Source organism: Heteronotia binoei, chromosome 7 (genome assembly GCF_032191835.1).
Source record: "Heteronotia binoei isolate CCM8104 ecotype False Entrance Well chromosome 7, APGP_CSIRO_Hbin_v1, whole genome shotgun sequence".
NCBI lineage: Eukaryota > Metazoa > Chordata > Lepidosauria > Squamata > Gekkonidae > Heteronotia > Heteronotia binoei.
Window position 1 is genome coordinate 74,135,598 of NC_083229.1, and position 72,089 is coordinate 74,207,686.

General features: G+C 44.0%; 1 protein-coding gene across 1 annotated transcript; it reads right to left on the bottom strand.

Moving 5' to 3' along the window:
* Positions 1-24,882: 24,882 nt before the first annotated feature.
* On the bottom strand, positions 24,883-59,267 carry DSG2 (desmoglein 2). The gene is made up of 14 exons (XM_060243858.1): positions 59,237-59,267; positions 58,465-58,593; positions 56,649-56,810; positions 56,327-56,471; positions 51,022-51,188; positions 49,917-50,051; positions 49,612-49,797; positions 47,687-47,949; positions 45,509-45,651; positions 43,693-43,920; positions 41,753-41,983; positions 34,283-34,410; positions 31,674-32,039; positions 24,883-27,666 (listed from the first exon to the last, which is right to left on the bottom strand). The coding sequence occupies exons 1-14, from the start codon at positions 59,264-59,266 to the stop codon at positions 26,731-26,733; spliced, it is 3,249 nt and encodes a 1,082-aa protein (XP_060099841.1). The 5' UTR covers position 59,267; the 3' UTR covers positions 24,883-26,730.
* Between the last annotated feature and the right edge of the window lie 12,822 nt (positions 59,268-72,089).

Here is a 72,089-nt window from a genome sequence, read left to right on the forward strand (position 1 = left end):
GAAATAGTTTAACTTGCAAAGTCACTAGGGGCAACAAAGTGAGACCTAACATTGCTGTTTCCTCTGCTGCCTATCTGGTCCCAATAACTCTATCCAATCATATGTTTTATCATTTCCCTGTAATAAATATTCAGGCCATTTTCTGAGTCTGTCTAGACAATGACCTAGACAAGTAAATCAGTTTGCTGTATCAGCAGAATGATCTCAACTCTCGTTGTAATATGTTGGTGTTTCTGTTAACTGCAGCTTACTGTTAAAATCCCACTGGCTTGATGTGTTTAGAAACGATAACAAGGATTACATTCTGTATAGTTTTATTGAAGAAGTGGGTGGTAGAGATGGCAGTAGGGTTGCCAAGTCCAATCCCAGAAATATCTGGGGACTTTGGGGGTGGAGCCAGGAGACTTTGGGGGTGGAGCTAGGGGGGAGGGGGGGAAACGGCACCGGGGAGCGTGGCGAGCTGCCCCGTCTCGGAGTGGGCGACGCTGCTGCGCAGCTGCCGCCTCTTCTCCACTCGCCGTGGCTGCTCCTCCGAGATGGGCTCAGGCTGAGCCCATCTCGGAGAAGCAGCTGCGGTGGGGCGGGGGGGGGCGGCCGCGGAGCGGCGGCCTCGCCTGCTCCGCCTCTGGGGTGGAATCAGAGGGGGGTGGAGGCGGGCCGGGGGCATGGCGATCCGCGAGTCCGGGTCCTAGAAGGGCCCAGATTTGCGGCTTGCCATGCTCCTGGCCTGCCTCCGCCCTTCCCTTCTCTGGTTTTGCCTGCGCTGCTGCCGCCTCTTGGCTGCTCCTCCGAGATGGGCTCAGCCTGGGCCCATCTCGGAGGAGCAGATGCGGTGGGCAGGGAGGGGGCGGTAGCGGCACGGCGGCCTCGCCCGCTCCAGGATGGGGCGGCTCGCCATGCTCCCCGGTGTTTCCCCCTCCCCCGCTTCCATTTTTTTGGGGAGTGGGGGAAGAGGGTGGAAATCCTGGGGTCCCCCGCCAGGGCGGGAGGGTTGGGAAGCCTAGATGGCAGGCTCCATGTAGGATCTGCCCAGAATTACAGTTCACATTCAGACTATAGAGACCAGTTCCACTTGAGAAAATGGATGATTTGAAGGGTGGACTCTATGGCATTGTACCCCACTGAGGTCCCTTTCCTCCCCAGTTCCCATCCTTAAATCTTCATGAGTTTCCAAACTGGATCTGGCAACCCTACCCCCTACCCCCTGTCAGTGGCCAGGGGAGACCTGGCAACCCTAGTGGGTGGATTTCTGTAAAATCCTACAACTTTGTTGCTGAGATATCCTTATCAGGACAAACAAAATCTTCTATATTTTACTGAGTGTTCCATCAATTTGAAAGAGACTATACGGAATGTAGCTTGGCGTGGGAAGTTGCTGCAGGGCAGTCTGCATGAGTCATGCATTTTGAGATTTTTAGCCCATTAAAAACAGTGTGATTTTGTGCTTATTTACTCAGGAATTAATCTCACTGAATTCAGAGGAACTTGCTTCCATCACTAAAGTGGGTGTAGGATCTCGGCCTTGCAGATTATCTAGTTATTCCATGGATTGGCTTCCTTAGCTGTTGTTACTTAATACAGTTGTGCTGTGTTGGACTGCTGTCATCTTCATGCTCTGCCTGATGAATTACTGGTGGTAATTTGGGACTGGGTGTTGTGGGCTTGCACTTTGCTTGTTTGCTTTGCTTACTAAGACTGTAAACTGCTTAGTCAATGCATCTGTTGTGGGCGCTTCATTCTGGTGCTTAATACAACTACAAATAGCCACGTGGAAATGGCTGATTTGTTTGTTTGTGCTAGAGTCTAGTTTTGTAGCTTATCTGGATGTTTCATCAGACCTTGTAAAAATAGAATGATCAGGTTGACGTGCTGAATTATATCAAAACTCAAGGGTACTACTTACAGAAGGAGGAGATTGGATTTATACCCCACCCGTCACTCATAGTCTGAGAGCAGCGTGCAATCTCCTTTCCCTTCCTCCCCTCACAACAGACACCCTGTAAGGTAGGTGAGGCTGAGAGAGCTCTTTCCAGAACTGCTCTTGAGAAAGCAGCCCTTTCAAGAACTGTAATTGATCCAAGATCACTCAGCAGGTGCATGTGGAGGAGTGGGGAATCAAACCCAGTTCTCCTAGATTAGAGTCCATGCTCTTAATCACTGGATCTGATCAAGAGAAGTTCTTGGTGAAGACATCCCATGACTGTATGACTGACCCTTTAAAACACCCATAGGTAGTGTGGCACAAGGGTGTGCTAGGAGGTGCCCAGAATCACAAGTGCACAGGGGGAAGTGTAGCAGATGCTGGCAGACCTATAGTGTGGGTCTGACTGGAAGGTCACCACCTCGTTCAAGGCTGGTTATTGGAAGCTGGAGCAACCTTGTCAGGGGAAGATGTTTCTCCTGGGATGGAAGAGACGTCAAGGACAGAGTAGGCCAGGTGGTAAGCAATCATTAGGTGTGGATTCAAGGACCTCTGCAGTGAAGAACTGGGAGGGGGACCCTAAACACTAAGGAGGGAAAGAAATAGGGCACACAGAGAAGTAAGGGAACCAAGCAGCCAGATTTCAAAGAGTAAAGGAACTACCCTGCTCAGGACTAACCTTGTGAGTAGGGCTGTGATTAAACATTCTTGCAACATCACCTGCCTTGCTGATTACTGTGTTAGTACTGAAGGTTGAGCCCTCCAAGCTTGCTTATACCCTCAGCCTCAGTGAGTGCCATGCCATGGATAGTGCCCAAGTGAGACCCAGCAGCTACTGATAGTTGCATCTTAGTCTCAGTATAATTTCCTAGTAAATATACATGGGGCTCATGCACCAAGAGCAGAAGATTGGATTGACAATTTTGTGGTATCAGGAAATAGCTTTTTGGTGCAACGTTATTAAATTACTTTGCATATTTTTCATTATGCATGTGCACTCTCACACTGTTGCTTGGGAATTCTAGTGTGAATGTGAGGGAAGGCTGCATTGTGCCTAGGCAACTTTGCAGTATTTTTTTCCTACCATGTTTGTTATATATCACTGTGACTGCTTAGCATACACTTGCTGCTTGTACATATTCAACATTTACCAGCATCAGGGATTTTTTTTGTAGTGGAAACTCCTTTGCATATTAGGCCACACACCCCTGATGTAGCCAATCCTCCAAGAGCTTATAGTAGGCCCTGTAATAAGTTGGAGGATTAGCTACATAAGAGGGGTGTGGCCTAATATGCAAAGGAGCTCCTGCTACAAAAAAGCCCCGACCAGCATGAATCTCTCCATCCCCCAGGGGAGCATGTGCTGGCTGCAGTAACATTTTGAAATACATTTCCAAAGAGTTCAAATCAATTCCAAAAGTCAGAGCAACTTCATCAATCTTACTTTGTTATGTTTGACCATGTTAGCTCAACCACAGATGCTGCCCATAAGAAAACTGATCATATCACAGCAAGATCTCACCCCAGGGTATCCCGATGTTTACATGTGAAGGAGCTCTTGTCTGGAGATTCTTTGCAGGGGAGATCAGCTATCGTATACCCTTGACCAAAGAATGGTACATTCTTATCTGGGATGGTCATCCTCTTCCACCAGAAGTGCAGCTTTGGGAGGGACACACATGGAGTGGTGAGGGAGGTGGGGGACACCTGCCTAGGCAGCCAGATCAGCCAAATCAACCCCGGTGATCAATGGGGTGACAGATGTCACAGGCTCTTCTAAACAGTATATCAGTTACCAAAGATACCCTAAAGCAGGGTTTCCCAAACAATGCTCCCCGCCCCCTGTGGCCTGTTTTTTTTCCCGTTGTCCGGGCGGAGGATGCTCAGGTAGAGATACAGAGACTGCGCACTGGCCAAGATCTTTTCCTGTCCTTTTCTGATGCTTCTGAACATCAGAGAGGGATGGGGGACATACATCCCTTCCTCTGTCCTCACAGTGAGTTTTCTTTGGTTTTCCTATAGTTATACCTTTTTTCAGTGGTGGCCTCACTAAACTGAGGGAGGGAGACATTTTATAGGTTTGAACTGGAAACTGTTCCCCATTTTATAGGTTTGAATAGGAAACTTTGCTGAAAGATGGGAAAGCACCTTGTGGTGTCAGGAGCTTTTAGAATGTGCTTGCTCTGCACATGTGGAGTTCCCATGTGTATTTGCACAGAAGAACACTCAATGGACATCAGTTACCGATAAGTGCAACCATGTTTTGCCCTCTCTAAATATCTGTAAAGTTTCCAATATTGTATTATCTTCACTACATTCCACTAATAATGAGCAGTCTGATCCTAGCATAAAATAGCAGCATATATAGTGAAATTTGAGCAGGACCCAGGAAAGAGGGCTGCTGGGAAAAGTGTCACATGCTGAATTTATGTTGGAAAACTAAAGGAGAGAATCAGTTAACCAACCTGAAGGTTCAAATTAATCCACTGACTTAGTTACAGCACAGCAATGGGTCTATAAGAGAGGTTGTTTTGGCAGAGCTCACCCAACTAGGGGTTGTTTTGTAGATAAATAGGTGGTGGAGCTCATCCAGGATTGTTATACAGCTGCACCTACTATTCAATGGACAAGGAGGGAAGGAGGAGGTGGAACTCTCAAAAAGGTTCAGGAGCTGTGCTCCTATGAGCTCCCACTGAATTCAAGGCCTGCACCCAGTCAATAGTTTACTTTTATTGGCATTACAGATAAAAATCATTAAAATAAAGAATTCAGCATAGAATGAGTAATAGATTAAAGCAATCCGTATTAAAATATTGCAAATTTACAGTATATTACTACATATAAGAACAGCAGCATATAAGAACTTTGCCGCAAGACCAGTTATATCAGTTTGCCGCAAGACCAGTCCATGTTGTTAAGCAAAAAACCCAACTTGTCCGTATCAGGAAAATCCATAATACTGGATAAAATTGGGAATAAAATATTTTGTTGAATTTTAATAAGGACATTCTAACAACACATGTAGCGCTGTTTCAATATTTCTATCTGAACAAGAGCAAAATCTATTGGCAAAGGGTATACCCTGGAATCTTTCGGTAAAGATTGCTGAAAGTAAAATATTAAGTCTAGCCAGAGAAAAAACTGCAAAATTTTGGGGTTTGTAATTGATAGAAATATCTGGGAAGGATCCCACAATGGGAAATATCCCATGACTAATAGGAGAGCAAGTCTTATTGACTGTGTTGTATAAATTAGATAGCTCTACCTCCAATAGTCTGTTTTTTATTATTTAGAATGCCTCTATTTCTGAAAGTTAAAAAAGAGGGAGATATTCAAGGTTCTCAGTTTACTCTCTATGGTGGTTAATCAGGGTGAGTACCCAGATTCCATTAAAAGCTGATAATTATAACTGGTGCCCAATCAATATCTGTACCAGTCTATTGGGGTGGATCCTACCACTTCACTGAGCAAAGTTTGCTTATTTACTTAATTATTAATATATTTGTACTCCATCTTTCATCTTGGTTCAGATCTAAAGCCTTTCTCCATCCTAAGTGTTCTTTCATTGGAGGATGATTCTTAGACGATGGTTGGATCTACCCCATTGTCTTCAGGATGCTCCCCATTTAGTTTCTGGACTTGGATCTTTCTTCCAAATGGCAAAACAGTGCTTTGTTCAACCAGTAGGTTTTCAGACCTTGCTTGCATTTTATTATACTGATGGTTCCTTTTTCCTGACTTGATTGAAAGTAATTTCTTCCTGGTTTTTCTGTGCCAGGTTCTACAAGTACTTATTGCTTTCCCTCAAATCTTTTATTTGGCTTGAGAACATTAAACCCCTGAGAACAAGCTCTGTTGCAGAAGGCAACACAGCTTGTGAATATTAAAAAAGGATTACAGGATGTGAGAGAGGGCTTTTTTGATAAATGAACCAAGAAGGACAAAGTGGTGGAAGACTTAAGGCACAAATAGGAAAGGAAAGGGTGATATAGAAAAATTAAAACAATTTACAACTAGCAGTTCTTTCACCTGCTATTATTGTGTTACTCTGTTAGTATTCATGTACCCCCAAGTTATTTCTTTTAACCAAGTCTACAATGAGTGACGTAGGAGTATCAGAGCACTCATATTAGAATCCACAACTAATGAGAACACCACCTAGGCTCTTGTTAATTAGCTGGCCATAAAAAAAAATCTTTAAAGTTCTTTGAGTAGGCAGGAAGGTTGTCAGCTGCCCTGGAGGAAATGTCCTATTCCTGTAACAGTGGTTTAATGTGTGGAAATATCCTGGCTTGGATAGCCCAGTTTAGCCCAATCTCATTAGATCTTGGAAGCTAAGCAGTGTCCCTGGCCACTGTTTCAGTGGCAGCCCTCCATGGAATACCAGGGTCATGACGCTGAGCCAGGCAATGGCAAACCACCTCTGAATGTCTCTTGCCTTGAAAGCCCTACAGGGTCACCATAAATCAGCTGTGACTTGATGGCACTTTCTACTACCAATGTGGAAATGGGCAGCTGAAGTTTTTTTTTTCATGGAGTGATGTTAAATAACATCACCTGATAAATGACATCCCACAAACCTCTATCAACAGGATAGGACACATTTATCCAGTCAGCAGACCACCCTCCTGGCCAGTTGTAATGGACGTGGGTTCATGTCAATGACCTGTGTATATGGATTCACTTAATAGTATTGAACTGGCAGTCAGCTGTGCTTGGGGGTTTGTGGGCTGCTTTGATCCTATGTTTGGACTAACATTTCATCATCTGGCTTCTAGTCCTTTGCATAAACTGATCTGATGGATAAACAGCTAGGTATCTTGCAACTTCCAATGAACATGGTTAGGGCCTTCGCAACTTTGTGTTAAATACTTATGAGTTATCAAACCTGATCATATTAATAATGAATATCTGATTGTGTGGCCCACCACACATGTCTTTTTAATACTTTCAAGTTACTTCTTAGCTATGAACACATTAGATATCCGTATCTTTTAGGACCTGTTCCCATGTTCTTCCCAATATTTAGAATCTTCTTCTTGTGGAAGTGCATGGAAGCATATCTCAGGTTTGCAAGCCTCCCTATGTGTAAAATATCATACGTGATTAGGTTATCTATGCATACACTATATAACCCCCCCTTTTATCTGCAGCAGATGAATCAAATCCCTAAGCATTACTGTAAAGTGTTCTGCATTTTTGATATGTGTTCAAGTAAGTAAATGCAACCTTTATTCCCATCCCCAACAAACCTTTATGTAAGACCTAGGAAAAATGTGTGAACCAGTCCTCAGAGTCGTGCAGTGGTGCCTCCTTCACATGAACTGGACAAGGTATAGATCTAAATAAATAAATAAAGCTGTCTTCAATTAATTCTGTTGCTAAGTGTTAACAAAAGGAGCTTAACAGATCATAAATTGAATTAGACTGGCAGGCAGTACCCCTCTGTTATTATGAATTTCATTTGCTATGTGCATCTCTCTCTCTCTCTCTTTAATATAAATCTCATACTTCCCCACTGGGACAGATCATGCTTTCTGGCAGTCAGCCTGATCCCACCCTGCCCCTCCCCCCATTAATTGCTGTAAGACTATTATATAAAATGATGTTTATTTTTGAACAAGAAGGCCAAACAGTCTATAGTGCACCAAGCTTGTTGCTGTACTTCTGTCTGTCTGTCTAGGGCTTGGTGGGATAGGATGGGTGGACTGTGAACAGGCTTGTTAACAACACTGTTTATGTGTTTACAAACCATGTAACTTGCAGTGCAATCTTATGCAGAGTTCCTCCAGGCTAAGCCCATTGATTTCAACAGTCAGAGTAACTCTGCATAGGTATGACTGTGCTATTGGTATTCTGGCAGCAGACCGATGCATGGTTTTAGCATTCCTGGCTCCATTTTCCTGGACACTTGGTCTTTTTTCTGAAGGAGCTACTCCTAACCAATTATGTTTTAGCTTTTGCAGAACATTTCTGCAAGTCCTCTTCAGCTACAATAATGTGATATTTTTGCTCTTAACAGATGCGGAGGACAGTACCTTGTTCCTGTTTTATGGTAGAAAGTGTCATCCAGTCACAGCAGACTTATGGTGACCCCATAGAGTTTTTAAGGCAAGAGACGTTCAGAGGTAGATTGCCATTGCCTGCTTCTGCATGGCAACCCTAGACTTCCTTAGTGATCTCCCATTCAAATAGCAACCAGGACTGATTAGCTTCTGAGATCTGATGAGATCAGGCTAGCCTGGCCCGCCCAGGTCAAGGTGGGTTCCTGCTTGCCCCTTTAAATATTTCTGCTAGACTCAAAACTCCTGAATGAGAACACACAACTGGCAGACCAGGGGGGTTCCTCAAGGATTCTCTGTGTTTTTTCATCATTCAGCAGTACATACTCAAGATGTTTGATTGCAAGTAGATTGCTGCCTTCTCTGTGCAGTCTCACATTGGGACTGTGCAGGGACTGGCTAGCCATGGACAGGAAAGTTCAAGAGTGTTCTAGCCTCTTGATGGAATGAAGAGCACTCTTGTACTAGCATTTCCTTTCCAAACCAACACATGACCTGGACAGAGGAAGTGCTCTTTCCCTCCGTTCTTCATTTTCAACTGTGGAGTGACGTTTGTCTTTATTGCTACTTGTTCATTTCAAAAACTGTATGTGTTGAGATTCTTTCAAAAAGGGAAGAAGTGAAAAAAAATGTTGACTGTTAATGGCTCAGATAAATTATCATACTTGTGTGTCTTATGTCTGGGTAAGAGAAACCATGTGGCTTCTTGTCTAACTGGTCAGCAGTTTGTGTCAGAACTATAGCTTTGCACCGGATAGATGCCTTATAGGAGAAATCTTTCTCAGTCTCTAAAGTACCCTCATTTTAAGCACCATCAGATTAGGAGAAAGCACTCTGGACTCTTTCAGTAGGCTCAGAACCATGAGTTCCTATGTTGGAAATGACAGGCTGGTTGTCTCCAGGGGAGGCACCTTCAGTTCCCAGGAGCCTCTCAAAACTACCACCCAAAAGTCAAGGTCTAAATTTAAAATCAAGTCTAAGGAGACTGGCTCACCAGTTCAGATGACAATAACTTCAGTCCCACTCTTCAGCAAGGAACATTTGGCACAGAGCTTTAGAGGGGCTGTACCTCCACCCTCGTACACCCTCCCCTTGTCCCATCCTTTCAGAGAGTAAGATCAAGATACAGCTACTGGCTGGAAATGTTTCAAAATGCCCCATGGTCCAGCACTCTACATGCAGAGGGATGTACATATGTTCCTATTACTGGGTCTCTTTTCTTCATGTTCAATTATACATGTCTGTTCTATACACTGCCCCAGCTATTTCCAGTGAAGTGGGTCTAACAAATTGGTTCCATGTTTTCCTGCTCCTTTGTGATTTGTGAAGCTGAATCCATACTTCCTTGGCACAGACCTCTCAGAGGCATCATGCCCATCAAAAATCTCCATCCTCCATCACTCCAGACCCTTGCAGATTTGGATTCTGAAGAAGGCTTTCATTCCCAGTCAGAATCAGGATCTAACTTACCTTCTTCTGCATCCTGTTCCCCAACTCTTTAGCTGGGGAAGTGATGTAGTTAGGGAATGGGTTGGTTCCCTCTGCTGCTCTTCTAATCAGGAGGAATGCAACCTAGATGAGCTGGGTACCTTGACTCTAGTGTTGCAAGTAACCATCTATCAAGCAATAACAGAACACTAGGATCGGCCCCTTCCCAGCCAAGCTGGCATCGCCAGCGTTCAGGCTGGGGGCCGTGATTGCCACCTGGAAGGAGGAGGTGGCTGACGGACAGCCCGGGCATCCGGGTCTTTCTTCTGGGCGCGGCGTCGGGGCTATATAAGCCCCGTTCCCGTCCAGAAGCACGCAGTTCGCTTTAGGCTCTCTGCCCACCCACCCGCCCTTGCAGCAGTACAGGTTTTCACTCGTCACCTTATTAGGGGCCAGGTAGGAATTTTTTCAACTTCACAGAATTTGCCCATGTGGAGTTGTTTTTTGTCTACCTTGTACTGCCTTGTAGCGTTAGGGAGTTTTTAGCATGAGTTTTGTTTTCGTTCGCAGGCTGGAGGATGTATTGGCCACAGTGTTTTCAGGGGAGCACCTATGGCTCAGCACCAGGTGTGTGGGTGGTCTATATGAACTGCAGATGTGCTGTATGGCTCAGTGCAGGGAATGCAGATCACGAAAAAGCCTCACCTGGGCGGATCTTTTCCATGGGCGATTGATGCTAGCCCAGGTGGAGGATGGCTTTGGGCCTGGCCGCTCAGCACCAGCCAGAATACGTGGGCTTGTGCTGGGGGCAGGGTGGCTCGCCCTCCCAGGACAAGGCGGGATCAGGGGGTTGACCCCAGGGCTTGTCCTGCTAGGCCATACCCCTGCCAGTTATAAGTTTGCTCAAGTTTGTTTCAATAAAGCGGCCCGGTTTTTTATACCCAACACACTGTGTCAGCCTCTTCATTCCAACTAGGGGGACAATCAAATGTTTCCATTGGAAAGACTGTCGTGTTTTCTGGACTCCCTTCCAGATGACAAGAAAAGGCTAGCTAAGGTGATTCAGGCAGATGCCATAACTTTATTTACTTCAATTATACTCCACCTTTCTCACCTATAGGGACTTAAAGCAGCTTACATCGTTTTCTCCTTTTTATTATCTCAACAACCCTATTAGGCTGTGGGTACGTGACTTGCCCCAAATTACTGTGGCTCCACTTGAGGGGTGATACCTGAGGCCCACACTCCCTGGGGACCCCATTTTTGGCATGGCTTATTCCCGCTTATCTGTATACATGTACACCTCAGCGTGGGCCTGGGATTGATAGAAGGCACATGAATCAAACTAATATAAAAGGGTAGTGAATCGTACCAAAGGAGGAAAGGAATGCAGGGCAGCTCCTCTGTCAGTCATGCAAAAACCAGCTCAAAGAAGGATTCAGTCAAGGGCCATTTTCTCCAAGGACCTTAGAACCTCCTCCCAGGTAATTTGATCTCTCAACAAAAGATCCAGATTTCCAAAACAATAAGCAACTGGCTGAATCCACCAATTTTCACTCATGTCTTAATGGAAGACTCCTGCCTTTCCCCAATCATGACAAGTACCTGACCATATTTACCTTCAAAATCTACCTAAGGGAATATTTTCTTTCTCCATGCAAAAGGGGAAAACCATATAGACAAAGGATTTCTTTTCAGGCTTGCACCTCCTGGGAATATTGCATTTTTATAGCCCTCACTTCCAAAGCCAACACCCCTTCCCCTCCTCATCCAAGCCAAAAGGGTATTAAAAGCTCTCCCTTCAGACCCAGCTTTTGATCCCCAAGGATGGACTAAAGAGTCAGACACAGGTATAAAATTGGGCCACTTTAATCAATATTCTAATAAACAGCAAGGGTACCCCACCAATGGCCTGGCCAGGGCTAGGAGTCACCGCGACCGCTCTCCTGCCATTAATGGGTGAGAGACCCAGCCCCCCAGCCAGAGCTGAGTGTTACTCAGCTCCCTCCAGGCAGGCCCAGCAGGGAGGCACGCACCAGAGTGCCCAAACCCAGACACACGTCTCGCCAGAAAGGCACCCTCTAGCCGAGCCTCCCGGACAGTCTGCATTCTCCAAACCCGGGTCTTCAAACCTGAAGGCTAATCATGCCAGACCCAAATTCCCCCAAAGGGGGGATGCTTCACAGTCCCCTAGCCGCATAGTGCCCTAAACCCCAAAAACCTGCCACTAAAGTGACCGCCTATTTACAGCGCCTCCCGATAGCCAAATCCTCAATCCACTGCATTGCTATGTAGGGTAGGCAAAAAACGCACCGCAGCCACTGCCAATCAGCCAAGGTGTAAAAAATTCCTACCCGGCTCCTCCAAGGAGGCAACCAGAAATTGCCCACATAACATGCAGGGCGGGCGGGAGGTCGGATCGTCTGCCAAGACGAGGGAGCTGATGAGGAGCACAGATCTGACAGTTAGACTGTCAAATCCTGCCTTTTTCTCTGCACGCTGAAACGGGCGCCCCCGACTCTTCCCATCCAGGGAAGAAAACTGCACATGCAGCCTAGCAGCTACACTGCAGGCTGCAAGCATAAGATTGCTTCCCAAGGATGGAATAAAGAGTCAGACACAGAGTATTGGTATAAAATTGGGCCACTTTATTCAATAATCTAATAAAAAGCTAGGGTACCCCACCAGCAGCCTGACAAGGGCTAGGGGTCACCGCAACCGCTCCCCTGCCATTAACGGGCGAGAGACTCAGCCCCCCAGCAGGAGCTGAGTGTTACTCAGTGTTACTCAGCTCCCTCCAGGCAGGCCCAGCAGGGAGGCACGCATTAGAGGGCCCAAACCCAGATGCACGTCTCGCCAGAAAGGCACCCTCTAGCCGAGCCTCCCGGACAGTCTGCATTCTCCAAACCCGGGTCTTCAAACCCCAAGGCTGTTCATGCCAGACCCCAAATTCCCCAAAAGGGGGATGCTTCACAGTCCTCCCCTGGCCGCATAGTGCTCTAAACCCCCAAAACCTGCCACTACTAAGGCCAAGTCTCTACTTAGGGCTTAGCGCCCACCGGGAGGCCCAAAGCCACCCGCAACCCTTGCTGCAAATCTCTCAGGAAAAGCATATTACCCTTTTCCGAGAGATGAACCCCATCCCCTCTGTAGAGGTTAGGAAATTTCAACAAAATGTCCGGATGGGGCAAATAGTGGCTCAACCCCTTTTCCAGCACCTTCCTGATCTCCTTATTAGCCTAATACCGGGCCCTTTCTATAGGTGCAGGGTCCCAAGCACAACGCCACACCAGGTAGGGCAGCATGGCTGACCAAATTATGGTGGTCCCAGGCCATCGCTCCTGAATGTGCTGGAAATCATCCTGGGCCTGCCAAACTAAGGCCTTGCCCTTTAAGAGTCCCAGATCGTTACCTCCCAGGTGAACAATTAAAACCTGAGGAGGAGGACCCACATTATCTTTAAACAACAAAGGCAGCAGGCCCGGCCACTGAAGGCCCCGGCGCATCCGCCATTCGATACACACATGCTGGCTGAGTCCCAGCTGAGAGCCAACCGCAGCTCTCCGAGCCCGATGAGCGGCCCAAAACACGTGACTATGGCTGCATATGAGAACTCGGCTCCTCTGGCCAGGAACAACAGCATTTAAAGAGAAAAAACAGTTAAACAAGAACAGAGCCAACAATAAACAGACACCAAGTCACTCATGGCCTAATAAAAGGTCGCACGTAAGCCTTATAGTCCAAGGAATGCCACCTGCCCAATCTCTGAATGGAAGTGGAAGAATACCCCATGACAGCTGCTGTTGAGGCGACCCCAATTCTAAAGGAATGGGTCCCAAACTGCACCCCAGACAACCCCAAATCACCCAAAGCCCGTGACGTTACTGCCCAAAACTGATGCTTCGTCAACAGGCTACCATTTGAATGTATAAACAAAAACCCCTCCATGGGCCCCCTAACTGCCAAATAAGCAGCCAACGCAGTAACTGGACACAGCTCAAGCTCTGAACAACTACCCAACTCGAGCACCGTACCCTTCTGCAACTGATCCGTCTTAGAGCGATGGACAGTGATGACTGCCTTACCTGCAAATAGCTGCAGATCCCTTAACAACAGAGCCTTACCAGAAACATCGTTTCTAGACTGTGCCACCAGCTCACTTACTCTAAGAGCCCCCCCAAAAGCTAACAAAGATGCAGCGTGAAACAAACATGCTTCAAATGACGAAGCACACATCACATCCCAAACCCTCTTCAAAACCTGCAGAATCAAAGGAGACCCAGGATTCCACGTATCAACCGGGACCGGCCTCTCTGGCCCACCCCTCCAGCATCTTTCGAATACGAAAGTCAGCTGTTTCTTCCCTATAATCCAGCGCCTTACTGACAAAAGCCTATGCAGACAGGCGCCCCCTAATGGATCGCACGGCCAATCCCTTACCTCGCAGCGAAACACAGTAATGGAACAAATGCTCCACCGGGAGGGGCCAAACCCTGCAATACCCTACCTCAGCCCTAAAGTCTTCAAACTGCCGCACAGCCCGTTTGTAAGACTTCCTGGTGCTTGGCGCAATGGCTAGACCTATCGCTCTGCAGGCCTCGGCTCTCCAATCAGCCATAGCTCCTGGGGCATTGGCACCGGCTCTCTGTCGGCACCTGGGGCCAGCTGATGAAACCTCTCCATCTGTTTACAAGATAGAGTGTCAGCCACCCCATTACTCACCCCAGGAACATGTTTGGCTAAAAACAAAATGTTAAGCCGCAAACAGCACAGAGTGAAGGCCCTCACCAATCTTATAACCCGGCCAGATTTGGATGAAAGAGAATTAATGACGTGGACCACCGCCATATTATCACACCAAAAATGGATAGTGTGATTGGCCATAACCTTCCCCCACAGCGAAACCGCGACTAAAATGGAAAAGAACTCGAGAAACATATGATCTCGGTTCACTCCTACCTGTGCCCAGGAGTCAGGCCAACTATCCGCGCACCAATGTCCCCGGAAATAGACTCCAAACCCCAATGATCCAGCAGCATCAGACATGACCTGGAGCTCAGCTTCGAGCCTCATGTCGTCCCTCCAAAAAGAGACTCCATTAAAGGACTCCAAAAATTCCTGCCAAACCCTCAAATCATCCCTCATGCTGCAGGTGACCCTAGTTCTATGCTGAGGTAAGCGTAACTTTGCCATAGCATCGCACAGACTTTTAAGAAAAGCCCTCCCAGGAGCAACCACTTTGCAAGCAAAGTTGAGGTGCCCAACTAGCTGCTGCAACTCCAACAAAGTAACCTTTTTTTTAAGAAGAAAGGTAGAAATCCTAGCCCTCAGCTCCACTATTTTCTGAAGAGGCACCCTAGACAACTGTGAAATAGGGTCAATCTCAATCCCCAAAAAGGTCAACCTCTGGGTCAGACCTTCAGTTTTCTCAGGCGCTAAAGGAACCCCAAGCTCCGCCGCCAGCTCAACAAAGCCAGACAGCAACTGCCCACAACGCCAAGTCCCCTCGGGACCCACAAAAAGGTAGTCATCAAAATAATGAACGACATTCTGCAAACCCACTTTCTCCCGCACAGCCCATTCCAAAAATGTGCTGAAACGCTTGAAAGCAGAACATGACACAGAGCAGCCCATTGGCAATGCTCTATCCATGTAAAATTGACCCTCAAAAGAAAACCCTAAAAGTTCAAAATCATAGGAATGGACAGGTAAAAGGCAAAACACAGACTTAATGTCACATTTTGCCAATTCTGCCCCCACCCCGCCAGCCTCACCACCGCAATAGCCTGGTCAAAGCTGGTGTACCTAACAGAGTATAAGTGCACCGGGATCCCATCATTCACGGACTTCCCCTTAGGAAAAGACAAATGGTGAATCAAACGAAATTCACCAGGTGCCTTTTTAGGCACCACACCCAAAGGTAAGACTCTAAGGGCGTTTTCGCACTGACCTTAATCAGAAGTGACGCCCCTCTTCACCACGCAGGATCGACGCGGATTTTGCACTAATTGCCGTGGAGCACCCGGAAGAGCCGGAAAGTCCCGCGGCTTTTGCGGCGCAAATGGAAACTGGTTTTGGCGTGGTGAAGAGGGGCGTCGCTTCTGATTAAGGTCAGTGCGAAAACGCCCTAAGAGTACTCACTGGAGGATGTGAAAAAGGACCCAGTATCCTTCCCTCAGCCAGCTCTTTTGCAATCTTGTCCCTAACAACCTGCTCCAAGCCCTGAACTGACTTAAGGTTTCCTGACATAAATGGAACTTGAGGACCCTGAAAAGGGATCCTAAACGCAACTTTAAAACCTTCTAACAAATACAAACTATCAACCCTTTGAAGGTACCTCGACAGCCACTGCTCAAGATGTCCCACCCTTATCAGGCTGGGCCCATTTCTTAGCTGGAAAGGCTCCTCCGCTCCTGCCAGGCTTCTTCGTATTTTTACACCCACTGACTCTAGGGCAGTTGTCAAATGAGTGGGAACCACCACACATGGGGCACTCGTGCTTGAACTGGCACGCCTTCCTATTACATACCCCAAGGGATCCAAATTCCCAGCAGAGCATGCGAGGTTGAACCGCCTGCACTGCGGGGAGAGCCTGATGAACCAGCAGTGGATGTGGATGACCTATTCACCAAGTGACCACTATCAGAGCGATCACCCAGATTAGGCCTAGCCGGGGACATAACCTGCAGCCAAAGCTGCTGATGGAACCGATCCCACTGAAGGGACGGATACAAGGCAGCCCTCATCCTAAATTCCTGGTCATATTGTAACCAGGTTGGTCCACTAAAGGCCGTATAGCCTTTATAAATTATGTCCAAATACTGGAACAGGGATGTCGCCCGCCACGGCTGCGCCCTCGCAATCACCCCGGCATACAGAACCCAGGAAGCCAATTAGCCCAGGTCCTGTCCACCTTTTTCTCATCCAATTCTTCCTTGTCTTTTTCCTCAACCTCCCAAAAGAGAAGAGAAAAAATATCCACGTATTCCCCTTTTAATATTTTTTCCCTAGTAGCGGGAAGCAAGTGGTCCCCCAGCGGCAAGGCAACCTTCCCAAATGGCAAAGCAGCAAAAGGCACCATCCCATATGTTGAGGGTGCCCCCATAAAGGAACCAGCCATGCCAGGATGCCCTGCGCCCAGGTAAACACTAGGAACGCCTTGCTCACATGGCCAAGCCCAATTCTGAAACGCGCCCAACGCAGAGGAGGCAGGTGCCCCCGCGCTTGACATGGAAGCGCCCTGCCGCCGAAGCAGGCCCCCATGCTCCCCATGGCCAAACCTGCCCAGGCCCCGCCTGTAAATTATCACCCGACCTACCTCCGAATCCAGCAGGAACCAATGGCAAACCGACCCCCGATGCTCCAGACGCCGCCATCAAACCCACATCCAGACTGCAAAGGCCAGTCTCCCTGCCAGGCACAACTCCACCAGACCTGCCCTCAAGAATAGACAGCCTGGTGAGAATACTCGCCTGCTTACCCTTCTTAGATTGCCTCACACCATCCTCCCCACCTGGAGAAAGGATGCCCACTGCCTGTTCCAATGCTCTCAATCTACAAGCAATATTGGAATCAACCACCATATCACCCTCCTCATCAGAAGAGGATAACGGCGGTGGTGGCCTTTTTGCAGGAGCCTTGGGTGCCTTAGGCGCTGGCTTTTTTCCTTTGGGCTTGCCCGACCCTTTTCCACCAGCCATCTAAATAGCAAGCACAAGACCACAAAATGGCCTCCTGCAGCTCCACTCTAAAATGGCTTCCCCCTGGAAGAAGAAAGGGAACTCAAAATGGCCACAAAAGCCTCTGCTGCACACCAATATCTCCAGTAGGAGAAAAATGGGGGGGGGGAGGGGGAGGCTCTCCAAAATGGTCACCTGCCAACCTCAAGGGCAATAATAAAAAACCCAGGTTGCCCCACAGGCCCACACCCTCAAAACTTAAAAAGGGAAAGACCAACCCCTGGGCTCCACAACCCCTGCCCCAGCAGACGCCAAACCCTAGGCAGACTCAGCCAACAAGAAGGACAACGCCACGTCCTCCACTGCCTCTGATGCCGCCGCCAGCCTGCAGCACTGCAGCTGACGCTCCAGCCGACACCGATGCTCCAGCCAACGCTTCACCCGCCACTGCCCAGTCGACTGCCACAACAAACCCCGACGTCCAACAAAAGACAAAATAAAAGCCTCAGCCTCAGCCTGATCGTCTGCCAAGATGAAGGAGCTGATGAGGAGCGCAGCCCTCATCCCGCCTTTTTCTCTGCGTGCCAAAACGGGCGCCCCCTCACTCTTACCATTCAGGGAAGCAAACTCTGCACATGCAGCCTAGCAGCTACACTGCAGGCTGCAAGTATAAGATTGCAACCATTTTTTTATTTTCTGTAAGTTTCTATATTGTGCAGATTATTTTTTTTCTGTTTATAAGATAACCCTATTTATTTAAGTGTCTTTTCCCCTCATTTTTTTCGAGTGCCGATCTGAATCTGTACCTTAGAATACACAAGCTAAAGATTCCAGGTATGTTAAAGTATCTCAGATTTGTTAGAGGCAGTTTATGTCAGTGTTTGATGATCCTACTACAAACATTATTCAACAGGTGTCAGCCAGCCATTTTTTGACTACCCCACCACTTAGGGTGGCCCATCAACCAGATTACGGGCCTTTTCTATTGTTTACTCTGGTTTGTGGAATGAGCTCCCTGAAGAGATGGGGGTGGGGGAGCTCCTAGGAGATATTCAGGAGGTGTGCAAAGGTCTGCCTGTTTGTCAGGGCTTTTGAGGGGGTTTGAATGGCAGAAATCTTTTTTTTTTGGGGGGGGGTTGATTTGAAGTTTGCTATTATATTTTGGTTTTAGCTGGGGATATTTTTAGCTATTATGGTAAGTGGCCACCTTGAAGCATGAGGAAAGGTGGGATATAAATGTTTAAATAAATAAATATAAAGGCTTTGCTTGCTTCAGAGACATTATTCAGTTTGGGGGATAGCTCCTTTCCAACCTGGCATAGACCTACCAATTTTGTCAGTTTAAAATAAATGTTCATCCCCCCGCCCCTCTCCTCTCAGGAAAAAAAACAACCACCCTTGTTATGTATTGCAAAGACACTTAAACACAGGCCTGTGTCTGAGGACACTTTCAATCATTACTTTGGCAAATATAATTATGCCATCTAGTGGCACAGAGCAGAAATTTGTTTCTGCGATTAGAGATCTGAAATGAGACTGAAGTTTACAGAAATTTGCTGTCTTTCTAGTCAGTATAAATCCTGAGAGCTGGAAGCTGCTGCTCTTTCATTCATGAAGCATCTGGAACCAAGCTATCCTGGTTGATAAGAGGCTCAAGAACTTGTTAGATACTTGTATTTTATACAAAGCACAGACCAGCACAAAGTAGTATGGAATAGGACAGCAAATATGCCACATAGCCAAGCTAAAACCACCACAGAAGGCTCTTTTTAAAAGCTAGTAAATATATGAGAATAAAGTTTTTACTAGGTGCCAAGAAGTCAACAACTTTGGTGCTAAGTAGATGGTTAGGGGGATGGCATGCTAGGGGGTTGATTCTGTGTTACTTTTGGCTCCTCCTAGGCCAAGTGGGTATCTTCAGCCTGAAGGATCTTGTGAATGTTAATGGTACTGAGTCAGAATGCATAAATTGCATGCAGTGTTAGTATGAAAGTTCCTGTTTTCCTTTTCAGTGTTCAAATATACAATTCTACTTCTTTCTTTAGAAATGTTTGTACCAGCCATAATTCAACACACAGTGAATCATACTTCAGTGCCAGTGGAAATGAATGGGACTGAGCATGCCTAAATTCATGCTGAACCATGGTTGATATATCATATAAGAATACTGTGAATGAATGCATCAAGCACCCTTCTACCTATTGGAATGGTATCCACACAAAGCTTCAATTATGGCCCAGTTCTCACTGAGAGTTCTCCCAGCTTCAAACTGCAGGTGGAAGCTAACATGATTGTTTGACCCCCAAGGTCGGAATAAAGAGTCAGACACAAAGCATTGGAATAAAATTGGGCCACTTTATTAACTAACAGCAAGGGCACCCCCTGGCCAGGGCTAGGGGTCACCGTGACCGCTTCCCTGCAATTAACGGGCGAGAGACCAAGCCCCCCAGCCGGAGCTGAGCGACTCAGCTCCCTCCAGGCAGGCCCAGCAGGGAGGCCCGCACCAGAGGGCCCAAACCCAGATGCACGACTCGACAGAAAGGCACCCTCTAGCCGAGCCTCCTGGACAGTCTGCAATCTCCGAACCCGGGTCTCCAAACCCAAGGTTGATCATGCCAGACCCCAAATTCCCCAAAAGGGTGATGCTTTGCAGTCCTCCCCTAGCCGCATAGTGTCCTAAACCCCAAAAACCTGCCAACTAAAGTGACCACCTATTTAAAGGCACCTACCCTAAGCTAATTCCACAATCCACTGCGCTACTATGCAGGGTAGGCGAAAAACACACCCCAGAAACAGCCAATCAGCCGGGGTGTAAAAAATTCCTACCCGGCTCCTCAAATGAGGCAACCAGCCAAGCCTACATAACAGACAGGGTGGGCGGGAGGGCTGATCAATGAAGGAATGACAGGGGGAAAGGTAGAGCTAGCCGCTAAAGCAGCTAGACCCCACCCCCCACATTGCGCACCCAAACGGGCGAACTCTGACTCTTTCCTCCCAGGGAGGCAAACAGAGCAGAAGCAGCCTAGCAGCTACACTACAGGCTGCAAGCTCCCAATTGCCCCCCAAGGTCAGAATAAAGAGTCAGACACAAAGCATTGGAATAAAATTGGGCCACTTTATTAGCTAACAGCATAAACAGCAAGGGCACCCCACCAGCGGCCTGGCCAGGGCTAGGGGTCACCCTGACCGCTCCCCTGCCATTAATAGGTGAAAGACCCAGCCCCCCAGCCGGAGCTGAGCAACTCAGCTCCCTCCAGGCAGGACCAGCAGGGAGGCCCGCACCAGAGGGCCCAAACCCAGATGCATGTCTCGACAGAAAGGCACCCTCTAGTCGAGCCTCCTGGACAGTCTGCATCTCTGAACCCAGGACTCCAAACCCAAGGTTGATCACGCCAGACCCCAAATTCCCCAAAAGGGGGATGCTTCACAGTCCTCCGCTAGCCGCATAGTGCCCTAAACCCCAAAAACCTGCCACTACTAAGGCCAAGTCTCTACTTAGGGCTTAGCGCCCACCTGTTCCAAACCCTGAACTGACTTAAGGTTTCCTGACATAAACTGAACATGAGACCCCTGAAAAGGGATCCTAAAACCAAACTTAAAACCTTCTAACAAATACAAACTATCAACCCTTCTAGGATATCTTGCCAGCCACTGCTCAAGAGTCCCACCCTTATCGGGCTGGGTCCCTTTCTTAGTCGGAAAGGCTCCTCCGCCCCCCCCCCCCGGGCTTCTTTACATTCTTACGCCCCCGGGCTTTAGGGCAGCTGTCAAATGAGTGGGATCCCCTACACATGGGGCACTCGTGCTTAAACTGGCACGCTTTCCTATTGCAGACCCCAAGGGATCCGAACTCCCAGCAGAGCAAGCGGAGTTGAACCGCCTGCCCTGCTGCACTGCGGGGAGAGCCTGATGAAGCGGAAGCCAATGTGGACAACCTACTTGCCAAGTGACCGCTATCAGAGCGATCACCCAGATTAGGCCTAGCCGGGGACATCACTTGCAGCCAAAGCTGCTGATGGATCCGATCCCACTGCAGAGACGGATACAGGGTAGCCCTCATTCTAAATTCCTGGTCATATTGTAACCCGGCTGGACCACTAAAGGCTGTATAGCCTTTATAAATTATGTCCAGATACTGGAACAAGGATGCTGCCCGCCACGGCTGTGCCCTGGCAATCACCCCAGCATAAATACAGAACCCAGGAAGCCAATTAGCCCAGGTCCTGTCAACCTTTTGCTTTTTTAACTTCTCTTTCTCCTTTTCGTCTAAATCTTCCTTGTCCTTTTTCTCTAACTTATGATAGAGAAGAGAAAAAATCTCCACATATTCTCCATTTAAAATTTTCTCCCTAGTGGCCGGTAGCAAATGATCCCCAAGTGGCAAAGCAACCTCCCCAAAGGGCAAGGCTGCAAAAGGCACCATCCCATATGGAGGTGCCCCCATAACTGGGCCTGCCAAGTTCATCTGCCCTGCAGCTGGACACACCCAAGTTATGCCCTGCCCACCTGGCCAAACCCAATTTTGCAATAATCCCGCCCCAGAAGAAGCAGGCACCCCTGAGTTCACCTGAAGTACCCTTCCTGGCTGCAGAAGCAGGCCCCCATGTCCCCCATGGCCAAACCTGCCCGGACTCAACTTGCAAGGTATCCCCAAACCTACGTCCAAATCCAGCAGGCACCAATGGCAAACCGCCGCCGGACATCCCAGCTGCCACCACCGAACCCGCGTTAGGACCACAGGGACCGCCATCCCTGCCAGGCATGACTCCACCAAACCTGCCCTCAAGAATAGACAGTCTGGTGAGATTAGCCTGCCTCGCCTTTTTGGATTGCTTTATTCCCCCCCCCCCCCACTTAGAGAAGGGACACCGGACGCCTGCTCCAGCACCCTCAACCTGCTTAAAATATTAGACTCCACCGCTGCTTCACCTTCCTCATCTGAAGAAGATGATGGGGGTGGTGGCCTCCTAGCAGGTACTTTAGATGGCCTGGGTGCAGGCTTCTTACATTTAGGCCTACCTGAGCGGCCTGGGTGCAGGCTTCTTACCTTTAGGCTTACCTAAGCCTTTACCCCCAGCCATCTTCTACGGGATTAGCTGCACCAACTAATGCCTCAGAACACTTCTAAAATGGCTGCCACCCTCCTCCACTAGGAAGAAACTTAAAATGGCCACCCAACTGCCTTTCACCCCTTTCCTTCCCCTTCCAAGGACCTAAAATGGCCGCCACTCAAGCAGAAGCTCTAACCTCAAACTGTAAGAAAAATAAGACCCCACTGCTGCCTCCCAAAGTGGCCGCCACCCTTTCAACAAGAAATAGCCTCAAAATGGCCACCCTCCAATGCCTATTCTACCTCAAAGCAGGGGCTTAAAATGGCCACCACCTGCTTTCTCCCCAGTGACAAAATTAAAAGGAAACAACAATGGCCCCCTTTTAACCCACCAATACTGGCAGAAGCTCTCCAGAGTCTCAGGCTGATATTTTTTACACTATCTGCCTGAACCCTTTTCTAGTTGGAGATGCCGGGGATTGAACCTGGGACGTTCTGCCTACCAAGCAGATGCTCTACCACTGAGCACCTGTCCCTCTCAGGCAGTCTTCTTCCTGAAAAAAAGGGGGGGGAGGGCAGACCAGCCCACACTCCCAAGTAAAGCCCCCTTGGCCAGAGCCAAACTCCGCTCAAAAGAAGGCCAGCACAGACAAGCCAGGCCAGAGCTTCAATAAAAGGGAAACACAATGGCCCTTCCCCTAAACAACCAACCACCCCAGCCCAGCCAAGACTCATCCAACTCCGACTCCCTGCGACTCAGCCGAATGCCGCCGCCGCCAAAAACGCCACCCGCACGCTCCTCAGCCCGACCGACAGAGAAACCCTCAATGCCGCGCCAAGCTCCTGACCGCGACAACGATCCGATCAACGAAGGAATGACAGGGGGAAAGGTAGAGCTAGCTGTTAAAGCGGCTAGACCCCACCCCTCACATTGCGTGCCCAAATGGGCGAACTCTGACTCCTCCCTCCCAGGGAGGCAAACAGAGCAGAAGCAGCCTAGCAGCTATGCTGCAGGCTGCAAGCTCCCGATTCTCCATACAACATCTCCTTTACATTAAAATGAAAACCTGGCGTGCCAGTTAGGACAGGTTAGAGCCCCTTCCTCTGCCAGTTTCTCCTCTGTGGAAATATTTCATATGTAAAAACATTCAGTCATATATGCCCCCTCTTCTAGTCTGAAGTTTACAACACACATATAGGTTTCTTACTTTAGTGAGAACAAGGCCCCTATTTTAACACATTCACCCACCATCAACTAAATGATTAATGCAGCCTATTCCCCTGTAAAAGATGTCACTTCACATATGTTTCTTTAAACAAATAAGACTGCAAACAAATCACAGATGATGTCTTTGCTAATGCTGCAATCTTCTGCATTTACATGGCAATAATGATCATCCCAATGAATTCCCTAAGTCAGGGGTGTTGAATTCATTTGTTATGAGGCCAGATCTGACATAAATGAGACATTGTTAGGCCAGGCCATGTGTATCATAAAATGTAATGCCAGGTAGTGGAGATATAAATTTATGGAATGTATTTTATGTATTTTCTGTACTTAATTGTTTTAATTGTATTCTCAAATTGTTTTAAACAGACTGTTAGCCATCTTGAGTCTGCTTGTGGAAAGGGGGGGATATAAAATTAAATTAATAATAATAATAAAGTAATAATAATTAAAAGGACACAAAGTAATTTTTTTTAAAAAAACTTAGAATAAAAATGCTTAAAACATTAGCATTCTTGCAATATTTTGTTTATTTAACAGTCTGATTAACTGACACCTCTTGCTGAAATATTGCATCAAAATCTGGAGATAATGTGCTATAATAATCTTGAGTATGCTGTTCAGTTGTGTACTTGTAAGTTGCAAAGCTACTTTTGATTTATTTGCATTCATTACAGAAATCGCATGGTCAGTGCTTTGAGCCTTGACTGCTTGTCAAGAACACATGAAGGCACCATGACACAGACTGAGGGCTATGTGTTTTCTACAAAACTATAGTCTTCCCCAGAGAAATAACTACAACTCTCGTGCAGCACTGCAAAAATAGAGAGACAGGAATGTATAGTGGTCAGTATAAGCCTACAATCTGGGAAGTCTAAGTTCAAGATCTCCAGTATGCAAAGGAAATGTGTTGGATGAACTTGGTCTTGACATACTCTCAGCCTAATCCAACTCACTGGCTTGTTGTTACTCCTTATCTAAATGGTTCACATTGCTTTTCTACTGAGAATGACTGGATCATAAGGGCACGTATATGGCAAAAAAAAGAGGAGCGGAACCCAGTTGCACCCAGGACAGCCCTGGCATAAGAAAACTCCCCCCCTCTCTTTCTCTGTAGCAAGGCAAAAAGCTCATACCTTGAATCAAACTTTGTTGGTCTTAAAGGTGCTTACTTTGTATCTCTTCCATGCAATTGAGGGAACTGGGCAAAGCAAACTCTTGCTCTTTCCCTTCCTCCCTCCTCAAGGGAAGAGCCTCAGCCAATGGGGGGGAATAAAGGCTTGTTCTGTAACTCCTCTGCATTTGATAGAGCCTGGCAAAGCAAGCTGTGACACCAAAGAAAGCAAGAGAGAGAAAAAAAAAGTAGACGACAGCCAGTTGCTTGCAGGCTGCATACAAGCTATGTGGAGGCCAGATCTGGCCTGCAGTCTGCATGTTTGACACCCCAGTGGTCTGAATTTTTAGATGGATGCATTTTTCTGAAAAACAAACAAACAAACAAACTCACACCATGCTTTTAATTTTTCCCCTTTATTTCAAATTTTACAAAAAGTATAGCACAGCCTTGCCCCATGTATGACAATAGCACAAAATCAAGTCCAGTTATATAAAAACATATTACAAAGCTGGATATACAGAAATCAATGTCTATCACGAGAGAAGAAGCAGGTAATAAAAGTACTTGCTTATTCTGGATAGATAGGAAAACAAGGAACATATTATTCCCCTATTGGTTACTAACCCCAGTGCAGCATTTATTAGATGAAAACATGTATTAAAAATAGTAAACTGGGGGGGGGGGGGGAAGGACTTAAGCCCTATTTTTTTAAAAAAAGTTATTCAAAGGCATGTATTTTATCATGTTTACCACAATCAACACTTTCACCTCTCTTTTTGATGCTTTTTTTTCAATTATACCTGCATATGATTATACACATGTAAAGAGAGCAACTGACTAATGGCACCCAACACATTTTGGTGGCTGAGTGGGAGTCTAAAGACACGTCTCCCTGGTCCATATCCAATACTGCATTTCTTGCAGCAGCTGGGTTCTAAATCCAATGATGCATACTCTGCACACCTCCTTACAAAAATCTGTGATCTATTGCATGATTGTGTCCTTTTAAAAAAAGCAGTCCTCTTTACTTCAAACTGTGTGTACATTTAAAGGTATTTGTGGGGTTTTTGCATGAACAGAATGAAGCTGATACAAAAGTACAAATATGCATCTTACAGAAAGAGCATGGTATCTGTTATCTATAAAAACCCTGTTTGTTCTTCCCTATATAATGCTTAGGAAAACTGTATTTAATCATAATATTAAACTAATCCCACAGTTTGAGTATTTCTTGGACAGAAGCAAATACTGGGCAAGATAAAGGAATAATCTCCATTCTTCTTTGCAATGGTTTCTGTGATGTGTACTAAGGATAATCAACCCCCCACTCCTGCCCCGTGCTCCACTAGTCAAAACTATCTGCACAGAGCATAAGCCAACCCTCCATCTGTCAACTTGGAGGCAAAGTAGATGGATGTATGGAAGCTGTGAGGTACATGCAGATACTTCACTTCCTGATAGAAAATAATCTGTGTCATGATCTATCATGCTTCATCCTCAAAGTAATCCATCTGCAAAACTACAGGATACACATTAACTGATGGTTCTGGGAGTGTCTCCAAATACTAGGGCTTGTCGTACTATCGATTGATAAAAGTATATGGAAACAAGACTGAACTGAATTTCTTTTTTTCAGTCCACATATTTTTACACATATGTTTGCTTCTAAATGTGTAAAAATCTGTAGCTTAAAAAGTGGTGATATACTTGGTATTCTAGCAGACTCTTATGCTTCTTATTGCTATCAAGCAGCCTGATCAACAAGTCAGTTAAAACAGACTGTTTTGACAGTTAAGACCATTCAGCTTTGAAGGCAATATGTCTACTAAATTAAAATTCAAGTACTTTGGCAGCAGCAAAACTAATGTTAAACACACTATGGAATAAATCATATAAACTCATTGTCACTTAATTCTGAGTCGACATGTTTAGGATCACACTACAAATTAGTGGAAAACAGCTATTTAAAGCCTGTTGCATAGCTAGTTTAATACAACTGGGCTAGTCTGTGGATCCTAAAATGTATATAGCTATGCACCTACATTATAAGAGGCATGTCCTGTTTTTAGTAATAGTGTTTTTTTCAGACAACATGAGTAGCCGTTTGCAGTAGATATTGATGTGCTCTTTTTGAGAATGTACTGTGGAAAGACTAAAGCAACCTATTCAGGCCTTGAGAAAAACAAACCACTACTCTTATCAATGTCAACTGTAACTACGAAGATACAGATGAAAAAGACCACATTTAGGAACGGGTATATTGCACAGAGCTGTATTTTGTGAGCCTTGAGGACTTGCTCAAAGAAGAACCAGGGGGAAGGACTTCCTCTGTGCTGACTTGGTGAAAAACAGGATCTGAGATCAAGACATGTTCTTGCCTATCACTGCCAGAATATACAGTTGGTTCTGTCACAGTTCGCACACCTGTAGCCTGCAAACCAGGGGGGGATGAAACCATACTTTCAGTTACTACCACGTTTTGTCCTTCTGGTAAATTGGGGGTGCTTAAGGAGGCCTGTAGGTTAGAACTAGGCACAAGGACCCTTTCCCTTTCTCTCACTACAACATATTTTGAATCTGGGAGATCCTGAAAGACTCCATGAGGCATTTCTAGCACTTCCTGCAAGCTGGAAGCAGGAGCAAGCACCCTCTCTGTCACAACAACATTTTCCTTCAACTGAGGGTCTAGGATCACCCTGGAAGGTGTTGCCTCATAAGACGTTTCTGTCACAACAACACTGCTGCTTACCATGGGGTCAGGTATAGGCTTAGCTGGCTGGAGGCCAAACCTAGATGCAAAAGCTGTCTCAGTTACTAACTCTTCCGTTACAATGTCTGCACTAAAGTCTTTTGTGGTTTCAGGTAGTTGGTAGCTGGATCCTGAAGAATAGTTGTGCTTTGAACTCAAACCATGTACATCCAATTCATCCACTGTGTCTTTAAGGACTTGAGAACTGAACTGCTTGGCTGCTGTTCCCATGCGTTTGCCCACACAGATTTCAGCTAGAGTCTTGAATTTATCTCCTAAGTCATCCAGGAAATGGTCATCAAAATCATCCTCAATAAAGCTGCAGCAGCCAACAGAGCCATGGGTAGATCCTCCTTCCTCCTCCTGAGAGTAAACTAACAGGCAGTCTTTTATAAGCTGACCTTCATCTTCATCAGCGAAAGCAACATATTTCTAAATGAGAGAGAACAACCAGTAATGGTGAAAATCCACGTTATAGAGATTATAAGTTTATTTAATTAAAGCAAGCATTAATGTTGCAAACATCCTTTAAAAGTAATGTTAAAACTGACACCTTAGGATTCAGATCAAAGTTTAAGTCCAGTGACACCTTTAAGTCCAAATGCATTTTATTAAAAGTATCAGCTTTTGTGTGCGAGCATGTTTCTTCAGATACATTGGCAGGGTCTCAATGAATTACTCTCAGTATTCTACTATTAAAAATAAGGAAAAAGGAAAGGTCCCCTGTGTAAGCACCAGTCGTTTCGACTCTGGGGTGACGTTGCTTTCACAATGTTTTCAAGGCAGACTTTTTATGGGGTGCTTTAACATTGCCTTCCCCAATCATCTACACTTCCCGCCCAGCAAGCTGGGTACTCATTTTACTGACCTCAGAAGGATGGAAGATTGAATCAACCTCGAGCTGGCTACCTGAAAACCCAGCTACCCACTGGAGATCGAACTCAGGTTGTGAGCAGAGCTTAGGATTGCAGTACTGCAGCTTTAACTCTGCACCATAGGGCTCTTTTACAATTAAGAATAAACCAATCTCCAATTTTGACATATTTATTTCCTTCACTGTTTTTGCCCAAACAAATATTTACCATGTAAATTAAGCTTATTATACCTCTTTGATCCATGAATATGTTAAACATTTTCATTATGCTGTATGATAATTTACTGCTCACCCTCTATCAATATATATGGACTGGTGATTTCCAATTTTATTTCTGCCTCTGTCTTGACTTTAATAGGCCCTTGGCAACTACGCCCCCCCCAATACGTAATGGCTGAGGAAATTCTGATTCACTGTATCTGAAAAAGTGTGTGTGTATATGTAAGCTTATACCTTGAACAAAACTTTGTTCATCTTAGAGGTGCCGCTGGAGTCAAACTTTGTTCTGCTAACATGGGTATACAAGAAAAAACAATCAGCTGAATTCAGATTTGGGCATTTTTGCCCTGAACATATTTGGTATCCCAGAATATCCCTGAATCCAGGATCAGTATTGTACTGGTATTTGAGTTAATACTTGAGAAATCCAAATATATTTGGCTCTATTATACCCTAAGGGGATTGCCATCCCCATGGAGTATAATGGAGAATGGATTTAACGTTTAAATCCCTGCTGAGTTGACACAGGCTTGCGCTGTGATGTGACACTGTGACTCAACACAGCAAGCATTTAAAGTTTAAATCTCAGCTGAGTTGAGCCATGCAGTCTTTTGCAAGCCACTCCCCAAGTAAACCTGGAAGGTTCACTTGTGGCTGGGCTTCCCAAATGCTTTTAAAGAGGCCATTCCCCTTCCACCCCCTCCCTGGAGTTGGGCTGCAGCTGCCGCCCAATTCCAAGAGCAGAGGGGTTTAATAATTTAAACCCTTTTTCATTGGAGTTGCACTACAGCAACTTCAGGAGGGGAAGGGTTTGGGATGCCCAAATAAAAGCCAAATAATATCAGCTTTTATTTGGGTGGGGTTACTTTGGTAAAGTTTTTTTAAGGTATTTCATAAGGGTTTTGGGGGTATTTTTTTTTTGTTTGGTACTGAGTGCACACCCTTATCTGCTACTTCAGATCAACATGACTACCCCACCTGAATATCTACCTTAGGATTCAGTCCTCTTAAGTATTTTTAACTCTGGAATCATCCTGGAGCATGGCTTTGTTTTAGATTTCAGTCCAAGGATCACAACTTGGCAGCAGAATTCCAGTGCAATACATCCAAAATACATTTTCTGTTCTGCCATACTCCAGCTCCCTACTCATTAGCAACTCCTGCTTATTAGTACTTATTATTTCAGACGTTGCTTAAATCTTGACAGGTGAACAAAAAAGAAATTTGGTAACAGGACATAGATTAGAATAAGCATGGATTAAAGTGTTTATTATTCATATATTCTAAAATGTCATCCTGGCCAACAAAGAAAAGCTATGAAACTGAAGAAGCCATTTGTGTTAACTTCCTTGTGAAAGTCATAGCTACAAGTATAGTAGCTAAAGTGTTTATTATTCATAAATCCTAAAATGTTATCCTGGCCAACAAAGAAAAGCCATGAAACTGAGGAAGCCATTTGTGTTAGCTTCCTTGTGAAAGTCATAGCTACAAGTAGAGTTGTCATGAACCACTTTTAAAAGGGGACAGGGCAAATTCCTGGCAGATGGGTCTACAAAGAGCTATCAGATATCATCACTGGATGGAACATCCATGTTTAGAGCCAGTGAACTTCTGATTAAGGAATGGCCAGCATCTTCCTGTTGTTTTCTAAATTTCCAGAACAACTGAGCTATCCATGGCAGGAAATAGAATGCTATGCTAGAAGACCTTAGGGCAGGGGTGTCAAACATGCAGTTCGGGGGCTGAATCAGGCCCCCACAGGGCTTCTATCAGGCCCCTGAGCAACTGTTTGTTATCTGCTTCCTTCTCCCTATATCTTTCTTCCTTCTGCATAACAGCTTGTTTTGCAAGGCTTGCTCAATTGCACAGGAGCTACAGAGCAAAACCTGTTTTCTCCATTGGCAGAGGCTCCTCCCTTGGGGAGAAGGGGGGGGAGGGAGAGCTTGCTTTGACAGACTCTCTCAATCACACAGCAGAGCTACTGAGCCAAGCCTCTCTTCCTTCTTTTGGCTGAGGCTCCCCCACCCAGTCTCTTGGGGAAGGAAGGAAAGAGCCAGAGCTTCCTTTGCCCAGTTCCCTGGATACCGTGGGAGAAATACAAAGAAAGCATCTTTAAGACCAATGAGTTCTAACGTTTTAAGCATGTTTTAATTTAAAATATATATATATATTTGTGTTTGTCTGTGTTCTTTATAAAATTTATATCTCTGCTACCTAATCTTAAATAGATACACACCTGACCTGGCCCAACCCGACATGACTCAGCCCAACAAGGTCTCATTTATGTCAGATCCAGCCCTCATTACAAATGAGTTCAGCACCCCTGCCTTAGGGGTCCTTTCACACATGTTAAGTAATAGTTTTAAGTAATAGTTTCAGTTAGTTTGCAAGTGGATTTTGCCATTTCACACAATAAAATCCAGTTGCAAAGTGCACTGTAAGCATCCCTTAGTCTCATCCAGCAAATTATTTATTTTATTATGCATTTAAAATATTTCTATGCCACCTTTCCACCCAAATAGGGTCCTCCAAGCAGCACACATAAAAACATTTTAAAAATTAAAATAAAGTATATATAAGCTGACCAATTCAATCAAACCCTATAAATACACACAGTGACACAATAAGGGAGGCAAACCAGTAACAGTTACTGCAGGTATGCCAAACAAAACAAAAAATTTTCATCTGCTGGTGGTAGACAACAATAGAGAGAGAGATTAATCTAAAGTTTTGGTGCATCTAAACTGTGGAGTCTTGTGAGCAAAAATTCTACTTCGTGAGCTACTGGTATTAAAGTTGTAAGCTACTGCATAAATTAGTTTGCTCTGGGCCAATTTTCCTGAGTTATGACAAAAATGTCTGAGCTGGAGGCTAAAAAATGGTGAGCTAGCTCACACTAACTCAGCTTAGAGGGAACACTGGTCATGACTGAGAGAGTCCTTTTTTGGATTGCCATCTTTTTATCCACAAATGGTGGGGACACCCAAAGCAGGGTCTCCGAAGATGATCAGAGTCGATGGTAGGTTTGTATCATAGAAGGTGGTCCTTAAGGTATGTGGGTCCTATGCCATTTAGGGCTGAAAGGTCAATACCAGCACCTTGAATTGAACCCAGAAGAAGCAAATTGGGAGCCAGTGTAAGGAGATCAAGACTGGATTGATATGGTCCCTAGAACCCACTTCAGTCAACAGGTATCTTTTATATTAAAGACTACGTAACACACACACACACACACAAGGAGAAAGAGAGAGGGAGGGAGGGGGGGAGGGAGAGAGAGAGAGAGAGAGAGAGAGAGAAGGGGAAAAAAACCAAGACAATGAGATTCTACAAGAAGCCAGAATCTTACCTCATTGAAGTAACTTCTCAAGAACTCTTCATTCACGGCTCCTCCAGTTTCCATGGCCATAGCTCCTCCTGCACCCATAGTTCCTCCAGAGCCCATTACCATGGTATCTCTGGCAGCCATGCCTCCTCCAGCTGCCATGACTGATGCTCCCCCTGATTCCATGCCTCTATAACCTGCACCAGACAGAAGAGCTCTTTGCTCCTCCCATCGTCCATTGGTCACTTTGATGTTGTTGTAATGTTCTTTCATCACAGAAGAGCCGCCAACCTGAGTGGCTGCTGCTCCTGCACCTGCAGCTGCTGCTCCAGCTCCCATATTTGACGCAGAGTTATCCAAGGAGGGGGGAACGATGAGGTTTAGGAATGCCTAACATCACAGATAGCAAATAAACCATAAACAGAATTCAATTCAATTGCTAAGTAGCACAGCAGAGTGGACTGGCTGGAGGTGACTGGAGGCTAATCTGACTCATTATGAGATATTTTATGTGCTATGCACTGGGAGAAAAGTCAGAATAGCTTTGTTCTAAAAACCCATGACAGAATATGTAATACTAGAACAAACCAAACAGTTCAGTTAGATGTACTGTTCCCAAGGTCTGTTCAGAAGGACTCAGAGCCCAGTTGCTTCCCAGGACCCAAGAATGACTGCTAGCTGAGCACAGCTTTTATGCAATCTTTCTTCCCACACCATTCAGTTTAGCTGCATTGGAAAAAATACTTTAAAAATAGCTATCTTACTGCCTGATCCTGTGTCTTAGGAAATGTCCAATTCTCAACAAACACACATGCAAGGAATTAGATCTGGACTGTACCACATTGGTAGTGGGGGGCTTATGGGATGCAGTGCTGCAGCATGTAACATATTTCTACACATACAGTCAACTGAAGAAACAGTTCTATCTAATATGAACATTTACTGTGTGAAAAAATGTGTGTCGAGCAACATTCAGCCATGTGTGTCCAACCTGCAATCTGAAGTGGGATAACCCAGATGCAGGTTTACTATTTCAGGTAGTGGTTGGAAGGCTATAGCCCAACTGATATAAATGGACTTACTACCAAGTAGCCAAGTTTAAGATTACAGGTCTACTCAACACTTCCATGTCTCCTCTTAGACTAATGAGTTTATCCAAACTTTCTTTTTGGACCAGAAAGAGTACAGATAAGTGAATTACACTTTGAGTACTGAAATTAATAGATGTAAGATAATAGCACTTAGATAATAATTCCCCTATGGTGGTGGCCAAATAGAGTGCTCTCATTGGCTTAGAGGTGCACACTACAAACCATTGGCCCATCACAGCTCAGTGAGTGTCTCTGACCTCCCATTGGCTGACTCTCCTGCCCCCGCCTACTGCAGGCCCAGGAATGTTGAACAAACCACCAAAACAATATTACCTCAGGGACAGCCACATCTCCAACTCTTCTCTATGTGCTTCACAAAAAGCATCACTGGCAACAGACTTCTGCTGCCCCATCAACAGCCCAAACAGATAGCCTCCCAGCACACGCAGCTTTCGTAGCCAAGGAGCCACTGCTGCAATAATGCGACTAGGTGGCAAGGCCTGGTCCTGCTGGGAATGTTGAACATATGAAGCTGCCTTATACTGAATCAGACCTTTGGTCCATCAAAGTCAGTATTGTCTTCTCAGACTGGCAGCGGCTCTCCAGGGTCTCAAGCTGAGGTTTTTCACACCTATTTGCCTGGACCCTTTTTTGGAGATGCCAGGGATTGAACCTGGGACCTTCTGCTTCCCAAATAGATGCTCTACCACTGAGCCACCGTCCCTCCCCCATGTTTCCTCAGAGACATGGCTGCTGTCTCTTTCCTGCCACTCCCTCTCTCCATCCTCCCCTCAGCCTCACTCCAACCACAGGTTGTTGCTAGGCAACTAACTTCTGTCAGTAAAGGGAGAGGCCTCAGATGAATAGAATGGGATACAGTCCACCCTCCGAAGCAGTTCTTTTCTCCAGGATGGGGAGAGAGATCTGTTGTCTGGAGTTCAGTTGTGATCCCAGGAGATCTTCAGGCTCCACCTGGAGGTTGGCTACCTTAGGCCTGGCAACACCCTCTAGGTGACTTGATGCCACCTGACTGGCATGACTTATCTAGGCCTGGCTGCTTGCTGCTGTTCAGCAGCAGCCCCCCATGACAGCCAGTGTTACTTAGCAGTTGCCAACTCTAGGTTGGGAAATTCCTGGAGATTTGAGGGATGGCACCTGGAGAGGGAGGGTTTGAGGAGGGGTGGGACCTCAGACAGGTAGAATGCCATAGACTCCACCTTCCAAACCAGCAATTTCCTCCTGGGGAACCAGTGCTGCCAATCTCTAGGTGAGGACTGGAGATCACTCAGAATCACAACTACTCTCCAGATTGCAGAGATCTGCTCCCCTGGAGGTAGGGGGGAGGAGAATGAATGCTTTAACTTGTGTGGTTAGGAAGACAGCGGGGGGAGCAGTTGACCAGAGTCTTTTTCTAGAGTCCATCATATCCCCCACACACAATGGGCCTTATTCCTAGTGGTATTATAAGTAGCTTTGTTGGCCTCTATCTAAAGATTGAAATGCCAAGGTACCAAATACAGAATAAAGATATAACAAAGAAACCTTGTTTTCAGGAGCTGCCCCTTCACTGTTCCAGTTACGCAACATTTCCTCGCTGTTATCAGGTATTGCTGCAAAACCTTTCTTAGCAGCTGACCCAGCACGACACAGCAGCAACAAAAGAGGCAACACTGTAAAAGAACATAAATATCTATGAAGCACCAATAAGCAAGAATGAAGGCACATACATTTTTCAATTTGTAAAAGTAACATCTGTATCAATTCATTTTAGGTAATCGTTTTAGGTAATCAAAGACAGGACAGAAGTCTTGGGTGTGTGCTCGATGCAAGGAGCTCCTGTTCCTCAGGGAACGAGTTCGTACCCTTGAGACTAAGGTGACTGACCTGGAGAAGCAGAGACAGTCAGTTAGGCACTCACAGAAGACTCTCGGGGATGTGTTAGTTGAGCCCCGCTCTGAACATGGCAGCCCCGTTGCTGCCAGGGAGCGTGAGGGTCAAGAGGGAACAGGGCACCAGGCTGAGGATAAGGGGAATGCGCCCTCAGAAGGGACCTCTTCTTTGGTTGGTGAACGGGAACGCTTTCGCACCAAGGAACCATCCCTGGGCAGGGAGAGAGGGAGGGTCTTGGTAGCTGGTGATTTGATCCTTAGGCAAGTAGACAGCTGGGTGGCAAAACCGCGTACGGACCATATGGTGACTTGCCAGCCTGGTGCGAAGGTAGTGGACATTATGCGTGTAGTAGATAGGCTGATAGACAGTGCTGGGGAGGAGCTGGTGGTTGTGGTGCATGTTGGCACCAACGATGTGGGGAAATGCAGTCGTGAGGTCCTGGAGGAAAAATTTAGGCTGCTAGGTGGGAGACTTAAGGCCAGGACCTCCAAGGTAGCCTTCTCGGAAGTGCTACCTGTTCCACGTGCAGGGCTGGAGAGACAGGCACAAATTAGAAGCCTCAATGTGTGGATGAGACGATGGTGCAAGGAGGAAGGGTTTAAGTTTGTTAGGCACTGGGATGCTTTCTGGAAGAAGCGGGAGCTGTACAAAAAAGACGGTCTCCACTTGTCCCCGGATGGAACCAGGCTGCTGGCGCTTAAAATCAAAAAGGTGGCAGAGCAGTTTTTAAACTAAATCTAGGGGAAAAGCCAACAGGAGATGAAATGTCTCTGGTTCGGTAAGACTCATCTCAAAGAGATGAAGGGTTAGCTGATACTTTTCTACCGAGTAATGGATCAGAGTTGTCCACTGAGATGGTGACAATCAGAATGGACTGCCTGCCAGAGTCTCGAGGCAGCAGGAGGAAGGTGGCGAGCCTAGCTTGCCTAGGAAATTATAGATGTTTGTATGCAAATGCTAGAAGTCTTCAAAGTAAAATTGGTGAGTTGGAATGCTTAGTGTTGAGAGAAAACATAGACATTGTGGGAATTTCAGAAACTTGGTGGAATGAGGAGAATCAGTGGGACATGGTGATTCCTGGATATAAGTTATACCGGAAGGATAGGGAGGGAAGGTTTGGAGGTGGGGTGGCTCTGGATGTCAGAGAGGGCACACGGTCCAGTAAGACTGAGGTCAGAGAATTAGACTCCCTTATAGAAATGCTTTGGGTTGAAATAGAGGGCCCAAAAGGCAATATAACTATGGGAGTTTGTTATCGCCCACCAAATCAAAAGACAGAGGATGACTATAATATGATGGAAGGCTTAAAGATGGTGGCTAGACAAAAAAACTGTGTCATCATAGGTGATTTTAACTACCTGCAGATTGATTGGGTCAATATGTGTTCTGGTCGAGAGAAAGAGACTGAGTTTCTAGATGCTCTCAATGACTGCTATGGAGCAGATGGTCACAGAACCTACCAGGGGTGGGGTGATCCTGGTTTTGGTCCTAAGTAATGCCCAAGACCTGGTGAGAGATGTAAAAGTGATCGCACCGCTTGGGAGCAGTGACCATAATGTTATTGATTTCACTATTTGTATAAATAGGGAGTTGCCCCAAAAGACCAGCACAACCGCGTTTAACTTTAAAAGGGGTAAATTCTCTGAGATGCGGAGGCATGTGAAGAGGAGACTGAAAGGAAAGGTAAATACAGTCAAAACCCTTGGGGAAGCTTGGAGGCTATTTAAAACTACAATCCTAGAAGCGCAGATAAAATATATACCACAAGTTAGGAAAGGTACAAATAGGTATAAGAGAAGGTCTGCATGGTTAACAAACAAAGTAATGGAAGCTGTAAAAGGTAAGAAGGACTCCTTTAAGTGGTGAAAAGCTAGTCCAAGTGAAATTAATAAAAGGGAACACAGGCAATGGCAAATCAAATGCAAGACTGATCAGGCAGGTAAAAAGGGACTATGAGTAGCATATTGCAAAAAACATAAAGACCAACAATAAAAATTTCTTCAAATATATTAGAAGCAGGAAACCAGCCAGGGAGGCAGTGGGGCTCTTGGATGACCAAGGGATAAAAGGATTACTGAAGGAGGATAAGGAAATGGCTGAGAAGCTAAATGAATTTTTTCCCTCCATCTTCACTGTGGAAGATGAGAAGTGTTTGCCTGCTCCAGAACCACTTCTATTGGAAGGGGTGTTGAAAGACCTGAGCCAGATTGAGGTGACAAGAGAGGAGGTCCTACAACTGATGGATGAATTAAAAACTAATAAGTCACCAGGTCCGGATGGCATACATCCAAGCGTTCTGAAAGAACTCAAAGTTGAACTTGTGGATCTTCTGACAAAAATATGTAATCTTTCATTGACATCTGCCTCCGTTCCTGAGGACTGGAAGGTAGCAAATGTCACCCCCATCTTTAAAAAGGGTTCCAGAGGAGATCCGGGTAACTACAGGCCAGTCAGTCTGACTTCAATACCGGGAAAGTTGGTAGAAACCATTATCAAGGACTGAGTAGGCACATTGATGAACACGAGTTATAGAGGAAGACTCAGCATGGGTTCTGTAAGGGAAGATCTTGCCTCACTAACCTGTTACATTTCTTTGAGGGGGTGAACAAACATGTAGATAAAGGAGACCCAATAGATATTGTTTACCTTGACTTCCAGAAAGCTTTTGATAAAGTTCCTCATCAAAGGCTCCTTAGTAAGCTCGAGAGTCATGGAGTAAAAGGACAGGTCCTCTTGTGGATCAAAAACTGGCTAATTAATAGGAAGCAGAGAGTGAGTATAAATGGGCAGTCTTTGCAGTGGTGGACGGTAAGCAATGGAGTGCTGCAGGGCTCAGTACCGGGTCCCATGATCTTTAACTTGTTCATAAATTATTTGGAGTTGAAAGTAAGCAGTGAAGTGGCCAAGTTTGCGGATGACACTAAATTGTTCAAGGTGGTAAGAACCAGAGAGGATTGTGAGGAACTCCAAAGGGATCTGTTGAGGCTAGGTGAGTGGGCGTCAACATGGCAGATGAGGTTCAATGTGGCCAAGTCCAAAGTAATGCACACTGGGGCCAAGAATCCCAGCTGCAAATACAAGTTGATGGGGTGTGAACTGGCAGAGACTGACCAAGGGAGAGATCTTGGGGTCATGGTAGATAACTCACTGAAAATGTCAAGACAGTGTGCGATTGGAATAAAAAAGGCCAACGCCATGCTGGGAATTACTAGGAAGGGAATTGAAAACAAATCAGCCAGTATCATAATGCCCCTGTATAAATTGATGGTGCGGTCTCATTTGGCATACTGTGTGCAATTCTGGTCACCGCACCTCAAAAAGGATATTATAGCACTGGAAAAAGTGCAGAAAAGGGCAACTAGAATGATTACAGATTTGGAACACTTTCCCTATGAAGAAAGGTTAAAACGCTTGGGGCTCTTTAGCTTGGAGAAACGTCAACTGCGGAGTGACATGATAGAGGTTTACAAGATTATGCATGGGATGGAGAAAGTAGAGAAAGAAGTCCTTTTCTCCCTTTCTCACAATATAAGAACTCGTGGGCATTCAATAAAATTGCTGAGCAGTCGGGTTAAAATGGATAAAAGGAGGTAATTCTTCACCCAAAGGGTGATTAACATGTGGAATTCACTGCCACAGGAGGTGGTGGCGGCTACAAGCATAGCCAGCTTCAAGAGGGGGTTAGATAAAAATATGGAGCAGAGGTCCATTAGTGGCTATTAGCCACAGTGTATATACATACATACATATATATATATATATATATATATATATATATATATATATATATATATATATATATATATATATATATATATATATATATATATATATATAAAATTTGGCCACTGTGTGATACAGAGTGTTGGACTGGATGGGCCATTGGCCTGATCCAACATGGCTTCTCTTATGTTCTTATGTTCAGGCAGGAGAGAATTTAGTTGATACCCCCATGTGATTTCTTTCACAGACATCCTCCCCACAGCTCCTATTACCCCAGTAGATAGACAGGTGCATTCCTTTCATAAAACCAAGAGCTAAAGCAACATTATGGTGGATTTGTACATTTTCAGGTGACCACCTTTGGCTTTTCATATCTATGGGAATGGGTAAGGATCTAATAACAAGCATAATGGAGTATGTGGGTGAGGGCATCTATACTATGACCTCACTGTTAACTTTGTGGTGTTTATTTACAGACTTAATGTACTAGTCATCAGTATGTCAGGCTAGGACTGGATTAGGGTTCAAATCTCTAATCAGCAATGACGTTTACTTGAGCTAGTCACTTTTTCTTGGTCTAACCTATCTTAGAGAATTGTCAAGTGAAAATGTGTGTGTGGGGTTATCAATTTATATAAAACAATTTAGATAAAATATACAAGAAGAAAGTATGTATCAATATGTGTAAAACTACTGGCCGTAGTCGAGAGAGGCTCAGCATGATTTCCAGAGATCACAGTAATAGTAGAAGAACTGTGCGAAAAAGTCCCTCCTCATTTGCAGAAATCATAAAGGCTACAAAATTTAGTTCACCATTATGGCTTCTGTGCAGTCCCACATTAGGTACTGTGAGTGTCCAGGCCAGTTGTGGAAGAAGTGCCCCTCTTCCCTCTGATGCTTTCCTGCCAAAACAATCACATTACCAGGAAGAGGGCACGACTTCCTCAGTTCACTTTTTGCTATCACAGAGAGAGGATCTCTACTGCTATTCTCTGTTTTTTCCTCACCTCAGTTTTGAGGCTGAGGAGACTTGTTTCTCTTGTAAGTTTTCTTTTTGTCATCGATACTTATTCTATTGAAGAATAAACTACATGTAAGGAAGATATTTCCAAAGTATCATTATGGCTTAAAAGGGGCCTCCTCAGCATTGGACCAACTGTCACTTTAGAAATGGTGATGCGTAGGAGTTCACACAACAGAGCTGCCTGCTCTTGTTGTCATCAATTTCCCCTGAAGGCATATATGGATACAGCTGGAGTCAGAAGAGCTGTTTTTCAGACCCTGGAGAGTCACTGCCAATCTGAGTAGACCCTGGGGGCGGGCGGGGGGCGGGGAGGAGAGAAGCTTGCAATGCCATTTCATTGTTTTCCCAGGCTCAGAGGATTTTATATTTTAAGTCTCTGCTGTGATTGCATTGCTAAATCCCACTATTCACCCACCTTAACATTTTAAACAAAATATTGCAAGAGTTTTAAGCATGTTTGTATTTTCAGTAACAAAATAATATCTTTAATTGTGTTTGTCTTTGTCCTTTACAAAGTTTGTATCTCTGCTGCCTCCCATTCCATTTTATGACACACATGGTTGAGCCCCACAAAGTCCCATTTGTGTCAGAACTGGCTGTCCTAACAAATTAGTTCTGACACCTGTGGGTTAGAGTTTCTTGTTCTTGTTAGCAGTGTTGGGAGACAACAGAATATTTTTACTTAAGTTTTATTTTATCACTCATTCACTTGGGTCAGATCCAATTCTCTGTTAATCTCAGCTTCAAGCCCTCTTGCTAATGCCTAGTTCTAAAGCAGGGGTGGCCAAACTGTGGCTCAGGACCCATATGTGGCTCTTTCACACACATTGTGTAGCTCTCGAAGCCCCCACTACCCCATTAGCCAGCTTGGAGAAGTAATTTCTCTCTTTAAATCACTTCTCCAAGCCAAGCCAGCCAGCGGCTTGGAGAATACACTGAAAGTTGCTTTCTTTCCACCTCCCTCTCTCTCCCTCCCTATCTTCCTTCCTGATTTCAAACATCAAATAAGACATTTATATCTTGTGGCTCTCAAATATCTGACATTTATTCTATGGGGCTCTTACATTAAGCAAGTTTGGCCACCCCTGTTCTAAAGGCTGACACAATTACATAGCAGCCTCAGTCCACCACCCTGCTGCAATCTCTCAATACTGAAACGTAATCCTAAGGAGTTTTTCACCACAGGTGCTGTTTTAGGCAGAGGCAAGGCTTACTGTTGTCATCTCCATGGAGAACTCAAAAGTGATAAGCAAGTATGCTTTTTGGAAGCAAGCCTGAGCCCCTCTCCTGCCAATTTTATGGTAACCTTCGGAACCATCGATGATTTGGGGGGCTCCTTAGCTGCCACCGTTTTTAACAACAGTGATAAACCTGTACCTACAAACCCAGTGTTTTGGTAGATAATTTCCCCATCGAGTTCATGTATTACCACACTCCCTTCTTCCAGCCAGGGAATAGCACTGACTCTCCACAGGGTCTTGACTCTCAGTGCTGCTTCTGGGAGACAGCTCTTATTTCAGCTGGATTCAGATTGTCTCTTGAGTCACTCTTATGTGACACCATTCATAGTAAAAACCAGTGTGGTATACTGGTTGGAGTGTTGAGCTGGGATCTGGAAGACCCAGGTTCAAATGCTTTTATCACTGAAAACTTGCTTGTGGCTGTCAGCTTTGGAACTATCCTCAATTAAACAAGGTTTCCAGTGTGGTCGGAAAGCTGGCTTTATTGAAAGATAGAAACAGTAGCAATACACATTTGTGTCAGAGCTAGCTCACCTATGAGGGTGACCAGTACTTATACCTTATCTGGGGCTGTTATGCAGCCCACCAAAAACACAGTGCAAAAAGCAGAACAAACTGGTCCCCACCAACACCTTTCATTCCCTAAACGCCAAGCAATGAGAGCTGTCTCTGGGATGAGATAAAGCTGCTTTGAGACAGCAGCTTTACTCCCTTTACCAGGGCATAAATGGATACTTGTGATTGTTATTTATGTAAGCACCAATTACCCTCCCCCATTCTCCAAACACAAAGATATTTCAGCATATGGAAATATAAAAATGCCAAGGCTCCTTGACAGTGGCCTTAGGTCACCACATTCTCTCAACCTGACTTGCCTCACAGAGTTCTTGTAAGGCTGGAATGGAAAAATATAACATGTTATAAGGCACGCTGAGTCCATGTTAGGGAGTAAGATAAACTCCTGAATAGCCAGCACCAGTCCTTCACAATTTTTTAAAAAACTCTTACGCTGTCTTGATTTAAATGGGACAAAAGACTAAGAAGAAACTTCACTCTGGTTGGTTCATTTTTCTTATAATGTACAAAGTCATAAACCCAACAATGGAAAAACTGTTTCAGTGTCTTGTTACTTACACAGCAACAACAAGAGTGCCAGAATTATCAATGCAACTGCAGCAGGTCCCAGCACAACCGATGAGCCAACAATTCTCTGTCCTACGCAAACTCCATCTTTCCCACAAGTACAAACAGAGACATGAACAATTTGTCGGTCAGGACAGCTGAAACCTTGGTTATCTTTTACTAAAATGGGAATATCATATGAGCCAGGATGCATATCCACTGGTACAAGCTGTGCTCTAGCTCCTTCACAAAAAATAAAAGAAAGAACAAAACATAGTATAAAAATAAAGCAATGGAATACAAAGTGAAAAGTCTCTCTTTAGTTCACCCAAATTATCACTACAGCTGCAATCAAACAGTGTTGCAATTTCATGTTATAAAGATTATGAGACAAGCCAGATAATCCAGTTTATAGGTTAGATAACTGTTGGTAAAAAAATTTCAAAGACCCAAGTGCACCAGTTTAACTATAATTTTTAATCTGCACTAAAGTGTTTCTAAATAGTAGATAAGGTACATCCGTAGCATTAAGGAAATTCCAGAGTTAACCAGGGAAACCCAACTAGTCATTATAGAATTTGAACAACCACCAACATGTTTTTGGTTCATACATGTACTAGCTGGCATATATGTATGCTGAAAAAAAAACCAGAAGTAGCAAATAGTATAAAAACGCAAGGAAATGCAGAAGGTAAGTATCACATTCCACAGTTAATCTGGACAGCAATATGATCTTGGTCCTGTATTATTAAGAGTGTATTTTTGGAAGCAACTGATTTCCACCCACCCCGTTTGAAAGAGGACATTATGAAAGCCACAGGAAATGCCACTTTATGCATAACCCTAATTGTTTGGAACACTATTCAAATCCTTGTTATTCCTGTGGGTGTAGAATTATCGCACGGCAGTTAACATGCTGGTCAAAACAAAATTGTGGACAAAATCAAAACAAAATTGTGGAGGCTGGTACCACATAAAGTATGTCAATCCAGCTTCAGACATTTTATACCTGGCTCCAATGAGGCCCTTCCTACTCCTACCTCCCCAACTACAGAGGTCCAAATATACTAAAGCTTTAGGTCAGTGCATGTTTGCCAACTCAGAATTAACCAAGTCATAATTTATCTGAACAGCTGTCCAGCAGTGTTTGAGGGAGGTAATGGACTGGTTGGGGAGGGGGGGAAGGTGAAATTAATGCACAGAAGATGGGATATTATCTTGGTGGTGTTTCTGCTATGCTAGAGAGTGAGTGGAAAAGCTTTCTTAGGATGGGATGTACTCCCCTGAGCAATCAGGGGATGATCATGAATCCATTACTATATCTGGATTCTCAGATTTTACAGGTGGGTAGAAGTATCTTTTATTATCTTAGACAGGTGCGCAAGCTGCACTCTTTCCTATGAAAGACTTGCCTATCAGCAGTTATTCATATACATGAAATTGTTCTAATATTCTAGGAAGTGGGCAGAATTATTGCCTTCTCCACATATTAATTCTTTATGAATGCTTTCTTAGCTCATATTTCAGTCTCACACACTGCTAAAAACCCAACATAGCTAGAAAGTTAGTCTATCAAGGGGAATCTTACCACGTAGTGTTTCTCACACAGCACCCCTTCGGCCAGAGTGGAAGCTCCCTTTGGAAAGGCTTATGCACAAAAAGCTGCCTTATGCTGGGTCAGACCATTGCTCTATCAAGATCAGTACTGTTAACCTAGACTGTCAATAGCTCTCCAGGGACTCAGGTCTTTCATATAACCTGCTACCCAATCCTTTTAACTAGAAATGCTGCAAACTGAAGCTGGGACCTTCTTCAAGCAAAACTGATGCTCTACCACTGAGCTATGATGCCTTCTCTGGTTGTGTGGAGGAAGGTGAAATTAATGCACAGAAGATGGGACATAAATTTCAGGTAAAGCAGTAACAAAATACATTATACTGACTCTTACTTACCATCCACTTGGCCAATTACCCATTTGTCCGATATTCTTTCAGGCTCATCGATGACACTAAAAGTGAAAGGACCACCATTTGGATAAGTATCATGATCTTCAACAGTGATGTTTGCGAACTTTGCATCAGCACAGATTGTTGTTGCTCGTGTTGTGATAGTTGGACAATGGAAATTAACATTCTGTACTTGAATAGCAATTGTACCTGTAGCAGTTTTTGAAGGGAAGTCTGCAAAATATATAACACAAAAATTTATATTTCATTGTACAAGAATGCATTTTTTTACTGTTTAGAAGTTAAATCGCTTTCCTGAATATGTAAAAACTTTTAATGTGAATTCAGTGCTTCATTTTGGAAGATCCACGATGCATTTTAATTGCAGACTAGAACTTTGTTACTAAAGGAAACAATCAGCCAAAAATTACAATGCACTGAACATAAGAGAACATAAGAGAAGCCATGCTGGATCAGGCCAATGGCCCATCCAGTCCAACAGTCTGTGTCACACAGTGGCCAATATACGTGTGTGTGTGTATACACACACACTGTGGCTAATAGCCACTGATGGACCTCTGCTCCATATTTTTATCCAATCCCTTCTTGAAGCTGGCTATGCTTGTAGCCACCACCACCTCCTGTGGCAGTGAATTCCACACGTTAATCACCCTTTGGGTGAAAAGTACTTCATTTTATCCATTTTAACCTGACTGCTCAGCAATTTCATTGAATGCCCACGAGTTCTTGTATTGTGAGAAAGGGAGAAAAGGACTTCTTTCTCTACTTTCTCCATCCCATGCATTATCTTGTAAACCTCTATCATGTCACCCCGCAGTCAACGTTTCTCCAAGCTAAGGAGCCCCAAGCGTTTTAACCTTTCTTCATAGGAAAAGTGTTTCAAACCTTTAATCATTTTAGTCGCCCTTTTCTGGACTTTTTTCAATGCTATAATATCCTTTTTGAGGTGCGGTGGCCAGAATTGTACACAGTACTCCAAATGAGACCGCACCATCGATTTATACAGGGGCATTATGATACTGGCTGATTTGTTTTCAGTTCCCTTCCTAATAATTCCCAGCATGGCGTTGGCCTTTTTTATTGCAATCGCACACTGTCTTGACATTTTCAGTGAGATACCCACAATACTGGGTATTGTGAACATCAGACAAGCTTGTTGAGTGATTCTGGATTAGTGGTTCTCACAACAATAATAGAGCATTTATATTTGTAAGTAAATCAGATTTTCTTGTCATACTGGAAGTGTGATAGCTTTATCAGAGATCTTTACTACCACAATTATATCTGCTCTGTGCCACCCATTCATCAGGTTCTCCACAAAACAGCGAAAGGGTCATAGTCCTTTGCTAGGCATCCATAAATGCAACCAGCAGGTAAACAGGATGCTAAGAAGCACACAGATCTCCTTCCTGGAGCTCTGTTGTGCTAAGATCCGGAGAAGGTAAGCAACAGAAGTCTTTTCAGAGCAGTGTGGAGGAATCCTGCTGCTTCTTGCCTTTTCTATAACCTAGTTCAAATGAGAACAAAACCCACCCTATCACCAAGCCCTCTACACCCACTATGGAGGACTAAGATGAGGTCCACCAACTATTTGTAATCTGTCACAGCTACAAATATCAGCTTAGCTAATGAAACCAAAAATGTGTGGACTGTCTCCTAGTCTTGTTCAGATAGCATAGTGATTGGGCATGGTTGTTGTTTCAAAGCTAGCTTTAAGTTTTAAGCAATGGACAAATCAGAATTTGCATGGATTAAATGCTGATCATTCTTTGGGAATAAGGGAAAGAGAGACATCACTTACCTTCAGTTATAGCCAAAATTGTTCCAATGTAACTACCATTGACAAGAGAAGATGAGTCAAATCTAGGTATTTTAATAAGCTTGATTTCAGCAGTTTTATAATCTATTGTAAACCAGTTTTCAGCATCACGATCTTTGGCATACCTGTACAAATTTTAAGAGATATTCAAGGCAATTAGTGTACAAACCCAGTTTGATGCATATACATAATAGGGCCTGTTTGTTTTGCAAAATAATTAAATATCTTCATTTGATTTTTCCATGTTTCTTCCTAAGTCTCTGGGCTTCTTTCTACACTTTCTTTTGAAGAAATGTATGTATATGGTCTTACTAGGCTTGCCAGTCCCCAGGTCCCAGCGGGGGATTCCCTGGTTTTACAGGCTCCTCCTTGCCACCAGCCAGCTGGTCAGCAGGGTGAAGTCCCACCACAACTGCCACCTTGTGCCTTCAAATCTGTGAAGGCTTAAAAAAAAGTCTGCAAACGGTCTGTGTTTTGGACTGTGTGTGTCCCTTTAAATCCTGTGGTTAGGGAGATCAAAAGGAAAGGTGGATTTGCAGAGCAACTAGGCAGAGCCACGTGGGTCTTCCGATGAGTGTGTGAAAGGAAGAGAAGTGAGCAGAGTCCCTCTGTCTGTTTGGAGGAAAACTCCACCCCCTAGGCTGTTCTGCTTTCATTTTCCTGTTAGTTTGAAGAAGTTAGTTGAAGTACAGCAGATGATAACATTCAGCAGCTCCAGTGAGTAAATTGCCTCAGTGAGATTGCAAAAATGTGTGCTTGCAAATTGGGTTTATTTTGGCTGCTTTGTGCGTGTGTGTGCGTGTGTTCACTTTCATTTAGCAGAAATGCAGCTGCTAGGGGGATGAGGAAATGAAGACTGTATTCAGGGGAACTGCACTGCTGCATTTTTATTTATGTATTTTAAGGAATGGGAAAGTCTCCTGCCTCCATTGAGAGCCAGTTTGGTGTAGTGGTTAAGTGTGTGGACTCTTATCTGTGAGAACTGGGTTTGATTCCGCACTCCTCCACTTGCACCTGCTAGAATGGCCTTGGGTTAGCCATAGCTATCGCAGGACTTGTCCTTGAAAGGGCAGCTGCTGTGAGAGCCCTCTCAGCCCCACCCACCTCACAGGGTGTCTGTTGTGGGGGGAGAAGACATAGGAGATTGTAAGCCGCTCTGAGTCTCTGATTAAGGGAGAAGGGCGGGGTATAAATCTGCAATTCTTCTTCCTCTCCACCCCCAAAACCCTCAAGTATTTTCTAAATCACATCTGGCAACCCTATGTCTTACTATGCATGGGTGTGAAAGCTGGTAGGAAAAAAGCTGGTTCATTTGAAATGTGTTTTGGAGGAGAGTTTTATGGATACCATGGACTGCCAAAAAGACAAGTAAGTGGGTTCTAGATTAAATCAAGCCTGAACTCTCCCTAGAAGCTAAATTGAGGCTAACATACTTTGATCACATTATGAGTATTAGATTGTACTAGAAATGGTAATAATGCTAGGAAAAGTTGAAGGCAACAGGAAAAGAGGAAGATACAACATGACTCAACCAAGGAACACAGGCCTTCAGTTTGCAAGCTCATCTGAGCATAGCTGCTAATAACAGAACATTTTGGAGGTCATTAATTCTCATGTTTAGGGTCACCATAAGTTGGAAGCAATTTGATGGCACTGAACACAGATGCTAGGGTTGCCAAGTCCCCTGCAGGTCTGGTGGGGGACTTGCTTTGCATGAGTGGCATGATGACATCACCTGGATGTGATGTCATCGCACCAGTGATGTCCTGCGCCAGCCACTCTAAGCGTTTCTGTTGGATATCACAACATCTTGTGTTTTATTTAAGATTTCCTGATTTGCAGTTCTACCTCACAGGGTTGGCGCCAAGTTAAAATGGAGAAGGGAAGAACAATGTACATCAGCCTGAGCTTTTTGGAGGAAGGGAGATATTTATTTATTATATTAAACTTACGAATTGCCCAGTCCCTGCTGTTGCAGGGCTCTGAGTGATATAAAAATACTAAATAAATACTGCACCTAAGAAAAAGGAAGGAAAAAGTGTTCAGATCTGAGTTTTCTGGCTTGCTCTCATCAGAAACAAACTGACATTTGTTTATGACATTTGACTGCAGCTATAGTACACTCTAAGAAGTATTTATGGTAACAGTAAGGAATCCTACCTGATGCGTTCTGCTATTTTTCCAGTGTCTTCATCAAAAGCTTGAAAGCTTCCAATAACCTGGTTCACTTTCATGGTTCTGTTTGCTTTAATTATTAGCGTTTGGGGCTTAAACACAGGACCTTCCTTCACATTTATCACATTAATTTTAACTGGAATTGGTTGAGCTTGGTAACCACTACTAATAATTGATTTGTGATATGCTGCTTTGTTAGCTACAACAATATTTAAGTTCATTGTCTGTAGTTCTTCATAATTAACTTCCTGCAAAGAAAAGAAAAAAATCCTCAATGCACATACCCTTCAATTTCTGCACTGGACAATACTAACAAGCAGATTTTCCTGATAGCATAGTGAATTTGGTCTGAAATGTTCAGATTAGTAGTACTAAAATGAATTTTTCCATTTGGTGTTTTATCATTAGAAGCAGAGCTGAGCAAGACTTTTTAGCTTTTCAGAGGGGTAGCCCTGTTAGTCTGTTGCAGCAAAAGAAGTCTGGAGGCACCTTAAAGACTAAAACAATTTACTGCAGTCTAAGTTTCATTGATTCAGAGCTCAGTTCATCACTTGTGTAAACTTGTAGATCCATGCATGGAATATACACCCATTCTGAGTTGAAAAGCACTCTGATTCTTGGTGAATTTTTAGATGCACCCTCAAAATATCTTGGACACTTGACAGGACATAATACAGTTTCCAAAGGCTTTAACTAGAATATTATTTTAAAAACGGGCATTTTCATGGTTCACAATCATGTCTACTGTGAAGTTCTTATGCACGGGCAAGACACAAACATTCTAAAATTCTTGACAGTGTTAGCCACTCTCCTGTCCTTTAGTGTGGTTTCCCAACAAATGTACCTATAAAAGGGAGGAGAAAGTCTCTCCCCTTCAATTCACTGCCACTAAAGGATGTCCTTCTCTTCATTTGCTACTTCCTAATTAAATTTTGTAGATTTTGTGGCTTACTGTTTCTGTAGACCCACCTCATTATCCTGTCTATCTTCCTCAACTTCATGGCTTCAAAGGCTTTCAAGGAGTGTTCCTGCTTAGGAAGCTAGATAGCCTGGTTGGACTTGACTATGTTGTCTCAGCAAGACATGACAGCATTCTGATTGCTAAAAAATGCTAAACTTGTACCTGTAGCTGTGCTGACTATAATTAATCCCTTCGTGTTCTGGGTGTATGCTTGTTGGGGGAACACTAAATGTTTCAACTCCACAGGAAATCCTGTCAATATTATGTGATGTGTCAGAGACTCAGAGAGGTGGGAACTTCAGAATCTGAGGATGGGAGCTACTCCAGAGAGATTAACAAAAACATGCTTACAATGTGCTTCAGGTCCCATAACTATAAAACTTCATAATGCCAGATGAGTACAAGTTGCCAAATTTGGCCTTATTTGACCAGCTAAGTAGTCCTTTTGCTTGTAGAACTCTGGCTCCAGCTTCCAATTCAAGTAATTGACTTCAGGAATCTTACCATTAGGGCCAAACTGGGAAAGTTACATACACAAAAGTGTTGCGTTTGGCACAGAATCACTCCTACCAGAACCTAAACAGTTTATGTGGAAATAAAACCCACAATGTCAATGAAACTTACTTTGGAATGCTATACTTAGTAATTCAGCCATTTAATTTCTGATAACTGTGAGAGAGGAGTCAGGTTCCTAAAAACTAGAACTGAAAACTGAATACCGAGAAATTGCCCCATCTGAAATGGTTAGTAGAGAGGCAGGTATAATGCTGGAAGCTGTACAAAAGATGCTAACATGAACTATTTTGATTCAACCTGGCACCATGCCATTTTGCTCTGCTATTTATGCATGACAATCTCCCTCAGACTGTGTCATTACCCCACAATAATGCTGTGCACTGAATCAGGACCAGTATAGCAAACTTCAAATGTCTCTACAACAGGTACTAACCTTAACAAGAGTTAAAATTCCTTCATTGGTTTGAGAATCTGTTTCTATATGGAAATAGCCTCCTTCGTTGCCAGATATAATTGTGAATTGCGCCAGCCAGTTGTCAGTGAACTCCTCATCTCTGTCAAAGACCTTCAGTCTCATGATTTCCATATTTGCCATGTTTTCTTTAACACTTCCTTCATACTGCAAACAAACAAGTCTTTTAGTCTCTCTTTCATCTCCTAAAGGCAGTCACTAGCAAGTCATGACAGTACATCATTTTAATATGTGTACTAGGAAAGCTTTCCAGTCAAATTACTTACTGTGGCTTTTTCAAGAACTGGAATATTGTCATTGACATCTAAAAGTTTGATCTGTACAGACGTTTCTGTCCCTAACCCAATTGCATCTCCATTTCGGTCTTTTGCCTCCACAATTAAGGAATAGCTACTGTGTTCCTGCATGAAAGTCAAATAGGTAAACATAAGTAAGGTGTAAAAACAGAAACAGACAAATCTAAATTAGAAGCTTAATGCTACTACTTGCACATGAAAAGTAACATTACTGCAATCATTTCCCTGGACTCAGGACTGCAGGAAGTATTCCTCATGCCTGTCTTTCCTTTAAGAGGTATGTGAATGAGATATGCCTTGTTGCTAACTGACTGGATCCTGGAAGTTCTCTGAGGTATGTAGCAGTGGAAGCTGCAGTAGGTGGAAAGGCTGGGAAAGGAGGAATGTATACAGGAAGCTTCCCCAACCATCACCTTGTAAAGTGAAGGGACGATGGTAGCATTTTGGATGAGGATAAGATGATATAGATCAAAAGACAAAAACAATGTAATTTAAAAAAAATTAAGATCTACAAAAAAAATAGAATGGTAACCACTCAGCCCAAACAAGGTTTAGTAGCAGCCCTGGATTCAAGTCTAGTAGTACCTAAAAGACGAAAAAGATTTTCAGAGTACACGCTTTTGAAAGTCATGCACATATATCAGAGTAAAAGTGTTTAAGAGTCATATATAGGAGTCTGCATTTGGTATATACTGAGCTGAATAATACCTTAACGGTATTATTAGAGTATTATGCAGTTGCTTTTGTACACCCTCCCTTGTGATTTGAATTGTGGGGGAGGGAGGAGGCCATGGTGTAGGCTGCAGTGGTGGTGGAGAGGAAGGCTGTAGGTTGGGAGCCCTGAGTTCAGCCCACCCACAGGAAAGCGGGGGCCCAAAAGGCCCCCCTGTAGCTATGGGCCTGCAGCATAAGTGTTGGCGCACTGACATTGTAGGCTACTGGGGGTATGTGAACAGGGCATTTAAAGGTTCAGGTTCTTAAGAGTCTTAGTTTCGTACAAGTAATTTTAAAAAAAAATCTGTAAAATTCATAGTTCTCTCTATAAATAGATATTAAAAGAAGAAAAAGAGCTGACCTCTCTGTCAAGTCGGAATGTTGTAGTCTGAACCACTCCTGTTGCTTTGTTAATCATGAATGCAGAAGGCTCACTGGGCTCTTGAGAAACAATCCTGAAGGCAATTTTGGAGTTGAGAGTATTTGGCTCATCTGCATCAGTTGCAACTATCTTCATCACAACAGTACCTAAGAATTAAAAAGAATATAACGTTATACAGTGCCACTTGCCAAGCTGTAGTTAAAACATTCAAATATCCTGAATATGACATTTCTATATATTGTCAGGCACTTTCCAAGACTGGTTCTCAAACTGTGGGAAGGGACCCAGAAGTCAGCTCTGACTTTTTCAAAGGTGAGTGGAGGAGGACCAGAGTGAGCATAGAAAGGTGGCTCTGGGAGGCCTGATGGCTAATCCAGGCTTGTCTCTGCTTAAGGTGCAAAGTGGCTGTGAAACACAGCCTGCTGCTCAGTAATACAGGAATAATATCCCCCTGTCCTGAAATAGCTATATTGGCTGCCCATCTGTTTTTGGAAAAATGTAAGTGCTGGTTCTTACTTTCAAGACCCTAAATGGCTTGGGAACTGAGTATTTGAGGGACCACTTCCTCCAGTACTGTCCAGTCTACTAGTTAAGATCCTCTCCCCCAAGTCCTGCTCTCTGAACCCTTCACCTATGAAGGTGAGGTGGATGGCAATCAGAAACAAGACTTTTTTCAGTGGCAACACTTTGCCTTTGGAATGTCCCCCCCTCCCCCGAGGCTCAGCTGGCACCTACATTTATGTCTTCTGTGCCAGGGCTAAGCACACCTTTTCACCAAGTCTTTCAACTGAGGGATTCCATCTTTTTAAGCTGTTTCAATGGTCTGCTTATGACCTGTTGTGGCCTGTTTTATTAATATAATTTTAGGCTGCCGAATGTTATTTTTTCCAATTTTATGCCTCTGGCATAAAAATGTTCATTATTATTATTGATAATTTTTATGTTGCTTTTTATTTTATTAACTTGTTTTTCTTTTTTGAGCTCCCTTGAACAGATTTTTGGAGAGACAGCATATAAAACTTCTAAATAAATAATATTTATAAGTACTAAATACAGATAATAAAATACAGACTTGTTCCATGGGAACATGAGTGATGGGACAGGGGGATACGGAATTAAAATCTAAAGCAGTAAAAGAGGAAAGGAACGGATGGAGAAAGAAAAAAGAAAAAATCTAGAGATGGTATTAAATGACAGCAGTGATATAAGGAAGCAAGCATAAAGAGGATCTTTTAAAATCTGCTCCCCATCAACTCCATACTGAACTTTAACAGGTACATGAAAAACAAGTTGAAAAGAAAACAATCTGCAACATTTTGTTTCAAGTCCCTCTCCTGGTCCCTGTCTCCTACTAGGTATGTTACTAGTGTTGTTACTGTTCAAAGCCCTACTCCACCATGAATCTCATTAGGAGACCTTGGGTTAGTTACTTCTGCCTCACAGATGACAAAATGAGAAAGGGGGAGCCATGTATGCTACTCTGAGTTCCTGGGAGGAAAAGAGGGATAAAAATGTACTCGACAGATTTAATCTAGATACAACTATGTTATTAAGAATGAGCTATGTCAGAGGTAACTAAACTGCAGCTTGGGAGCAACACGTGGCTCTTTCACACATTTTATCGGCTTTCGAAGCCCCCATTGTCCTGTCAGCTGGCTTTAAATTTAAAGTTAAATTTGCTTTCTTTCCACTTCCTTCCCTCCTCCCGATACAGATATTAAAAGAGTTGAAAATAATTTTCCTGATTCAAAGTGCTAAGCTTAATATTAGTATTATCATATATTTTTTTTAAAAAATAGAGATCAAGAAATTTTCTTTTTAGGTTGGACCTGGTACAGTCAGCTGTTCTGCTCCAAGTTGCAGGTACAAAACATGGTTCTTCCTTATTTTGTTGCATAAAATTGCTGCAAGCAGGATGCCAGCATAATACAGAGAGAGTTTCTAATCCAACCTTTCCTCTGATCTGCTAGGTCTGTTTCTGCAGGGAATTTTTTAAATGTGCAGAACTATTAAAAAATAAGGTTCTGGATTTCTACTCTGCAACTATATAATCCATAATTCCACACAGGACTTTACCATCCCATTGTACTTAGAAAGTAAATCAAAGTCTCATCCAAAAGACCTCTTTCTTCCCTTTCCAACCATCACACACACACAAAAAATCCTTATAAGGAAGTTTTTGATTTTTATCATTCAACTTTTGGCCAGTGCAACGTCACTATTAAGAGCTTCTGCTGTACTCTATTCCACTCAGCAAAGTCTGAAGCCGTCTGCCACGCTGGGAATCCTTCCTCCAACTTCCACTACAGGAAGAGTTGCTTAAGTTGGAGGAAGGTTTCCAACCTTGTTGAGTAGAAACCAACCCAAAATTAAACATGATTGGCATTCCTAATCTATGGAAATACCGATTCTGCAAATGTGTATGAAATCTCACTGAAGTCAAGTGACACTTGAACAAATATAACTAAGTAACTAAAGGGCCAAGAGAGCTTGGAACTAGGGGTGTGCAAAAAAAAACAAACAAAAAACGAAATTACATGGATTCAGAAATACATGAGGCCAAAAAGATACGGAATACTGTGTATTTCCTATTACCGTACTCGGAATAGCCGCATATACGGTAGATGCGCAGCTATTTCCAAATATACGGCCCCATTATACCCTATGGCCATTGAAATCAATGGAAAAATACGGTATATTGGAAGCTGCCTGGAGGGGAGGGGGTTTGAGGGAGAGCCCCCAAATTTGCAGGGGACCTTCAAGGGACTCTCCCCTACAAACCCTCCAAGTCCCAAAAAGATTGGGCCATGGGGTCCCATTCTAGGGGCACCCAAAGAGGATGCCCTCATCCCACCATTATACCCTATGGGCCATTGAAATCAATGGCAACGTAGGGCATAATTAGAGGCTACTGGGGGGCAGAGGGTTTGAGAGAGAGCCCCCAAAACTGCAGGAAACCCGTAGGGAACTCTCCCCTATAAAACCCCCAAGTCCCAAAAAGATTGGGCCAGGGGGTCCCTGTCTTTGGGCTCCCCAAAAGGCCCATTGCCAACAATGATGGGGAAAGCCCAATTAGCCACTTCCTCCACTATAATTGCTGTGGGGAAAGTGGCTGTGGCCAGAGGGGAGTTTGAGGGAGAGGCGCCAAAACTGAAGGGCAGCTTCAGGGGACTCCCCAGCATGAAATCCCCCTGGCCCAAAAAGGCTGCACCCATCTGTGGGCACCCCAAAAGGAACACTGCTCCCAGTGGTGAGAAAAAAACCCATTAGAGCCACTTCCTCACTGTAATTGTCGTGGGAAAAGTGGCTCTGGGGAGCAGGAGGTTTTGAGGAGAGCCCCCCAAACTGCTGTGCAGCCACACAAAACCCACAAGGCCAATAAAAAAATTGGACTAGGGTGTCCAATTCCTGGGGCACCCAAAGCCAAACCTAACTTCACACCAGAGAATCTCTATAGGACCCAAATGTACTACATCCCTCTATCTACTCTATGAACCCTGCAGGCCTGGAACCAATAGAAACCCAGTTGCCAACGTCACCGCCGCACAAAACACAAGCCGCTCAAGGTCTGCTCTGCAGACCTGGCTACAGCAAACCCCAGGTGCCAGCTTCCCTGCCACAGAACACACAATCTACAGATGCCAGCTCTCCAGCCCTGCCCCAAACAACATGGGGAGAGCTGGCTAAGCACAACAAGTCCGCTGGTTCAGCGTCTCTCACCCAGGTGCCAGCTTCCCCTCCCCCAAACCAGAACCAGGAAAAGGGACAACAGGAGTCCAAGAAACTCAACTGTTAAAACAGTGGCCTTTTAAACAATGAAAATTAGGCCAAACAGCCCCCCCCCCAAGAACCAGAACCAGAAGAGAAAAAGAACAACAGCAGCACAACACAGCAGCAACAAATCAAACACAGAATCCTTTTAAAACAGTAAAAAACTTAACTTTTAACAATACAGGAACTTTACCAACCCCTCTCCCCAAAAAAACCTTCACCCTAACCCCAAGAAATCCAAGCCACCCAAATCAAGAAAAGTAAAAGGACACTGCACTTTTAAAAGTCCTCTCACTAAAGTAAGATACGGGCAAATTGGCAAACCCCCCACCCCACCCCAGGCCCCCACCCCCAGCAGAACCCCTTAACCCCAAATAAGCTACCCAGTACTCACCCACCCAAATCTGGATAAGTAAAGGGACTCTGAGTCTTAAAAAGTCCTTTTACTAACTAAAATAAAAACAAGAACCCCAAGACTGTCTTATCTTAGAGATCTTCTCTTCTCTAGGCAGGTCAGGAAAGGCTGAGAGAGAGCAGCAGCAGCTGAGGCCAAGGGCCAGCACAGCACAATCTCTCTCTCTCTCACACCAACACAAAACACAACAGCAATGGAATGGAGTAGAGCCAGGCAGACTCTGACCCTACAAAGAGCAGTTTCAAAAAATAGCACTGCTCTGTGATTGGCCAGAAATCACTGTTTACTTGGATACCCAAGTAAACAAAAGAACAACAATGTAGCTGATGGCTGAGGGATTAGCCCAGCCATCAGCTACACAAAAGCCCTTCAAAGCATGCATTTGCAATGCATTTTGCAAATGCATGCTTTGGATTGGCTGCTAGGGCCCCTCTCCCCCTCCCCCTCCCCCCCTGATCCCAGGGAGGCTATGGGAGAGGCGGGAAAAGGCTTTCAAAGGCGGGAAAGGAAGCAAGCAGCTCCCCTGAGGCTGCAGAAGCTCCTTTCCCACCTTTTCCATTGACTTCCATATACTTCCGAATATCTATATGGAAGTATACGGGGAGCCATATACGTCTCCCGTTTAATGGCCTGAAAATGGAATCGGAAGTATACGGTGCCGTATACTTCCAAATCAGGGGTGATTCGGTGGTCTATGTGGTTCGGCTGAACCGAATGCACACCCCTACTTGGAACATGCACCAGTCTGTTCTTAAGAAAATTAGACTGCTTAGACTTACCCCTCATTCCCTCAAGTGTGGCTTAGCAATGGAAGATTTTCTGGTTCACAACAAGCTATAGTTGTCCACCCCATGGTGGGAAACTTCGGAAGGTAATAGGCAAGAGATCAAGCCAGCTGTCCATTAAGGATGTCATGGCAAGCCACAGCTTGTTGCAAACCAGGAAGTCAGACATGAGGGTAAGGAGAAGAAGAGCAGGCAAATCCAAGGACTACTGAGGCACGGTTACTCCCATCCTGGCAAACCATAATTAGTCATTTTGTTTGAATGCATCATATGTAAACCAGAATAAAAATGTAAACAGAATTTTAAAACTTACCTACATCACATAACTCTTCAACAGAGCCCACAAAAACTTCATTTGAAAACACTGGGCTATTATCATTTATGTCCAGAACTTTAATTATCAGGTCTAATGGTTTTTCCATGTTTGTACCATTCCAATTGATGGCGAACCCTTTCAGCTGGAATAATAATAGACAAATATGCAATAGGAAAATAAACAGATTTTTTGTAGCTAAGTTACTCCTTGTAGTTAGCATACAATGGATACAGAGTAAATGAGGAACAAAATCAACATGTCCATGCTGATGAATTCAATAATACTTAACATGAAAAGCAAGTCCAGATGTTTAACTTACATGGAGCATTGGTGTTTGTTCCCGATCAACCTTTCCAGTGATGTTCAGTTCCCCTGTTTTTCCATTCATAACAAATAGTCCATATGGTGGTTCTGTGACCCCTTGACCAGAAATTGTGTATGTGATAACTACTCCTGGAGTACCCTGGAGATCAGATTGTATCTGTAAAGAGCAGGAGATCAAAATACTGGAAATTAAATGTATCTGAAAAATAATACATCAAAGTTTTTATTGACAAAAAAGACACAAGTGCCAATTCTGAGGACACTTTCCCAAGAGTAAGCCTCACTGAATTAAGTGCGACCATTGCTCCCTGAACCTAAGTGACTGTAATTTTGTATTTTTAAAGTAGTCGAGATGCTTCTATATAAGGCAGAATATTTTACCCACACTTCTACTGCATTATTTTACAATGCACTGTAAAAATTTCTGATATATTTTTAGAATAATCACATCTCTTTTGAGGTTTTTGAATATTTAAACAAAATAAAGCAGACTGGTTGGCAAATTAAAAGCACAGTCCATCATCACATATGTGCACTCAGGGCTTTTTTTAGTAGGAATGCACAGGAAGGCTTTATGTCAGGGGGTGTGGCCTAATATGCAAATGAGTTCCTGCTGGGCTTTTTCTACAAAAACACCCAGTGTGCATTTATATGCAGAGGAGAGGATACCCACATGCCACTGTGTTCTCACACCTGGTTGAGAATGAGAGGGGATAAGAAGGGGATCGCTCTCTTTTACAGGGGCCCTATCCTGAATATGCAGATGTACATATGGGAGGATGAATTGTGCCATAACTTACATGATAGGGAATCTTCACAGAACTAGAATTCTGTATGTATTTAATAAAGAGAGAACTTCCACTAAAGTTAATGCATTGAAGTTCCTATAGTCCACAACACAGAATCAAGCTAACCATAATTGTGAGAGTGACTCTAAGCTCTCTACCTAGAACCCTACTCAGGCCTATTCTATGGGACTTACTCTACAGACTGCAACCCACATCACTGTTCTGAAACCAAAGAGACAATGGATCATCCAAATACACGAAACTAAGATCTCAACTAAAGAGAAATTTGTTTTGGAAATTTTTAAATGTATTCCTTTAATGAGAAAAAATTCCAGCACTATTTCTAAAGCTCAGGGAAATGGCTACCATCTATCCTTTACCTGTGGGGAGTATTGTGTGGATACTTTGGACAATGAGAACCAGGCAACCAATACAGGAATAGCTCCAAAAATATTGCAAAGGTCCACATTTGTAAAATACTATGTCTAAACAGCAAAAAATGAGAGAGGGTGGGAAGCGGCCGTGGCAGTATGCAGGCCAGGCCAATCATCTTCCCTCTCAGGATGGGCCATTGGCCTGATCCAACATGGCTTCTCTTATGTTCTTAGGTTTCCCCACAGTTTGTCACTCATGGTTCAAAGGTGAAAAGTGAGGAGCTGTTAAAGAGATCAAAGGAACTGATCTGATGAGGATCTTAATATGGGGCTGGTCTGATGAGGATCTTAATATGGCAGAACTGGAGAAATAAAGACTATAGCCATTATATATGAAGCAAGAGCAAAATTTAAAAAATAAGGCCAAGGTGGCTGTGCTTTAATATGAGAATAAAGCACAGTTGAACAATTTGCAATTATTGTATTCATAAATTGACTAAGAGACATTTTCATCCCAGTCCAAATATTTTTACACTCAAAAAAGCTCTGTGGGGGGAGGGGGAATGCAACAATTTTACAAAGACATATGTTTCCATATGATACCTCCTCCACACTCATCAGGTTTTCATTCATGCAGTATTTGCCTTACTCTAGCAATTGGATTCTTCTTGAAGTTGTGCTGCTCTTCTAAGATCCGTGCAGGTGGGACAATCCATTCTCGTTTCTGTCTTATTAGGCTGTTTGTACTAGATGGTTGGTCACTTTCGCCACCAAGTATCTGTCAAGGGAAAAAGTTTCATTTGCAATACTTTGGGCATCCTGTGATTTTAAAAAAACAGCCTGGGTGTCAAATTGAAACCTACAGGCTGACTGCTCTGTGTATACATGCCTACTTTTCATTTAATAATAAAGTAAGATCATTTCAGAAATGAACTCAGAAGATGTGTTGCATAATTTAAGGTTTATTTGCTTATACTTTAAAATATTTCAAAAGGAAAATATTCTAAATATTTAAATTCAAACATGTCAAACAGATTACAGCAATCTATTCTATCAGAGATAGCCAGATTGTGTTCAGAAACACAAACTCCTTCCTCTAGGACTTATCTACTTATGTTTTTGGCACTCCACTGCTTTATTCATCTGCCTTGCCAGCAAGAATAACTGTTCGGGCTATAATTTTTATGTTGTCTTTAGATGCAGATTATAAATTGGCACATGGACGGTATATACATTTCAGAAATACTTGGAATAACAGAGCTCTATAGAAGGTCATGTGTTTTCTCAGTACAGAGAACCTAGCAGGACAGCTAGTGATCTTACTTCTCTCCCCAGCAACCACTATCCAATTATCTGAATTGCTTGGCCATCCTTTGTGCCTCTCACTGACATTCTTTACATTGAATTTCGCAGTCTCCTACCTGTACATGAAGCCCATTTCCAAGAATCATGCAACTCTGCAAAAATGAAAAACAAATAAAACTTTAAAAAACTTACACAAACAAGCAACATCTTTGTCCATCTGTTTAGTGGGAATGAAAACCAGTGGATTGGATCCAATCCATTTATTTACTCAGTCTAGGGTTGCCAGGTCCAATTCAAGAATATCTGGGGACTTTGGGGATGGAGCCTGGAGACCTTGGAGCCAGCAGCAAGGTTGTGACAAGCATGACTGAACTCCAAAGGGAGTTCTGGCCACAACGTTTAAAGAGACTGCACACCTTTTAAATGCCTTCCCTCCATTTGGAAATAATGGAGGATATGGGTACCTTGTATTGGGGCTTATAGAATTGAACCTCCAATCTTTTTGAAACTTGGTGGGTGTTTTGAGGAGAAGCACCAGATGCTATGCTGAAACTTTGGAGGCATCTACCTCAAAACACTCCACCCCCCAGAGCCCCAGATATCCATGGATTGATTCTCTATTATACCCTATGGGAACCAGTCTCCACAAGGAATAATGGAGTGCCCAGCAGATATCCCTCCCCCTCTTTCTGATAACCCTGAAGTGGGGGGGGGGGAGGCTCCAATCCAGGGGATCTCCTGCCTCCAACTGGGGACTGAACAGCCTAGAGCACCACAGTAAAGGTTAGATGCAAACAAAAAACTGTGGAAAATCACGAAACACAATGTAATACTACTTGAATATTTAAACAAAATTCAAAAAACAGCAGCAACAATTTATAGAAAAATTCTTGTAATCACTATAAGAAAATACACAACACTCTACTTTTAACAATATCTAAATACACATCACTTATATCTCCTATAAATCACAATAAACAGTTCATGTCAATATCCTTGAGTATGTAGTTTCTCCAGTCGACTTCCAAAGTTCACCAAAACAATCCTGTCGTTTCCTTGCAGTGGATTAAGGTGCCATTTAACTCACAAATTGTGGCCAATACCATCTTTGAAATCTGATACTTGATTTATTTAGTCCAGCAACCATTACAGCTTCAAATCTTCAGAGAAAGAAAGCAATGGGGTATAATGGAGAAAACTCTGTGCAGAGTGCTTTGTGACTTTTGTTTGGGTGAATTGATAAGTGGGAGAAGCCTCTCTGACAAAAGACTGGGTCAGATATGGTGATAAATGCGCCTCCCCACCAGAGGTTTTTCACGCACCCACTTGTTTTCTTTCTTTGAAGATTTGAAGCTTTAATGGTTGCTGGACTAAATAAATCAAGTATCAAATTTCGAAGATGGTATTGGCCACTGAATTTGTGAGCGCAATGGCACTTTAATCCACTGCAAGGAAGTGGCAGGATTGCTTTTGTGAACTTTGGAAGTCGACTGGAGACTGGAGAAACAACATACTCAAGGATATTGACATGAACCGGTTATTTTGATTTATAGGAGATGTAAGTGATGTGTATTTAGATATTGTTAAAAGTAAAGTGTTGTGTATTTTCTTATAATGATTAAAGAATTTTTCTATGAACTGTTGTTGCTGCTGTTTTTTGAATTTTGTTTAAATATTCAAGTAGTATTACATTGTGTTTTATGATTTTCCATAGTTTTTTGTTTGCACCCAACTGGGGACCGGCAACACTAACTCAGTCTCACTGAATTCCTCTTCTTACTCCAGCCCCCATTTCACACAGCTTTTAACCGTGAAGGTCCCATAACCCCTAGCATAGTTTTTTGGTGTCAAAAGGAATCCCCTCTTTGCTTTTTTTAAACAGCCAAAAGTTGGTTGGATACATCCCAGTAACTTCTTTTCTCCCCTTCTTCCACCCAGTGTTATTAAAAATAAATATAACAGAATGGACTGTTAAAACTCTTATTCGAAATTCAAATCAAGCTTAGATTTTAATGCTGTGCTCCAGTGGTTTCTTATCAGTATGAATAAATGATCTCAGAAAAGTCAATCTTTGTTTGAATTTACACTGAGATGGTATGTCATAATTAAAACGTTTCCTCCTTCCTTTCTGCTACAACTTACAAAGTGCCCTGATGTCATCAGGCTGAGCTGTCTGCAGCCAATTATGCTGAGCAAACCGTCAGTGATATGCTGACAGGACATCATAATGTGAGGAAAGTTCCATTACACAAGGTAGAGAGAGAATCAGTCTCAAAGCTGCCTTTTTTTGGTTAGCCTAGGCCCTGGAGGGGGAATCCGTGGTTTTGTAGGCTCCTCCTTGCTGCCAGCCAGCTGGCCGGTGGGAGGAAGCCCCATCCCGACAGTCACAATGTGCCTTTAAACCACAGAATGCTTAAGCTTGCAAACTGCTTGGGGTTTGGATTGTATTATGTGCCTGCAAATTTCAGCTGAAGGAAAGCTACATGGGTGAGGTAAGCAAGCAAAGTCATGTGGGTCTTCCCATGATGCTATTTCAATTTGTTAATTTCAACATTTTTCCTATTGGATTCTAATGTTGTACTACTTTACACGCTTAACCACTGCCTGCCAGTTATATGTGGTACTGCTCGTTGCACCCCATTTCATCATCTGATGAAGTGTGCATGCACATGAAAGCTTACATTCTGAATAAAACTTTGTTGGTCTTAAAGGTGTTACTGGACTCCAACTTTGTTCTATTGCTTCAGACCAACATGGCTGCCCATCTGGATCTACCAATGCACAAAGAGGCTTATGGATGTATATTGTCCAGCTAGGGTTGCTAACCTCCTGGTAGCACCTATTGTTACCCAGATGGGCTGACTGCCTCATCTACTAACACCCAATGAAGGACACAACAAGTTGATTCCAGAAGCAGGCAGAATTGTATTGCAATAAAGTACATCTTGGCAGAGAAAAAGCCGAGAAGTCCACTATACTTGCTTCAGCATTCACATGTTGTACAGTAAAATAAACAACTTTCAGACATGCACAGATGCCTCTTGTGACATGTCCTTGGTCCTTTATGCTCTTTAAGGAAATCCTTTGCCAAGCAGATATATGATCAGACATACCAGACATATAGTTTTCTCCTTATAAGCATTTCTTTCATCCCTTAACATGAGCAAAAAGAGAACTCTTCAGCCCCCAAACAGAGGGACTTTCCAGTCCCCAAATAAATCTTCTGCACAAACATCTTTTTATTTGCTGCCAGAAATTAAGCCTGGGACTTTTGGCCTTCTGCTGGTGCTTCCTGCTTTCCCTCTTGCTAGACACTTGTGCTGAATATAATTTACTTTTGAAGCTAGGCACTTGTGCTGAGAATTTGCTTTTATAAATATCTTTTTGCTCTCTATAATAGGGATATACATCAGCTCTTAAAATGGTGTTAACCTTAGCTTAAGCTTTGTGACTTTGTCCATTACTATTACAATTGATCCAGACAACCAAGATAATTTTCCCTGGAGAAAATGGCTGCTTTGGATGTTGGATTCTATAGCATCATACTCTGCTAAGGTCCCATCCTTCCCCAAACCCTGCCCTCCCCAGGCTCCAAATCTTCAGGTATTTCCCAACCTGTTGTACATTCCCCTGAGCCTGGCACTGGCCAGGATAGGGCAATTCATCAAATATAATAATAATAATATTAATAATTATTATTATTATTATTATTAATAATAATAACAACAACAACAACAACAACCCAGAGCTGGCAACTCTAAACCCAGCCCACTAGTTAAGAGTTTCCTCACAAGTCCTGCTCTGAGTCCCACCTTCAGAAATGAGGCAGGTAATGACCAGAGATAGAGCTTTTTCAGTGGTGGCAAACTCTCTTTTAAGTGATAAGCTAAAACGTTTCTTTTAACCCAGGCATTCAATTAAGGAGGTGATGATAATCTTTTGACATCATTTGTATAGGTTTTTAAAAAGCCAGATAACTGTTTTATGAAGCTCATTTTAAGCTCTCCAGTGTTATGTGCAGTAAACTTTTATTGTATTATGTTTCTATTTTCTTATTTTATCAGCCAGCTCTAGCAAGCTCTCCAAAGAAGTAGCACATAAACAAAAAAGCAAGTGAGAGCTGAACTGTGAACCTGTATTCATCCTTAATAATAAAACTGTATTGGTATTGGCAAAACAGAGCTCTCCCATTGGTTGAAACCTGAGCTCCATTGGCCTATCTCCTGTCACTCTGCACCTCTACACACCTATTGGCTCACTCATAAGAACATAAAAGGAGCCATGTTGGATCAGGCTAACGGCCCATCCAGTCCAACACTCTGTGTCACACAGTGGTCAAAAAACCCATGTGCCATCCACCAGTGGGGCTAGAAGCCCTCCCACTGTGCCCCCCCCCCCGAGCATCAAGAATACAGAGCATCACTGCCCCAGACAGACAGTTCCAACAATACACTGTGGCTAATAGCCACTGATGGACCTCTGCTTCATATGCTTATCCAATTCCCTCTTGAAGCTGTCTAGGCTTGTAGCCACCACCACTTTCTGTGGTAGTGAATTCCACGTGTTAATCACCCTTCGGGTGAAGAAGTACTTCCTTTAATCAGTTTAAACCCAACTGCTCAGCAATTTCATTGAATGCCCATGAGTTCTCGTATTGTTAGAAAGGCAGAAAAGTACTTCTTTCTCTACCTTCTCTATCCCATGTATAATCTTGTAAACCTCTATCATGTCATCCCTCAGTCGACATTTCTCCAAGCTAAAGAGCCCCAAGCATTTTAACCTTTCTTCATAGGGCAAGTGTTCCAATCCTTTAATCATTCCAGTTGCCCTTTTCTGGACTTTTTCCAATGCTATAATATCTCTTTTGAGGTGCAGTGACTAGAACTGTATGCAGTATTCCAAATGAGTCGTACCATCAATTCATACAGGGGCATTATGATACTGGCTGACATGTTTTCAATTCCTTTCCTAATTATTCCCAGCATGGCGTTGGCCTGTTTTATTGCAATCACACTCTGCCTCGACATTTTCAGTGAGTTATCCACCATGACCCCAAAATCTCTCTTGGTCAATCTCTGCTAGTTCACACCCCATCAACTTGTATTTATAGTTAGGATTTTTGGCCCCAATGTGCATTATTTTACACTTGGCCACATTAAACCTCATTTGCCACGTTGATGGCCACTTGCCCAGCCTCAACAGATCCCTTTGGAGTGCCTCACAATCCTCTCACCACCCTGAACAATTTAGTGTGATCCACAAACTTAGCTACTTCACTGCTTATTCCCAACTCCAAATCATTAATGAACAAGTTAAAAAGCATCAGACCCAGTACTGAGCCATGCGGCACTCCACAGCTTACCATCCTCCAATGCAAAAATTGCCCATTTATACTCACTTTCTGTTTCCTATTAATTAGCCAGTTTTTGATCCACAAGAGGACTTGTCCTTTTACTCCATGACTCTCAAGCTTACTAAGGAGCCTTTGATGAGGAACTTTATCAAAAGCTTTCTGGAAGTCACGGTAAACAACATCTATTGGGTCCCCTTTGTCCACATGTTTGTTCACCCCCTCAAAGAACTGTAACAGGTTAGTGAGGCAAGATCTTCTCTTACAGAACCCATGCTGAGTCTTTCTCAATAACTTGTGTTCATCAATGTGCCTACTCATTCTGTCCTTGATAACGGTTTCTACCAACTTTCCTGGTATTGAAGTCAGACTGACTGGCCTGTAATTTCCCGGATCTCCTCTGGAACTCTTTTTAAAGATGGGGTGACATTTACTACCTTCCAGTTCTCAGGTACCGAGGCAGATTTCAGTGAAAGATTACATATTTTTGTCAGGAGATCCACAATTTCACCTTTGAGTTCTTTCAGAACTCTTAGATTTATGCCATCCGGGCCTGGTGACTTATCAGTTTTCAATTTGTCTATCAGTTGTAGGACCTCCTCTCTCGTCACCTCAATCTGACTCAGGTCCTTCAACACCCCTCCCAAAATTAGCAGTTCTGGAATGGGCAAACACTTCTCATCTTCCACAGTGAAGACAAAGGCAAAAAATGCATTCAGCTTCTCAGTCATTTCCCTATCCTCCTTCAGCAATCCTTTTACCCCTTGGTCATCCAAGGATCCCACTGCCTCCCTGGGGCCCCACTCCTCTATTCCCCACCCACAACAGCCCCAGAATGTTGGAAACAACTGCCAAAACCCTCACATACACTCTTGCCTTTGACAGGCACACATCTCAGACACTTCAGTGGTGACTCTCCCTCAGAAGCCCTCACAAATGGCTCCCACTGTCCTGAGCCCTCCTGAACTGCCTCCAGGTCACCAACACCTATAGCTCTGCTGGCCAACAACAGCGCACAGCACCCCCCCCCCCCCACCAACAGCCTTAAGCCCTTGGAGTGGCTACTGCTATCCTGTACTCTCACAAATGGCCTCTAGTTCAGCAAGTACCTTGGCTGGCCCCTAAACAGCCCTCCAGGCTGCTGCTTGCCCTGGACTACTTCTCAAGTTCGGGCAGCACCGATCACCCTCCTCTGCCCTTCCAAGGCTGTGCTTACATCCTGACTCTTGTACTTCCACCTCTGACATGGCCTCAGAGCTGCTGCTGCAAAAACCCTCTCCCAATCCCTTGACAGCACACAACACCTTCAAAAGGTCTCTCCAGATGCATCCCAATGTCTCCTCACCGGCTCAGCTTCTACCATGGTACACAGCAACTGCTGGAGCCATTAATGCCTATGTCAGCCAGGCTGGGGAAGGGGAGGTTAACTACTCTGCTGGATTGCCGAATAAATATTTTGTTCTGAGGACGGAGAGAGTTGGCCTCTGTTGAGAAATGCTTTACCTTGCATGACACAGGCAGGGGCTGTGCCTTGGGGATGGAACCAGGACATAGGAGGGGACAGCTTTCAACAATGCATTGCACAGCAGGTGGAAGGAAACACAGAACATCATTAGCCTCTACACAAATCTCATTAGTACCTCAAATAACCATCATCCTTTATAATTCCTGTCTTGCTACAGAGAGAAAATACCTTCACATTCTCTGCAGCTGACACTGGCAGGCTGTTAACAAGTTGACAACAGCAAGGGCTGAGCCTCAGTGATACAACATCTGTTTGCCATGCAAAACCTCACAAGATAAATCCCTGCCATGTCCTTTAAAAACTCTGCATGAGACACTGAGAGTCTGTTACCACTCTGAGTGCACAAAACTTACCTTGCAGGACTGGGGGTCTGCTCCTGACAAAGCACGGGGGAGGAGGGCTTTTCAAGGCCTAATTTGGCCTTTGAGACAGAATTCCTTGGGTCCACTCCTGACTACAGCTGCCAGCTCCAGGTTGGTGGGAAATTCCTGGTGATTTTGTTTTGAAGTCTAAGGAAGCCAGAGTTTGTGGAGGGGAGAGGCTTTGACTGAATATAATGCCACAGAGTCCACCCTCCAAAGCAGTTCTTTTCTCCAGGATGGGGACAAAGATCTGTTTCTGGAGTTCAGTTGTGATACCAGGAGATCTTCAGCCTCCACTAGGAGGTTGGCTATCCTAGGCCTGGCAGCACTCTCTGGGTGACTTGATGCCACCTGACTGGCATGACTTAACTAGGCCTGGCTGCTTGCTCCTGTTCAGCAGCAGCCCTCCCTCCCATGACAGCCAGTGTGACTTTGCAGCTGTCAACTCCAGGTTGGGAAATTCCTGGATATTTTGGGGGTGGAGCTTGGAGAGGGTGGGGTTTGAGGAGGCGTGGGACCTTATGTACAGTGCCAAAGACTCCACCCCCAAATCAGCCATGTCTTCCTGGGAACCACTGTTGCCAATCTCCAGGTAAGAGATGGGTATTACTCAGAATTACAACTGTTCTTGAGCTGGGAACTGCTCCCCCTTAAAGTGGGGAGAGGAGTGAATGCCTTCACTTGGGTGGGTGGGAAGACAGCATGGGTAGGGGAGCACTCATCCAGAGCCTCTTTCTAGAGCCCGTTGTATTTTTCTCCACAACAGGCCTTACTCTTAGTTAATGCATATTACTGGTGCTCTTTACTTGAGGCACAAACAAAAAAGAGTCTTGTGGCAACTTAAAGACTAAGAGATGTGCACTATCATCTTAAGCAGGCTTACTCATCATTAAGCGCCACTCATTTGATGGTACTTACACAATAGTAAATGGGTTTAGGAATGCAAAATATTGAAGCATAAACTTCCATGGGTAAGAGCCCATTTCATTAGATGCATTTTCCCCATAGGGTTGCCAGGTCTGTGTTGAAAAATACTTGGGACACTTTGGGGGTGGATTCAGGAGACGGCAGGGTTTGTGGAGGGGAGAGGCCACAGCATGGTACAATGGCATAGAGTCCATCCTTCCAAGCAGCCATTTTCTCCAGGGGAGCTGATCTCTGCCAGCTGGAGATCAGTTGTAAAAGAGGGAGATCTCCAGGCCCCACCTGGAGCCTGGCAACCCTATTTCCCCACTGGAATTAGGTTTCTAAATATGTGATGGGAAAAGGAATTGCTGAGTAAGCAGGCTTGTATCTGCTTTTAAAATATCTTCAACTGCTGATAGTTATGCTTTGCTCTTATGATTTTAGCATGGAAAGGTACTTGCCTCTAAGGGTGTTTTCACACAGCAACTGTTTGCAAGTGGATTTTACTATTCTTACACATTAAAAATTCAGTTGCAAACTGCATTATTTAGTGTGTGTGAACACACCCTATATGACTGTAAATACTGCTTTAAGGAAATGGACAGTGTATAAGTAGTCCTTTGGGCGTCTCCCAGTCCTTAGTACAAAGATCAGCCTGACTGTAGTAAAACACTGTTTCTCAAGGCCCAGGAGGTTTCAAAGGTACATTTCAGCCCAAGGGAGGTTTCTGTTCCAGGGTGGATTTCTTTGTTCTGTGTGAGAAATACATTTTCTTTCTCACATCAAAACCTACCCTGCCCTTACATTACAAATAATTCCGTCATATTCTCCAGCACAGCTCAACCTGATTCATGCCTTTTCTTAGAACAGGTATAGACCAGTAAAAAGATTTTAAAGAGGCTTTAGCTCAAAGATGCTTCATCCAAAATCTCTTGCACATACAAAACATTATGTATTCATTCTTATACAGTTATGATAATCTATCACAGATTTTATCGGGGATTTGAAACTCAAGAACAAACAAGTTATATCACATAGAACCAACATGCAACTTAATAATTCAGTTACAATATCAAATGACTTCTGCACATAGCTGCTTCCCTAAGCTGGACTTGAAGCATTAATGTAAAGCTGTCTTCTATATTTACTGATCCTGTCCTAGTTAAATGAATGGGAGCACAACTGCTGGCTGAATGTATGACAATACTTTTTCCTGTAATCAAGCTATTAAAAAATGCCAAATTATTCAGATTCTACTAGGGTGGGAATCAGAAAAAAGAAGCCCCTGGATAAAAGCCTCTGTCTGGGAGAGGTGATCCGTAAGTTTTGGAGTACAGTATCATCAATATATTGATGACTTCCAGCCCTGTCCTCTTTGTCCATACCATACTATAGGGTGCTGCTGTAGCTGTGCTGAGTCAAGGCCTGGCTGCTGCAGTTAAATGACTAAGGGTGAACACATGAAGTTGCCTTCAGATCTGTGGATCCATGCCATGGTTACCTCGAGGCTAGACAACGGTAATGCGCTCTACATGACTCTGCCCACAATGACAATTCAGAAACTCAAGAAAATATAGAACTGGCAGATCATGAATATTCCATATGTTACACTACATGCTATTACAGTACATTGGCTCTGAACTGCTCCTGAGACTGTATCTTCAGGACCAGAATTAGAAGGCATATAATTGAAACACTACCCACCTGATTATGACTCAATGCAATATCATATGAGGCCTCCATAATATTTCTATGCCTTACATCTTTGACTATAACTATATAACTCCTTTTTGGTCCTACATTGTTTAACTATTCCTTTTATCATTGCAATACTGAGCCTAAGTGTACAATGCTTGATACTGAAGAAAGCCGGTTTGACAAAAATGTGTCAGGTCACATTACACATAAGAGAAGCCATGTATCTGCACCTCTACACACCTCTACACACCTATTGGCTCACTCATAAGAACATAAAAGGAGCCATGTTAGATCAGGCCAATGGCCCATCCAGTCCAACACTCTGTGTCACACAGTGGCCATAAAAAAAAAAAACAAAGTGCCATCAGGAGGCCCACAAGTGGGGCTAGAAGCTACACATCTAAGCTTACCACCGTTCCTTAGTGCTCCTGATCCTATTTTTGCAACAGCAGCCTTATATGTATCTGTTAAACAAATGAACATCACTTCAGCCTCCACAACAGGAATAGGTATCAGGGTTGCCAACCTCTAGGTGGTGGCTGGAGAGCACCCTCTTACAATTGATCTCCAGGGGACAGAGATCTGTTCACCTGGAGAATATCACTGCTTTGGAAGGCATTAAATCCCGTTGCAGCCCTTTCCCTCCCTAGACTTCACCTCCGAAATCTCCAGGTATTTCCCAACTTGAAGCTGGAAACCCTAAAAAAGCTTCCGCTTATAGATTTCTGCAAGACGGGCAGCTGTTGAGCATCCCAGCTTGGGGCCAACAAGAAAGATGACAGCCTGGACCATGTTCTGTGATCTAATGGATTGTTTGTGTATGTAGCAAAAAGCCGTTACCTGGATAAGATGACACTAATTCTAGGAATGCTGTTACGGCCATCAGCAGCAATTGTAGCCTCTACCCTTTCCTCCGTTTGCCAGCTGATAAACTACGGCTTCCCCTAGTGGCTCAGCCCAATTCTGACCAAGCTATTCCCTAAGAAAGAGACTGTCCTGGAAATCCAATGAAATAGCAGAGACAGTTGCTTCCCCAATTGCTATGGGAACCATGGAGAAGGTAGTCAGAGGGAGGGGAGCTTCCTAGGTGAACCTGCTCCGGGAGGAAGCACCTTGTCACTTTCTCCAGGTAAAGCGTCCAGCCGATGTCGTGTATATTGGCTACCTGTCCACTGGAGGTAAGCAGTAAATTTCCACCCAGTTTATTTCTTCTTCCCTACTGGGAGAGAGACCAAAAATAACAAAGTCTGCAGCTAACTCCATTGTGGTGTCTACTCTGGGGTCAAATACAGTTGGCTACTCTGGAGATTTGCCTAATTCTACATGCCCACAAGATCTTTTTAAAAAATTTCCTCTCTGGGCAGCTTTTAAAAAAAGAGCTGAAATTGGGGGTGGAGGTAAAGTCACCAACTTATGTATACAGGCATAATGGTTTAACGAAAAACTTTGCCTGATTATCTGTGTGCATGAGATAAAAGCAGGGGAGAACTAACCTACCTCACAAGGTTGTTGTGGTGGGGATAAAAAGATAAAACCTTTCCCCCATTGAACAGCTGATAAACTAGGGCTCCCCCTAATGGCACATCCCAATTCTGTCCAAGTTATTCCCTAACGAGGACATTGTCCAGGTACTAACACACCTCACATGGTTATTGTGAGGAGAAAATGGAGACGGGGAGAAGGGTCTAGCCTTTCCCCCATTGACCAGCAGGAGTGAGAAATATTGCACATTCACAAAGCCCCTTTTAGCTCTGACCTGGGTAGCCCTGGCAAGCCCATCTTGTCAGATCTCAGAAACTAAGCAGGGCCAACCCTGGCAATTATTTGGAAGGGAGACCTCAAAGGAATACCAGAGCTGGGAGGTAGAGGTAGGCTGTATTGAGCAACTTGTCTGAACGTCCTCTATGCCCCAGCAGCAGTCACCAGAGATTGCCATGACTTCCACATAGGCACACACACACACACACACACACAGAAATGCAAAAACCTCCCACCTGTTCCCCCCAAAAAAGCCATTTTCCACAATTCTATTTAAGGAACAGACTTCAGAAGCAGTGACCTACACGTGTGTCAGGCAACGAACCAGCATGTGCACATGCATAATGCCCTCAGTTCTGGCCTCCTTTGTCATCTGATGAAGTTGAGGCTCAATGGCAGAGCATCTGCTTTGCACGCAGAAGGTCCCAGGCTCTACTTGGGAGCATGGAGAGCGGCTGCCAGCCAGAGCTGGCAACGTTGAACCTGACAGACCAGTCTGATGCTGGATAAAGCAGTCCAGTCCCACATGCCCCAGGAGAAAAATTACAAAGGAAAAGAAAGCCTTGTTGACCTGCAGGAAGCTTCTCACCATAGAATTCCTGGCGATTCCTAGATCTAAGTGACAAGAGAATCTTCCGATCTCTAGGAATGGTCAGAAACTCCGGGATAAAAACTCCCTGCAAGTAGAAGAGGCCTTATTTTACTTTATTAAATGTTTTTCTCCCACCGCCTCTTTTAGTGGTAGTGGGCTATGGGGATCCCTTGAGGAATGCTGGGAATGTTCTGTGCCAGACTCTCTGTGGCCCATGTACATTAGGTTTCAATTGTATGGTTTTATCTTGTATAGAGGCTATAGTTGGGCCCATAGCTGGTTTTAAATTATCCTGTAATAAATAAATGTAATTCTTTTTATATTTTTGCATTATTTATATGTTTATGTTTTACATTGATTATTTTTAGGAACTGACCCAGATTTGTATTTATTTAACCTTTCAGATTCCCAATTCAATTATTTGGGTTAAGTTTTTTGTTCCCCTCCTTTCTTTTCTTCCTACTGATGAATTCAACCTAGATGCTGAACATTACCTTCAAAGCCCTGCATACCCTAGGTCCCACATTTAAAGGACTGCCTCTTTCCATATGCTGTGTTGGAATAGCTTCACTCATCTGAAAGAATAAGAACAACAGCTGCCTGTACTTAATCATTCCCTGTTGTGGTAGAATGGCCTGCCTGATAAGGTCAGAAAGGCTCACACACTTCACAGAATGTGTAAAGCAAAGTTGTTTTGAGTCCAGTGGCACCTTTAAGACCAACACAGTTTTATTCAAGGTATCAACTTTTGTGTGCACACACACTTCTTAAAATATAA

Bases quoted from the DNA above. Each gene is read 5' to 3' on its own strand.
- DSG2 (XM_060243858.1), bottom strand. From the start codon at position 59,266: ATGATTCTTGGAAATGGGCTTCATGTACAG. The intron at 58,594-59,236 runs GTAGGAGACTGC...TTCCCTTGACAG, and splicing joins GAAATGGGCTTCATGTACAG to ATACTTGGTGGCGAAAGTGA. The intron at 56,472-56,648 runs GTAAGTTAAACA...TTATTATTCCAG, and splicing joins AACAAACACCAATGCTCCAT to CTGAAAGGGTTCGCCATCAA.